Raw genomic sequence first — 72089 nt, forward strand, 5'->3', positions numbered from 1 at the left:
CTTCATGCAGTACTCATCCAAGACATTTCAAACCTAATTAAAGACCCTCTGCAATCAATCTTAATAGTTATAATATGACTAAAGAAAAGAAGAATTATGATAATAAGCCCATTTCATTATGTAAAAAAGAATAATGTTTTATCTTGTGGCATAATGAACATTTTAAATTAAAATAAATTTGTTGCACTGAGGGTTTTCATAACGTTTTAAACGTCCCTGAAAATGTCATTAAAAAGGCCTTCAAATGAAACATTGGTCAAGAGGCATGCCAAATGCTCTATTCTCCAAAATGTATTTTTTGGGTTAGAAAAATGCCTTTCCATCATCAAAGCTTTCCATCAGTCTGTTCATAAATGTAAGCATCAGACATAGCTAGCAAGCTGCTAGTCCCACTAACATTAGGCACACATTAGATAAAAGCATGATTATATTAAAATAGTTACATTTTTTTTAGCTTACACAATGGATATATCCCCATAGAAGCACTGCCATCAAGCATTCTTATGCCATTGCACAACAAAGCAACAGACGAGATGAGAACCACAGCGCGCAATATATGCAAATAATATATGTGCAGATATACAGTCCGCATACATTAGACAAAACAACAAAAAATGAATGTGTGTAAGGGATAAAATTATACTGGGCATGGGTGCCAAACGACCAAATAAGCATTTAATGCACGGGGGCTGCAGAGTGCGATGTCCCGGTGAAACGCTGCTCTTTTATACTCTCAGCGAACTCTGGTCAGGTGGCCCGTAGAAAACACGTGATTGGCCACAGCGTTGTTCAGGGAGGGAAGGTTTCACCTGGCTAGGTTTCACCTGGCTAGGTCACCCCTGTCTCACCATTCAGCTGCATAGGTGCTTGAGTGCTCTGCCACAATGAATGCCCTCACAGAAACGGAATATGCTAGAATATTTTGAAAATGAAATATCGTCAAGAGCAAAAATATATTGCAAAATATGTGGGAAAATATATTTTTGCTGTTTTCAGATATCAAAATATATTTTTCCAAAATACATCGCTGCGAATATATTTACTTTCCGAAATATCCACGTAGTTATATTATCATGCGGAATATTTCGTTTCTGTATCATGCGGAATATTTCGTTTCTGTAAGGATGTGCTGCTCAGCTGCAGGAACGCAGAGAAGTGGCAGTTGCCCGTATGCTTCCTGAAGGGGGCGTGAGCGAGCGTGAACCTTCCCCAACCGACAAAGAATTCCGGGATCATATTTGAAAAAATCTGGCAGTTATGAAGTTTGAAGTTTGTGCATCTCTACTATACGGCTGTTGATGACATCCGTAAATGATTTTTTTTTACCAATGTCCAATAACCAATAACTGTTCTAAATTTGGGCCTAATTATTAATTGTGTGGGAATGTATCCAACAAGCATGACTGGCAACATGGCCAGGATCCAAGAGAAACAGCATCTTCAAGAGATGTAAAAAGTAAACATGGTCAAAAGCTGAGGTGAGAAATGCACCTGTTGACTACAGCTTCTGAAAAGATAATTTACACATTATTAAATTTGATCCTATTTGGGAAATACCAGGCAATAGATATCTGAAACTATTTTAGCAAAAAAAAAAACTTAAAATAGATGCATGCAAACGTGCTTTATATGTCCATGCATGCGTTACAATGGCATAAGAGATCTGTGGCACTTCACACATGTATCCTGGGGAGCATCAAAAATTCCGTTTTTTTTTTTCTTTTGGCAGAAACTGTCAAGCTCTAAAAGTATTAAAAGGTTCGTTTTACAGAAAAACAAAAACGGATTATTTGTGTTGGTATGGTGGAAATGAGACAGATCAACAATGAACTCAATATCTTTACTATAATGAATCTATTTCCTTTCTGAATACCAATGTGGTGCATTTACTTGCGACCCTTCCCTTTTAAAGGTAATTTTTTCTGAAGACATCGCTGTGGCCAAACCACCTAAACTGAATCAGTGGTGGCTTCATATAATAGCATGAGATAAAGACAAGAGCAACACTGAAACGAGCTGGAGGATTACTGCTGAGAATTAATCAGAGGAATAATGTAATTGAGTAATGCGCAATAACTGTAGAATAATAACAATAATAAGCTGGATTTTATAGGGTTTTAGAAATACAGGAGACCCGTACCAACCACTGGGGGTAACAGTGCAGTATTTCCGTGAATGAGCAAATCTGTGAATACTGTGCAAGGTTTTACAGATACGATAAGGTCTATGCATAAAGTGGGAGTACGTTTCAGGCACAGTACAATCGTGATTAAAAACTACAGAAATAAACAAGTGATTACTTTATACATTTAAGCAATAATACAACACACTAGGGATTAACATGTATATGTTAGCATGTGACATCAATAAGGGAGTATGTCAGACAGGGAATCAGACAGGGAAAGCGAGGAGGTCTCACGTTTAATCGCGAGGGGGATTTTTAACAGCAGATCTTATGAATCTTTGGAACTGCTAAAACCTGGCAACCCGTTCTCACTATTTCTTACAGTCACACTGTATATAATCCTGAAGCACTTAAGGCCAAAACATGTAGACCATTCGCAAACACACACACACACACACACACACACACACACACCCAAATGAATCTGAGACTTCCAACATCTTTCTCTATTCTGAAGATAAATGTCATTTTATGTTGATGGCTCAGGTATCATGTTTTTTCGATATCGATGAACAAGGTAACATACGAGCCGACTAACTTTTTTTTTTCAACCAATCCCATCCTTCAGTTTTTTAGCTTAGCCTTTCCCCCACATTTTAGACTGATGAGTATAATGAAACCAACGTATCCAAAACAAGGAAGCACACTCTCCCTCTCCTAAAGCTGCGAATCCAACAACGGCTAAAAAAAATCTGTACAACGTTTTTAAATACTGTATTTACAGAAATAAACAATTTGTTCCCTTAATCACTTTCTCATATCCCCAAAGGGCTTTCCTCAGAGGCGATGTCCGGAAATCAACATAAAAAGCACATTAACAAGTGGCTTCTTTCCCCCTTTGCATGGTGGGAATAACACATAAAAAGGCAACAAGCATATTGCTATGGCTATGTTAAAGTTGTTTTGCAAAGTGCAGCTAGCAGCATTTTTCTACCTAGCCATTTGCATTTATATTTCACATTCTAGGGTTCATAGTTATTTTTTTCAGCACAATAACGCAGACCAGTGAGGTGGATTTTACAGGAAGTTTGTGGGATGAAAACAAGGGCCCATCGACCAAGCCTGTCCTCCAAAGCAACGTCAGTCCTTTAGATGACATCACAAAGATTTGTAGTGAATGGCTTGTAACATTCATTAGCCTATAACCATCCTGGATAAGTGTTGTCTAGGGCATGATTGTGTCATCTTTGAGTTTCACCTTATCAATTTAAAATTAAAATAAAAACTACAAATAAAATAACGCCAAGGTGGACAAAGTTAAGTTGACTTTCTTTCGTGACATTTAACCTATTACGATAACATGGAGTCAATGTCTAAAACTGCCCTTTACGCTCCAAAAAAATTAAAAATTGAATAAAATATTCATCATGGCCATTGAGCAACACGAAGCTCACTTAAAGGCAATGCACGGGAAATTCCATGATAAAGATATTCAGCATTTAACTGGGACGAGCCACAAAGATTTCTGGTCAGTTAAACAATTCTTCTGTCAAAGCACACCTATGTTGTATGAATGCACATAATGTATGTTGGAATTGCATACATTTTGCGTTTATAATGGGGGGGAAGGTATGAGTTCTAGGTTTGAAAGCCACCCTGCAGTGTTCTATCAATCACAACCTATCAGGTTGAACCTGTTAGGAGTTTACTGGAGAAACAGACTCCCTATCTTTCTTCCTTACATTTCGATAGTCATTTCCAAGCCTGATTCTAGAGAGCCCCATCCATACCACTCATCTTTAACAATACCAGAATCTGATACTGCATACGGGATAAGCTTCAAGGGAACCACAAATCTGAGTGTGGTTAAAGATGGTTTCCTAAAAGTTATGCAGAATCTTGCTAAACCTGCAGAAACCATCCTAATGAGAAGTGTAAAAACTTCTACGTCTTCATACGCTTGTCTACGAACGCTTGCTAGAGGAGGGGGCCATCAAGAAACCAGGGTTGAAGAGGACATTACAGTCTGGTGGGTGGGTGGGTTTGGGGGAGGGGGTGGTGGGGGGGTGCTGGAAGACCTTGGGCTGTAGGAGAGGAGTGGGGCCTGGCCTGGACTCACTACAAACCACAGCTAGCGCGCAACGCACTTTCCACATTGCTCTTTAAGGTTATAATGACGCTATCAGATTTTTTTGTTTTTTTTTTGTTTTAATCGATTCTTTTTTTTCTTTTTTTTTTTGTTGATGTTTTGCAGCAACAGCGCAGCGCAGCCGGCGTGCGGGGGCGGCTACGCCCGCCGGCCGGGTCAGTCGACTGCTAGATCTACTGGCCCAGGAAGTCGATGCCGGCCTTGACGCTGCGGGACGTGGCCACGTCGACGGCCATGGCGCGGATCTCGGTGTCCCCGAACTGCATGAGCGTCTGGATCTCGCGGCGGGGCGCGGGGCTCTCCGTGCCGCTCACGTCCAGCCGCAGCGTGCCGCACTTGCGCACGCCCGGGTCGCTGATGAAGCCCACCTGCTCGCGCTCCGAGCAGTAGACGTTGATGACGATCACCTGCTGCGCGGGCCGGGCGGGCGTGTAGCTGCGCTTCACCGTCTCGCCCAGCGCCACCGACTGGTCGGCCGCGATGAAGGTGTCGAAGACGTCGGTGCACCAGCGCGTGCCGTCCTTCACCAGCATCTTGTCGGGCGGGTGCCGGCCCTCCACGTAGCGGTTGAGCACGCCCACGCCGTAGGTGAGCGGCGAGCGGCGCACCTTGATGACGCCGGGGTCCAGGCCGAACAGCACCGCCCCCTTCAGGATGGTCAGCCCCACGTCGTGCGGGATGATGATGCGGCAGCGGCCCTGCAGCATGGTCTGGACGGCCTGCTGCAGGAGGGGCGACTCGGCGAACCCGCCCACCAGGAACAGGAACTTGATGTTCGACACCTCGGGCTTCTCAAACAGCTCGCCTGTGGGGGGGGGGGGGAAACGGGAGTTTGGGGGGGGGGGGGGGGGGGGGGGGGGGGTTAGCCGGATTGATCTCAAGGATATGAGAGCTGAGGAAAGAATAAACCGTTTACACCAAGTATGTAAGTGATGTAAGTGTATATCCCCTTATCTTCCTCCATGACACATAATGCATCCATTACCACTGCACTGCACCCACATAATGAGAACATCTGTGCAGGACACTGGTCAGAAGGTTGAGCATGAGTCACGTTATTTTTCATGCCATTTGAGAAGTCTGAAATCTGAAAGCTACTGTACCCGTAACAAATGATCTCTTCTTCTGCTGAATGAAAGTTTTCTGGTGTCAAGTAATGCTTTTATGAAGGATAATATAGTTATAATTACACGCATCTTATAACATCCATAGTGATCCTGTTGCTGTGCAAGTTAATTAAGTCTTACTGTTCAGCTTACAAAAGACAACAACAAAGATAATGGTTCTGCATTTTTCCACCCAAAGTTAACTGTTTGTTTTCAGACCCAGCTCCAAAGCCATCAGACAGCCAGATGGACCAAGCAGACTGTACTGAGGTAATGTGATCTGCTTTCTCACTTCCAAAAACACACCATGAATTATTAAGGCTTTCTCTCGATAAGAGCCTGAACCCCATCTACCATGCAGCGTGTGCAGCGGTTGTGGCCATAGAGGACCTTCTTCTCTGTGTGAGCTCACCACTAGCCTGCTACCGCTGCAGGGGCAGCCATGTTTTTTAGTACAATGCTGACGTAGTTCCATAAAGGTTTCATAAAGCTAAAAATTGGCGGGGCTACGCACTGATTTGGCCCAATCGTTGTGTTTAGCTGCGAAGAGCAAAGCCTTCTGAATGATCTAAATAAATTAAATGTAAACAAATAAATAAATAAATAAATAAATAAATAAATAAATAAAACACATGAAACGTGTTTGGCTAAGCTGATGTTATAATAGCATCATTTACACTCCAGGGGGCACCACTGAGCTGACAGCCTGATTAAACTAATTGGGGGCTTTAGTTTCCCAATATAATTGGAGATTTACCAACACTGTTCATTGTTTCAAGATGGTAAAAAAAAATTGTAAAAAAAATATAATTCTCTGGCTGGGCTTGCTGCTTTATTGTTCATTTATTTTCATCTGTCAGTCGAATTTATTTCCGCACGAATGACATGCACTCGGTGCAAATGACCTTCTCCTGTGGGCCGGTTATTCAGCTTCAATCTATCCGCAATTCAGAGTAAAGCACCCAATATTTCGGCTTGCAGGAAGTGTCTGCACTCAGATTTGCTGAATCATGACTAAGATCGATCAGTACACCCTGGATGCGCACACACACAGACAGACACGCACACACAAACCTACAGTACACACACGCAGGGACCTACACACAAACACAGAAGTACATGTGCACACACAGACCTACAAGCACACAGACCGACATGCGCATGCACACACACACACACTCGCTCGCTCACACAGACCCTCACACACACACACACACACAAACACACACACAGACCTACATAGACACAGATCTACACATGCTCACGCTCACACACACACACACACATACACTCGCTCACACAGACCCTCACACACACACACACACACACACACACACACAGACCTACATGCAGACACAGATCTACACATGCTCACACACACACACACACACACACACACACACAGACCTACATGCAGACACAGATCTACACATGCTCACACACACACACACCCACACACACACACACACACACACACACAGACCCTCACACACACACACCCACACACACACACACACACACAGACCCTCACACACACACACACACACACACACAGACCTACATACAGACACAGATCTACACATGCTCAAACACACACACACACACACACACACACACAGACCCTCACACACACACACCCACACACACACACACACACACAGACCCTCACACACACACACACACACACACACAGACCTACATACAGACACAGATCTACACATGCTCAAACACACACACACACACACACACACACACACACAGACCTACATAGACACAGATCTACACATGCTCACACACACACACACACACACACACACAGACCTACATGCAGACACAGATCTACACATGCTCACACACACACACACACACACACACACACACACACACTCGCTCACACAGACCCTCACACACACACACACACACACACACAGAAGACTCACCCAGGTGCTGGATGATGTGGTCGATGGTGGGCTTGAAGAGGGCGTTCATGGCGTCGGGGTTCATCCTCAGCATCCCCTGGGACGACCATTTCACAAAGTCCACACTGCAGGAGAGCCGTTATTTCGGTTAGTCCAAAAAAGCCTCACAGTTCAGCCTCAGTCATTACACAATAACCATGTTTTAAAAAAATCTTTTTTTTTAATATTCACAATAATAAAGAATAACACAATTCCACCCTTTTTGTGACAGAACGTAAACCAAAAATAATTCATTTAAAAATATTTACAACATAAAGAATCACACAGACAGCTGCAGGAAAGTAAGAGCGTGGTGAAGGAAAAGCTGAGCCCTGGTCTCCAGGTCCTATTCACAGAAAACCACTTCCTAAAGCGTTCTACAGTTTCATTTTTCACTATGGTCGGTTTTATAGATGCTGGGTCCATTACTGTCCAAGATGGTGGATAGAGGTTATTCTAGCTATCAATATAGGCCCGTGGGCTCAAAGAATTCTGGTATATATGCGGAATAAATACAGAGGTGCATGTCAGTCTCTGCCTAGCAGAAGTATCAGGGAAAAACTGCACATCCATACAGTGGAAATACCCTGTAATATTTTTTCTTTTACTGTTGTCCACATTGCTTTTGCCAGGACCACACAAATTAGCCACCAACCCAGAAAGGGTTGTGTAATTATTTCACAGATTCATATTCATTCCTGAAACAAAATTGGAATATAAAACCCACTTCAATACAGCTACCCATGTACATTACATATTCTATATAATACATATTTCCATACACAATCATAGAACCATGAATTATACATGTTCAAGCAAATACAATTCTCAAAACCGCAATACATTATAGCCGTATGCCAGTTTCCTCCTATTAAAGCCATTTTATGGGTTTAGCTTAGGAAGGCCTTATCAATTATCTATAGACCCCTCTTCACTGTGCTCTCTAAGGTGTCTGCGCTTCCAGTTAATGATGGAGATCCTTCTCGATAAGCCAGAGAGCGACCGGAGTCATCGGACCAAATATCTTGATTTACGAGTCGCGGGGCCCACAGGGGCCGATAAGGACTGTGATTCTCGGCACACCGGCTCATCCTGAAGAGCGTCCGCGGCCGGGCCCCGGGAAAATAAAATCCATACAGGAGCACGTCATCGCCATTACAGCTCCGGCTACACAACACACAACACGGCCCCTCCATCAGGCCCGTCTCACTGAGTAGGCTAACACTCCAGGCTACGGTGCAGTGAGAAATGAGCCATTCATTATTAATAACTGTATTAGGCATCATTAAAAATGCATTTACGATCATCGCTGGCCACCAACAAATGTTACTAGGGTGTAACTGAAGCGGGAACAAAAGCATATGTAGGGAAAAATGCTACAGAAGGTTACGATATGCGCTGTGGAGACGACTCCAACACTGGGACCGGACATTTTGTAAACTAGTACCACATTTTCAGTCGTATCAATCGAGAAATCCTGGGTTTCTAAATGTTTTCACACGTATAAATAACAGTCTACATTCTAAACGGCATAACATATACTAATTAATGTCAGACTAAAAGAGTATTTTCATAAAGTGTATTTTCAGGAAGTACAGTTTTCATAAGAATTTTTAAATTGCATCACAGTACACAGTACACAACTAGTAGTAATAGCCACTACTATATATAATCACCAGTATTATCTCAATACAGCATCTTTACTTCAGCAACAGTTTCACAAAAGCACTGAAAAGCCGTTCTGAGCTGTTCTGAAAAGCAAACGGATTGCAGGTTCCATTCCTGAGTTTGGCACAGCCATCGTGCCTCTGAGCATGGATGACTGCTCAGGTAAACAGCCAGCTATTTGGATGTTTTCAAACAAATGAATATGGATTTTTAAAGAGCACATATGTTGAGTTTATAATCAGTTTATACATCAGCTTCACTACGGTCAGTGACCAAAGACATTACAGTGTGTCCGTCTGAACAGTGGAATGCTGTTCACTGCACGCACACATCCGACTGTAAATGACATTGACAGAGCTAATCAATCTAATGATTTTGCCCCACGTATATATTTGGAAAGTCGCAATATCCATTAGCTGAAAATCCAACCGCAGGATGGCTATTATGGCAAATTATTGAAATGAAAAAAAAAAAAGCTAACCGCAAAGTCGGTCATAACACGGTGACTAAAGTAAGCATTGACTATTGTAAACAAAGAAACATCAATCTCCTGGAAAAAAACTTAGCAGTTAGAGGTTGTTTAGCGATCAATGCATGCACATAATCTTTTCATACAATATTTAGGGATATTTTGGTTGGATACATTCAAAAATGTCCTTATCTCCAGCCATTAGTAAGGTACTTGTCCCAAGTGTTGCGTCTGATAACTAGGAATGCACATGTGTGGCCCCCTAGTGGCACAAATCAAGAAGGCACACAAATATTTGATAACAATAAACATTGATGCTATTGAGGAGTTCAAATATGGAACATTCAATGATGATAATCTGTCATGGAGCACCGATACAAGGGCATCAGAATTTTTTTTTTTTTTTACTGTGAATTATGTCACTTGAAAGGTGACAAAACAATGTTACCTATGTTTTCCGACCTTCTGTCCAAAATAATCACAACAAAATAAAGAAACTGCGAGGCAAGATTTTAGGTGTCTCATTGGAGAACATCACATCCTTGTCCAAACAGTACTTGTTCTAATTGATAAATAGTTGATCATCGTTATTTACCATTTGTGTCATTCATCATTTGTGTTATTTACCATTTAGGCAACACAGACAATTAATACATTCTATGCGCTCAGACAAATGTTAAAAGCTGAATTATCAGATTTTTTATGATTATGCTCAGTCTCCTGAGCAAAAAAATTCCCTTTGGGGCAATGCAGGTTTTATTCATCGCTCGATGCGCTGCTTCATTAATAACCACAGACACATCCACAGGCAGGAAGTGAGCGCTAATATCCACAAGCAAGGTGCCTTTAATGATTCCAATCTTTTTAAGTGCAACCCAGTCAGCAGTGTCAGGAAGGTGAAGCCACACATATACACACAGACACACACACGTGCCCACGCGCGCGCACACAGACACACACACGTGCGCACACACATACACACACACACACGCGCGCGCATGCATGCGCACACACACACGAACACGCACACAACCACACGTGCACACAGACAGACATACACACACACACACACGCGCGCGCACACACGCATGCACACAGATGCAACACAGACACACAGATGCACACACATACACACACACACGCACACACACACACCCCACCCCACCCACCCCACAAACACACATACACACACACGCATACACACACACACACACACTCACGCACACACACACACTCACTTGCTCTTGCGCAGTGCGTGCTCCACGCTGTGGCCGCGGAACTTCTTGTAGTAGTCTATGAAGGAGAAGGGCAGGTTGATGTTGAGGGGGTTGGTCCGGTCCGGGGCGGCGGCTCGCTTTCGCGACTCGAAGGCGATCATCAGGTCCACCCAGGCCGCCGGACGCTTGATCTTGAACTGGTCGATGAAGTCCGGCCCGAATATCTTGCAGAGCAGCTTCTCGAACTCGTAGTCCACCCCGATCGAGCCGTAGGGCCCCCCTGAGACAGACAGAAAGGAATAGCTCTCAGACTGCCCCCCCCAGGAATGCTTCCTGCCTGCTTTTGGGAGACTGGCGTCTGTTTGGAGTCCGCTCCTCGCTTACAGGTACACCGGATTCTACATTTAAATTACCACCATTGAAACCAGCTACCAGTTCCACTATACAGATTTTCAGTGACGGCAAAGACCATATAAATAAGACACAAAGAATATAAGATAAAATGTCTAAGAATACATGACAACAGTATTTCAAAAATCCCAGCTAGCATACAGATAGTCTATTAATGTACACATACTGGAAGTGTCAGTGTGAAGCTACAGTTAGCACAATCTGTGTATCTCCCTTGCCTTGGTTTTACAAGCCAATGTGCTTCACACAGATCTACCTTTGCATACTTAGTAACATCTCATTTTCATCAACAACTAGCTATAACAACATCAACAACTAGCTAACTATAGCCCTACGCTGGCATGGGACACGTCCATTACCACAGTGATGGACTTCGGCTATTACAAGGGCCCGGCTTTCATTTTTGAAAATAATTTTGTTCCAGCCTACTAAATGAGACTTTTAAAAAATAGCCTAAGGGGCCTATTAGTGATTTTACAGTAATTATACAAAGTATGTCTTCCTTTCAGGGAACTGAGAAACAAGAAAAAGAAACTGAGAAAAAAACTGAAATTTATAAATTTAGCAAACAATTGCCTAAAAGGATAAACATACAACTCCGGATGTAAGTAGTTTAGCATAGTGAGGACCAAGGTTTCCACGGCTATATTGTAACACAGATTCACACACATTTGCACTGTATTACCACAGAAAGAGAAACTCTATTTTTAGAGTATCACTTTAAAAAAGGCATATTTTTCCTTTTGAGTACAGACTGGACACAGCATGTCAGCGGACGTCGGTTACACACGAACGGTTGTCACGGTTACCAACGGTCACTCTACCTGAGGCTTTGTACAGCTCCTTCAGGTGTCCCTCGGGGAGGCGGATCTGATGAACCGTGAGGTCCACCGTCCCTCCCCCGCAGTCCACCACCACGTACCGGTCACCTGGAGACAGGGACAGAAGTGACAGTTGGGGGAAGAGGCAGAGGTGAGACACTCCACAGCTTTGTCTGTGGCAGGACAGCACTTCGCACTCAAAAAAAAAAAAAAACCCTATTGACCAATTACAATCACAACACACAACCCTATGAGTGCCCTTCAAACCAAGTGGGTATTTGTGACCTAGATTATCCCCATTCAGCTACATAGTGTAAAAGAGGCTCAAGGTAAAAGCTAATTCCCTGGCAGAGCCCTAACAGGACTGGATTTTATGTCTTTCAAATCTCTGAATAATAAGTACAATAGAATTGCTTAAAAAGACTGCACCACATATTGGTCTGTCCTTGCAGAAAACAATAAGTGCCAAAAAATATAATTTCAGGACAGAACTCCTTAACAACAAACTATAATATGACAAAAACCGTTCTTCAAGCCTTGCATTAATGCTGTACAATCTTGTATACATAATACCAGAGTAATTGGCTCCCATTTGTTCACTTAAAACTTTTAACAAAACACAAACATTGGTGTATGAGCCACCCCCCCCCCCCATCCCCCACACATCCCAAAATGTTCAGCATTCATTCGAAGCACAGGGAAAATGAATTGGACTCAGACAGTGAATTGAACAGACAGGCATCCAGATGTTAGCTGCTTCAGTCAAGCAAGCAAAGGCAAAAAAATCTGGGGTTACCAGTCAAATGAACCAGTCATTGTTAATAAAAATTACTATTTCTACTTTTTTTTATTTTTATTTCCAATGTTTTTGGGAAGGAGGGTGGGTGGGTGGGTTATGGCAGCAGCATCAGAAACAGCAAGAGCAAATGCTCCAGGGGGTGGGGGGGGGGGGGGGGAAGTGAAAATAGAGTGAGAGAGAGAGACTCTACCTTCTTCCAGCTCCGACCAAAGCTCTCCTATGACATTTTCCACCAAAAAGGTGCGGCTCTGTCGGTTGCGCCGGACGAGCTCCTTGGCTGGTTGTTGACAGAGAAAGAACGGCGGAGTGTGAGAGGGCAAAAGCGCTCAGGGGGGGAAAAAAAGCTGAGCATCACACACGTCAGCAAAGCGACAGAATGACACTGTTTGAGCCGCGCGGAGGCTCGAAGTGCGGCAAAGCGCCTCTGCAGTGTGTGAGTGCTCGTCTAAGACTTGTGTGAGTGCTCGTCTAAGACTTGCGTGAGTGTTCGTCTTAAACTTGTGAGTGTTCGTGTTAAACTTGTGTGAGTGCTTGTCTTAAACTTGTGAGTGTTCGTGTTAAACTTGTGTGAGTGCTTGTCTTAAACTTGTGTAAGTGCTCGTCTTAAACTTGTGTGAGTGCTCTTTAAGGCTTGTGTGAGTGCTCGTGTTAAACTTGTGTGAGTACTTGTCTTAAACTTGTGTGAGTGCTTGTCTGAGACTTGTGTGAGTGATCGTGTTAAACTTGTGTGAGTGCTCATCTTAAACTTGTGTGAGTGCTTGTGTTAAACTTGTGTGAGTGCTTTTTAAGACTTGTGTGAGTGCTCATCTTAAACTTGTGTGAGTGCTTGTGTTAAACTTGTGTGAGTGCTTGTCTTAAACTTGTGTAAGTGCTCATCTTAAACTTGTGTGAGTGCTCGTGTTAAACTTGTGTGAGTGTTCGTCTTAAACTTGCGTAAATGTTGGAAAAATACTTTACATGTTAAGCACATTGACAGGGTGAGATGAGTACGAGTATCACCGCCTGCTGTAGATGGGGGGAGTCAGAATGTGTTACGTGTTTTTCATCCGTGAACTACGTGTTCCTTTACATTTCTGAATCCCTGAAACTTTAACCTGGTTCCCAGATTTCGCAGGCATTTGGACAAACTAATAATGCTAAACATTATACAAAATCAATAAAATTGTTCAGCAATGTTTGAAACGTTTAAGCAAAAACTACTCCCACGGCCCCTGATTTGGTCATTACAGTGATGCGTAAAACTATGCAGAAAAAAAATAAAATAAAATAAATAACAACAACAATAATGGGCCTGACGAGAGCCGAGCCACGACGTTGCAGGAACGTTGCAGGAACATTGCGAGAACGTTAGGATTCAGACAGACCTGACGGGTAACATAATGGGAGGAAATGGCAGCAGGTGCAGGGAGAGAGAGAGAGAGAGAGAGCAAGAGAAAGAGCGAGAGCAAGAGAGAGAGAGAGAGAGCCAGAGAAAGAGTGAGAGCAAGAGAGAGAGAGAGAGAGCCAGAGAAAGAGTGAGAGAGACAGTGAGAGAGATAGAGAGGGACAGAGAGAGTGAGAGAAAGAGAGAGGGACAGAGAGAGCGAGAGAGTGCTTTCCTCTTTCCTACAGACCTTCCAACAAGACAAAAAAGCTCAGCTGGAAAAACCTCACCACATCCTGACTGTCAATTTTAAACTTTCTGAAAGGCATTAAACTTGTGCACTATTGTTTTTTTTTTTCTTTCTTTTTTTTCTATTCCAGCCTGACCTTTCTCCTGCACCAGGCGGAAAAGCGAGCTTCGTCCACGGCTCAGCACGCTGTCTGAACAGCACGGCGCATTCAGGCCAAACACAGACTCGGACCCATTCCCTTTCAGCAAAGTGACACATTCAGCTGTCATTCCGTGGCATTTTTAGTGAAAAGGGAAAAAAAAAAAGCTTAAATGTCATTCCAACGTCAGGATGAAAAGTAGGAATTTATACGTCTGCCGCTCCTCAAGGTTGAAATACTGCATTCTGTGGGGCAATAAATGTATAATCTGAGAAAAGTGTTATTTAAAATGATTCCACTGAATCACTAGAATATTTCCCACATTTTTGACAATTTAAATATAGCTTGAAACATGTGTCATTTCATCTTTTTTGTTCATCTTTATCAAGAATGTGAACTATAAATTCAAGACTTAATTAAAGAATCACAGTTTCAAAAAAGGCTGTATGTTATTGTGAGACTATTTCAACTAAAGATCACTTAATCAAAAAACCTAAATATAGAAGACTCCAAGTGACATGTAGGAAGTATCTAATTTTAAGTAAACGCAGTTCATACTAGGTACGAGGTAGAATGTACACTACTACAATTTTTGTAGTAAAATATGTCACTTTTTGAAAGGTTTATTGTCACAGATTACCTGTACCTTTTCCCTCAATTTTTCTGGTTAAAATCATAAAACATCCTTGACAGAGCACCCTAACCAATGGATTAATTCTAATTTGAGGTTACCCATCTCCCAATTCAGAATGTCCACAGACATTCATTAAGCCCATTCCAATGCTGCGATGCCCTCTGTGAATTTGAGCGAGCACAGTCCGGCACATGCATCCTCTGAAACATACAAGTAATCACTGCTTCTTTTTATTGGGCAGGTCATCCGTTTAAAATGTGCAGTCATCGCACGGTCTTAGAGAGAAAGGGGGTCTGATTGGGTTTACATATTCTGTTCCAGTTCACATGCTCAGAAGAATACTCGCATGCAGGAATGCACGAACGTACACACGCACACACACAAGACACATGGGCAGGCATGCACGCACACATGCACGCACGCACGCATGCACGAACGTACACACACACACAAGACACATGGGCAGGCATGCACGCACGCATGCACACACGCACGCACGCACGCATTTACAGTCTTGATTTTGATTTTAGCGTTCGGAACTGGGCCTCTGCAGGGGAGTTATATGCAGTGCTATATTCAACCTTTACCAAATTGACCGGGCTTTGACTTTTGAGGAATTAAGCGCACAAAATGGCAGAATGGAGCTGAATGGGTCCATGTCGTCACACTGATCAAACAAGTGTTTTTAGGCACAGAGTGAAAGGGACGGAATGAAATACAGCAACTGCCGACCTTCACGGTTGAATAATATCTTCAAAAAGCAAAATGGAGCTGAATGTGACTTTGAATTTAAACAAGATGTATTTAATGAGCTTAAAAGTAAAAAAGAATCATAATCTCCCACTCAGGGGCGCACCAGAAGTCCTTGTGGGTGATCAGTTCTTCAGAGTTCGATTTCACAGATCATGAATTTGCACTGTATTCAAATGAAATGAAAACTACATTTTTTAACCTAACATTTAAAACATTTTTCAGAACACTGCCAAACGTATAATGTTAAGAAAGTAAAAGAAAAAACGCAAATATATTTACATTTGTAAACAAGGGAAAATAATGTTGTACTTAAACCTAAAACATAAATCATTGAAACACTGCAAGGAAAAGCAAGGTTCTTTTCTGGAAGGGTAAAATAAACCATCTATCACAATTTTGAACACACGAGCCAAATCTGAACATGGAAGCATTATTTTAAAAAGCATACAAGTGAACGCATACATGACTGCCATTCAGTCCCACATGAAAGCAGGTATGGGTAATGCTATGGGACTGAAGTTCACAATCAAACTATGTGTGTCTCACTCATTAATGAGGGCAAGTAACCCCCCCCCCATAAACAAGGGAAAAGCGATCGTGCTTCCAAAAAATCCAACTTATTAGAAGCGCATGAAACTAATGAAATATTCAGGTTAAAGAAAGCCATTCACACGCCTTATTATGAGGATGAATAGGCCTTTCTGCCTTCTTCATTTTTTTCGGTTTTTCTAGCATTTTCAGAGAAAGCACCAAGACCAAAATTTCATTTTTTGGATGAAGACCTTGGTCTGCAAATGAAAGAAAGAAAAATAGACTATACAGGAACAAAGGCTGTTTTTCCTCATCATTAACAGAAGTGCAGTGAGTGTATGCTTTCTTTAACCACTAACACAAGAGCAACATGAAAAAGAACAGAAAGTGTGGTAGTTGGGAGGCGAGGGGGGGGGAACGGGGGGGAGCGGGGATAATATTTTATGTTCGATTTGCTATTGCTGCTTCATCTTGCGCTGATAAAATGAGACATTGGGATGGGGTGAATTTGACAAAAAAAATCCATCTGTTTTGCCATTGCAAAAGATTAAATATATCTGAATTTATTTTCTTTCCCAAACAAAAGCATAAATGTATCACCTGCCCATCCCAACTTATAGCCCACTGGAATGATATGAAATTCATTTTCATGGGCAAACAGAGCAAATGGAGATGAAGGGACTGCATTCACTTTTTCCACACAGTGTCACCACTGCGTACACATTGTGTACGAGCAGGACGAGTGAACAGGTAAACAAGGCTGTGTGTGTAATGTACTTAAAAGGCAATATGCGCTGGTCATCTAAAGATCTCCCTGATTACTGCATGCTTTTCTGAAACGGGCGAGGATGTGAATGGCAAAATTTTGAGTTTTACATTCAAAGCAAAAAGTGGCATTTGCAAGGCTGAGCATCAGGAATCCATGGGGACATTCTGCTTTGTTCTTCCAGATCAGGCGAGCATTGTCCAAAAGAAACAAGTCTGTGCGATGAAACAACTTTCATCCAGACAAAAGCGCAACAGATTTAGACGGTGGATCGATAAACATTGACTCCACTAGCAATGTAATACGTAATTCAGCTCTGCGCTGCATTCACTAAGCTCTCATAGCTGCATCATTAGAGCTCTCATTGGTTAAGTCCAGACCTGGGTCAAATACGTATTTGTTTTGGATTCAAATACTGTTCTGTGCTCTGTTGATCTTGCCTGGTGTAACTGAGCCTGCCAATATGACCAGAAGGCGGGGTTTGAACTTTTTGAGAGTATTTCATTTTCATCAACACACCAGACAAGATCAGTAAAGCATAGAAAAGTATTTGAATCCAAAACAAATACGTATTTGACCCAGGTCTGGTAAAGTCTGCGTCCCACCACAGCTAAGCAGGAAACACTAACAGAAATGTCCTCTGCCACATAAAACCAACTAAATGTTTTAAATATCTATTAATACTTAGTAAAATACTTACATTTCTGTGCACAGAAATACAGTAAAATCACCCGTTTGACGCATTCACAAAAATCAGCGGATGAGTATCCCGCCTGCACTGGTATTAATGTGTCTTTACAGTTGTCCTTGACACCCAGCGTGGGACAGACATCCAAGTTAACTTAGATGAGATTTTCCACATTAAAGAAAAGCATATGAGTGTGTTAACCTTGTGAGTGAGTGCAGGCTTAGGTATGAGTGCAGGATGCAAAGAGGATGCTGGGAAGTAGAGTTTACTTCTGGGGGGGGGGGGGGGGGGTGCGCTTTTACCCTGGGTCATCCCTGCTCCCACGTTGTCCGTCGGGCTGTAGCCGTTGAGCGCGGTCTTGGATCCCAGGTCAATCATCTGATGGAGGCGGAGCTTGCGGCAGTAGATAGAGGCAGCCTCGGGTTCGAGAGCGATGATCAGTTGCTCGGGGTTGTCGCGGGGAACCAGGGACGACTTGGGAAAGGGGGGGAGGGGTGAGGGGGGGGAGGGACGGAGCATAGACAAGAAGTGCAGAGGTTAGCTCCTCTGTGGATTTCGGCCTGCTCCAGCAGGGAGGACCCCTCCAAAAGTAAACACGGGTTCAAATGGACCACCGCTTCCTGCTTGAACTGTAACTTCACACTTCCTGAAAGACTTGAAAAAAACTTGTAGGTACAATAGTCTCTCTCACCACCAAACAGAATTTACTTAATTCCAATCAACAATAACAAATGCAGTGTTTACCATACACAGATATGGGAAAATTTACATCTAGTGTATGATAAAAACTGGGGTTGCTGACATGTTATTGTTGGGGCGACATAGCTCAGGAGGTAAGACCGATTGTCTGGCAGTCGGAGGCTTGCCGGTTCAAACCCCGCCCTGGGCGTGTCGAAGTGTCCTTGAGCAAGACACCTAACCCCTAACTGCTCTGGCGAATGAGAGGCATCAATTGTAAAGCTCTTTGGATAAAAGCGCTATATAAATGCAGTCCATTTACCATTTACATGTCAGATACTGTCATCAACAAAAGATATGCAGCAATTGTATTACAGCATAGCCATCAAACTATAGGAAATAATGGTCTGCTATTCACAGGAGTAATAAACCAGACACACACAAGTAAAATTAAAGTTTCAGATGAAAGTAAAGCATCTGCACACTGCAGTAGCTCCCAAGAGTAATTACATTTTGTTTGGTGCAAAACAATATTTCAACCCTTTTATAGTTTCTATCAGGGACCAATATTGCTTTTGGGAGACTTCCTGTCTGGGTCCTGCAGCCTGGCCATTATAATTAAAATATGTAATGTATCACTGTCAGATCTCCTGGGCCTTAGAAAAGAGGAAATTATTGCAACTATTACAATAAATATATTTCACAGCGATGAAATTATGTAGCAACATCCTAAAATGGAAATAAGGCTATATATTTGTTATTACCCTGTAATATATTATCAATACCTACAGAAGTTTTGATAATATATTCATATGTATTTATGGTAGGATGTTTCATATGCGATAGGCCCCGCCCCTCCCTGCAGGAGACCTGCTCAGAGCTGAGGAATGAGGCAGCAGCAGGCTGGGGGAGAAGGGGGGGGGGGTCAGGCTGGGGAGGGATGGGGGGGGGGCTCCGGTTTCCCCAGTAGAATAATAAGCCACAGCGCCAGGATGCTGAGTCACTGCTGCAGATGCGCAGCGTGGCACTCCCCACTGCAGATGTCAGGTGATCAGGCTCATCTGCAGCACCTCCCTCACCCCCCCGCCGTCCCGCCTTCTCAAATCCACCACTTCTCTCTTTCTATCTCTCTCTCTATCTTTCTCCCCCTCCATCCCTCCATCCCTCCCCCCACTGGCACCTCTACCTGGTTCTCTCCCCCCCCTCTTCCTCATCTGTTTCTCTTTTCCTCTCTCCCGCTCCCTCAACCCTCCCCTTTCCTCACTTCTCTCTTTCTTTCTCTCCGTTTCCCCCTCCCTTTCTTTCCCTCCCTGGCCCTTGCTGCATTCGCCGGTCTCACCTCCACACCACTGATCTGTAACCTGCCATCCCCGCTGGCACCTGCAGCAACAGCAGGCGTCGCCCTCCCCCCCCCCCCACCACACCCCCAGCCCCCCCACCCCACAGCAGCCGCCCTCCCCCAGCAGTAGGACCCCCCCACCACACCCCCAGCCCCCCCACCCCACAGCAGCCGCCCTCCCCCTGCAAGTAGCACCCCCCCTCCCCCCCCACCACACCCCCAGCCCCCCCCCACCCCACAGCAGCCGCCCTCCCCCTGCAGTAGCACCCCCCCTCCTCCCCCCCCTCCCCCCCCTCCATCAGCGTGGCCTTGGCGGGCCGGCTGAGGTAATGCGCAGTCATCCTTTTTATTATTTTATTTCTCTTTTAAATCCCTCCATACTGACTACTCAACGCCAGATGGCGTTTGTTCCTGTGTGAGATAAGAGAGGTGACCTGCCGTTTGCATAATCGGTACAGTCATTTCCTTGCACAGTGAGCAGGACTATTTTCTTCCCCCCGTTTCTAACTTTTTCCCCCCCCCGCAGAGACTGAATCACGCTGAGTCATTAATGGGGCAACCTTTCATGATCTGCCACCAGCTTCGCCTTTCAAAAAATGTTAAATGGAGGCAATTTCCTCAGGGACAGCCTGACAAATGTGTGTATTAATTACATCTGCGGGTGGAATTTCTTACCAAGGCCCCCCAGCCTTAAATCAGTGACAGCTACTTGTAAGGGCAAAGGGTTCATGTCTGAGCAGTACTTTGAAGTGTAAACACAACTCATAACCTCATTTAGATATTGTGCCAGGTACACTTTTCAAAACAGCACAAGGCAAAGATTGTGTTTTTGCTACAATAAAGGTTTTAGGGTTCGGACTACCTCAACTTGAACAAAAGACACATTCAAATAAAGTAATACTTTACTTAATTTGAAGTACCTACCTAATTTCACAAGGTACATTAGTATCAATGTTGACACTAATCAGAAATATATACAAGTTCAGAAAGGATGTCTAAGTTCTAGACTAAAACTGTACGTGGAGAAAAGGAAATTAGTTCAAGAACCATTTCCACTGTAGCTAAAGGCTTGTCAAGGAGCTCCTTCGAGCAAGGCTGTTCAAACCGGTGAGAAATCACACTCGGTGGTGTCAAAGAGGCATCAGTTTATTCGACTAAAGGGAGGGGCACACACTCAAACTAACAAAGTGTAACCAACGAGCAATAATATTTACGAAAACAGGCTGTGCGCTCTTCTCTCTGACAGTTTGTATTCATCCAAATTCGGCAGACTGTGCAGGCTTTCTTGCAGTAATGATATTTTAATCAACAGCTTGTTATCCTCATTCTGTCCCTGACGCCCTTCGTCAGTGACACCAGTCCCGTCCTACTAACTGCTGTTTTTAAAAGGTAGGTACCTGGCTATCCTGAATACATTAACGAATGTGTTCATTCTGTCACGTTTTCTTACAAAACGAATAAACTCGGTGGTCAGTAGGCAAGCTCGCTACCTTGCCTCCCAACTAGTTTCCAAGTCCTCGTTCCGCTCAGGGTCTACATTTTCCTTGAATCTTAACATAACACGTAAATATTCAAATATTAGGATAAATCAGTCGTGACATGTCACTGAAAACAATCTGTGGACACCGTTCACCTTTCCATTATGACGCATATCTTGTTAGTTCCTCCACCTTGTTGCCGCAATGTCAGTCCCTTGGAGGACTTCCCAGGGCTTCTCCTCCTCTTCCTGACCTTTCTCTGCAGCCCACTCCCCCCCCCCCCCCCCCCCCCCCCGAATCAAAAGGGAAAGACATACCTTATACGCCGCCTCCCTCATGAACTGCTTGGCGGGCTGTTTCCAGATGGCGGGCACCGTGATCACCCATCTCACGTCCGCGTTGTCGAACTCGGCGCCGGACTGGTCGCTCAGTTCCTGCGGCAGAGGGGATTCGACCGTGACTTCGCCGTGATTCATCGGTTCCCCACACGCGCGCGCGGCGGGTCGCGCTGCCTCCCGTCTCCGCCACGCAAACGTTCAGTTTGGCATCATCCAATAATCATATATTCAGGGGCGCGCTGGTGTCACCACAGCTGGGGTAATGGCAGGAAGTTGTTCCTCTTTGCATTTTTATTGGAACCGAATGTTTGAAGGATTCTCTCAACTTGGGTGGACCATTTTGGTCAAGGAACCACTATTTTTTTCTGATAAAGCAGACGCAATGGGGAAATTGGAAGGCACGTCTGTACTGTACTTAGGTTTCCCACAAAGACGGCAAATGTGACAGAATCTCCGGCACAGACCTCTGGTCAGTGTACCCACAATCCTCCCTGTCTTTAACTTCAAGCAACAACATGCAAGCACCATCTGCCCCCACCCTATACCCCATGCCCGCCCCCAAATGCTGAGCGCAAACATTTGCTTTAACCGTTTACTCACGTCAATGAGCACTGCATTGTGGGTAGACTGAACAGAAGCTTTACTGTAGTGTATCCAGCACAAAAAAAATCCCAGTTTGCCCTCATGCCGGGGCCACTGTGAGGATGCCATTTTGGACTACCTTCAGCGCCTGGTCCTTGAAGAACCCCAGGGCGTAGGCGAATATGTCCAGGGCCTTCACCCTCTTCCCATTGGCTGCGTGGAGGTCTGTGTCGATCGAGAGGTTCTGTGGAAACACAAAACATATAAGGAGTAAGGTTAAAGGAGTACACAGGGTTCACCCAAAAACAGATGTGCATTTTGAATACCCTAGACTCTGAATCCTGTGTTCCTTCACTTTCCGTCCTCTCTGGCTCCGCCTCCTCAATACCCACATATCTCTCTCTCTCTCTCTCTCTCTCTGGCTCTCTGCCTCCACATCTCCATCTACTAATGCTGACTCATTGCTCAAATCAACACAAATCTTGAGATCACACAGGAAAGCTTTGAATGAATTGCATACTTTCATGAATCACAGGCAGCACATTACATGGTGGAAATGTTCTTTAAAAAAAATTTTTTTTGTTCTATTTGTTTTCTATGACAAACATGTCTAGGTGACCATCAGCAGAGGTTCTCCTACAGGAGTCCTGCAGAATCACTGCAGCTAAAGTGCACTGTACATTCCCATACTCTCTTGCCTTAAGTGTTACAAGCTCATTTATGTTGCCTTATCCATTTGGACAGCAGCCACACTTACCTTACACAGAATCAATTTATGGAGCAAAATACAAAATTTAATGCAGTGACCTTCAACAGACCAGTACAGTTCTAATTTCGCTGTTTGGTTATAAACCAAAGTTTCAAAGTTTCTTAGCACCAAAATTCCGATCCAAGCCACAACAAGCCAAAGTAAACTGAATTTATTACAGACATAAGTGATCCTCTGACTTACAAATGAACATGTGGTAGCTACTCATAAACTCCCAACCTGGTACTAAAGTAGGAGAGTTTACAATTTTTCAGCAGCCTCAGTTTCTTAAAATGGAAAATTCACACAATTTTGTTGCATGTCTCAGGGTGGTTATATATATTGTCATCTACAATTATTTTATATTTGGGTGAATTTTTTCAGAGAGATGTTTCGTGTCCTGGAAAGAGGGGCGCTGGTTATGAGAGAAGAGTCCGCATCCTTACTGCCGTGGTGTGAAGCTTCATCTTGAATTTCTCCAGGTAGAGCCAGTGCTTGGACTCGGTCGGGTCCAGGTCGTGGTAGAAGTCGCGGGCGGCGTAGCCGAAACTGTGGAACTTCCTGTCGGGGGTCAGCAGGATGGTGGTGGGCGTCTTCTGATTGGACACCCCCGGGTCCCCTCCTTCCCAGCGCCTGCTCATCAGAAACACGTCACGTGACTTCCGGTTAGTTACCATAACTACCACTCCAGTCTGCAGCAGTAAGGGAAATATGGTGAGGATTATCTGACTGTTCTTAACAGGCAACTTGTTCCTGCTCCCAAAACATGATTTTGGATGGGTTTTTTAAAATTTCACAAGCAACTAGGCATTGCCATACATAAAGGGAGCTCCCAATGTATAACACAAACTCAGAAACTCACAGAGGATGCTAAATAAGAATCTCCCCGCTGGGTCCGCTTTAAAAGTTGCTGACCGATTTTGCTATTAACAGTTAAAATGCTAATATTCACAAAGTGCTGCATTATGGGATTGCAATTACTCTGGCTATTAAAATTTTCCTTTGAACCTGTTGGTTGATCTACAGGACCAGAGGCACAGTTTCCAGTTCTGGTTTGGTAAGGTAATTGAGTAGCAAGACCAACACAAGCTTATGCTCCTAACTTATGCCCCATTGATAAATGATTGATACACCCAAACAATAAAAAAATAAAAAAGAGCACTACTGTAATCATGCATTACATGTTCCATGTGCATTTCTTTTCAGTATCATTTTTATACAACACACTGAGGTCACTAAGCTCATAATGTCTGCCGTTGAAACAGCAGAAGAGTACACTTTCACTGAATATGATGCTAAGGTTATAGCCTTCAGCACATTCTATAGGACAATCATTCCAGAAAACAGAATATTTAATGTATTGCATATTTAGCTCGGTTCATTTAAGGATAAGCACCGCTGGTCCCTCAGGAGGACCACCTGCTATATTCACGCTTCACGGTGAATCGCTAACGATGAAAAAGGGGGAAAGAGAGAAAGGAGAGAAAGGACGTTTCTCAGCGTTTCTGGAGCGCCTCCAGATGACTGAAGCATTAAAGCTGCACTGAATGAAACGCTGACCGCAAAAACGAAAAAAAAAATCTTGGGGTTTTTTTTTTTTTTTTGGCAATTAAATTGAGGATAATTAGCTTCATTCCCACAGAGAATGGTCTGTGTTTGCTAAGTGCTCTGATGGGATTATAAGGCGTCTTGCTGAGAGAGAAGCACGCTGCGCGAGGGCATTTGGAAAGATGTGGAAAAACACTGGAAGCTCACCGCTAATCCATATCACGACAGAGATTTACCTGACAATCCTTACGCAATTTACGGAAATCGGGGGATGCTTAATCGTGTCGTACAAAGGTGTTGACAGTCGTTCCCGACTGAGCAATTCACTGTGTGCTGTCGGCCTTAAAAATACAAACCATATGTTTAAAAAAAATAAATAACTAGTAACTAGGCTGCAAAGAATTATATTCAGCATAATGGCGTCATTATTTGACTATTTCAGCATTGGCTATTGAGGACCGTTTTTATGACTGCGAGCGTCTGAATGACAGTACAAGGCCACATTCTTATCGTCGTTAATAACTGAAAACTTTCCCATAAAACAAGTAATGAATAATTAAAGTTAAAAAAAACTGTGGCAGATGTAATCGCTCCAGATTTAGCTTTTATTTCCGTCCAGCGTGGATGAAATGCAGAAGAGCTTGAACAGAAAAAATTAAGTCCATACACAACTCATTTTTTTCTCTCAATGCCCATGCTCCAAACTAAAAATCTGCTCTCATGCTTCAAGTTATATTTAGATTGGGGCATATGTACACTGGGCTATGGGCTTATGTTGAAATTAACTGCAGATAATAGTTGGTCATAGAATCAGTTTCACCATAAGGGGGTGGGGGGGGTGGGTGGGTGGATATGAGGAGTGAGTTAGTATGACTCAGGCCCCGAACAAAATAATGCTGTAATTATGCAGGGATGGGGTGGTCTAGGGGGGTTGTGAAGCCCAATGTCAGATCTTGTCATGGGGCCTAAAATCCCTGGCTGGGGCTCCTCTTTAGAAGTTTGAGCTGAAATGAAATAATTATAACGAGTCATCCGACTCCTCTTTCCACACTGACGCACGACACTGGGGGTGTGTCTACCACATACACACTGCAACACAAATCACTAGCAGCTTGCTCATATCGTGCTCCAGGTTGAATTATACATAGTGCATTTATTTTTCATGTAGCAGCAAACCTGAAGCAAGCATTCGGAGGTGTTTGCAGACTAACCACAGACCAAGACAGGTTTGGTTGAATCCCTTTATATCTGTGATGGAAGAATGAGATATAATGGCACAAACAGACCTGGGTCAAATACGTATTTGTTTTGGATTCAAATACTTTTCTACGCTTTACTGATCTTGTCTGGTGCATTGGAACCAATGAAATACTCTCAAAAACTGCAAACTCCGCCTCCTGGTCATTCTGGAAGGCTTAATTACACCAGGCAAGATCAACAGAGCACAGAAAAGTATTTGAATCCAAAACAAATACGTACTTGACCCAGGTCGGGACACAAAAATGATTGCAGCTACCATACTCTACCAACGACTCACTGATTTGAACCAATCATTGCGTTTGGTTTTAACAAGTCAGAGACTGTCAGCTATGCCAATTCTCCAAATCACTACTTATTATCCAGGGCAACAGGGCTTTAAAGGGCAAGTGACTGTGAGCTACGGTCACTCATGTATGTATTAAAATACGGCGAGTATTAGAGCTTGCATTAGGGTAAACGGATTTGAAAATTTAATTACACACATTCTAGACACAACAGGACCATTTATCGTAATGGGCCGGGTCTGGCCAGGGACCAAAAGCCATGAAAAACAGCATGTGTACAGTACACGGCCCAGTATATATCAGCACAACTGAATTCTGGGAAGTCACTAACAAGTAAAAAAAAACTGTTTTGCAATCACATGGGTGTGGCCAGAAGAAATTAATTTTACACTGAGCTTCAGGCCTAAGGCTAATAAATGTGTCATATTAGAATGAAACTGGCTAATACCGTCAATAACTTTATGAGAAAGATAAACAGGAACACAAATTAAAGAAGGAAATAAGTAGAATGTAAATAACAGGCTTTTAACTACTCTTCAGGATATAATTTAATTACAAAAATGAACTACTAATAAAAATGAGTTGGCTTCAAATGGCTTCATTTAGGTCCAGCTCAGAGAAAACCTTTGGGGAGTCAGGTTCTCACCAACGACTATCCGGAGCCTCCATTTTGAGGCAGCCTCCTCCGGTTTAATGCGTGTCATCCGTGACCTTGCCGCGATAAATAACCACAACGCGCCTTTGGTGCTCCTCAGAGCCATTCCCCCGGAGTCAGTAACAGCAAACTCCACGCATTTACCCTGTACGTTTTTATCTGACAGGGCACACGTTTGCTCAGGGATTCACACAGCATACGGCCAAATCCAAACCAAACAGACCTTCGGGTCCTCCAGGGTCTCAGTATCGCGTGTTTTCGCTGCTGGTCTGGTGGCAACAGCTAAAAACAGCTCGCTCGGCTCTCATCCGACGGCCGGAGTTAATGGACCAGGAGACGGCTCCTGATTTGTAAGGCTGAGGGCCTCGCGAGTGGCTTTTGAATTTAGCTGCCTTACACCTGGACCTTGCAGTCAATGTTAATGCATTTCTACTTATAACACAGTGTGAAATGGCATTTTATAGCTTTCAACACAGTTTTTGTCATTCACTTTTTAAATAGGTGTTAATTCTCAATGTTCATCATTTATATTATATGCTGTATGGAAGTGCTACTTTAAATTATAACCATTCAATATTGGGGTACTCTTTCATTATTTATGACTCACAGCATAGTCCAAGAACAAAATAATGACTGTCCAAACAATTACCCACACTCAAAGATTATTATTATTATTGTTGTTGTTGTTATTATTTTCGTCGTTTTATTCCCCAATTTGGAATGCCAGGTGATATATACAGATGCATACAAGCAGGCAAGCATGTGCTCTACCTGAGATAAGCATTGTGGTGCCTGAATCCTATCACACCGCAGTTCTCAGGTCGCACGGAGGCGAGCTGGAGGAAGACTCTTCCTGTGCAACGCAGCAGGTGCACTTGCAGGTGCCCGATCAGCCAGTGGGGGGTGGAGTGATGAGACACTGTAATCTTAGCCCACTGAAACCCTCCAATCCCGGCTAACGCTAATTATGCATCATCAACCTGCAGGGCCGCTGGCCACAGCGTGCAGTGGCACAGCCTGGAAATGACAGCAGACCGTGGGGCCCATCCATGCACTAGACCACACTGCCTTACCAGGATGAGCCACCCAGCAGCCCAATCGTTATATATTATTATATCATGTTATCATTATTTTTAGCAAATCTGTTCATATATACGCTGTGATTCACCCATAACACAGTCGCCCAAAAGAATGGGCTACATTGTAAAAAAAGAGGCAGTTTGAGAAACAGATCTGCTGCCCAGCGCTCTGGAGGGGGTAGGGGGTGGAGCATTTTAATGGGACAGAATAGCTTTGACCCGAGACTGGTCCTGCAGTGCATCTCTCCCCGTTCTCTAAATCTCCCTCTCCAAGAGCACAACAAAGCACCTGAAGTGGGCCAAAACAAACAAACATGGCTCACTTAAACTGAGTGGCTAGGTGCTCTAGATGCAGAAAGAAAAGAAAAAAAATAACAGACACCGCTGGCTTCCACAAACCTGTTACTTGCCATTCACACACAAGTATGAGTCCCTAAAATACGAAAACAAAAACAGGCTATTAGGAAAGCCTGCCAGCCAACTCCAAGGGCTGGACATGACTGTTGCACCCGCAAAGCAGAAGCTTTGGACTTCCCATGAAAGGCTGAAGGAAAACCCTTAATTTGACAAACAAGTCCTTTTCTGACACGTCAGCAATCTGAGCCCAGATACAGGCGTCTTCTGAGCCAATGTGTGGTGTAACAGCATGTGACGCTAGTGTGATCAGTCTACCCTCTACACTGAGCGAAGCCGGAGCTTACTGCAGAGCTGCAGGTGCCAGGAGACTAAAGACTCTGAATCCTCTCTTCCTGCTCATTCCTTTTTCTCTCTCTAGGGTCAGTCATCGTCTCTATTTCGCCTTTCTTTCTCTCATTTTTTCTCATTAGTCTCACATCTCTCTCTCTCTCTCTCTCTCTCTCTCCCCCTTTCACCTCAGTGGTCTCTCGCCCCCCTCTCTCTGCTGCTGCACTGCAGTGGCGGCTCACCTCATGGTGTGGATGCACTCGGGCTCCTTGGTGAAGCTGTAGGCATAGCCGCTGGACGTGGTGCCGAAGTCGATGGCCACCACCACGGCGAACGTGGGTCCCGTCTGCACATTCTGGTCAGGGTCCTTCTGCAAGGGGCAGCGCGTCGAGAGTCAGCACAGCATTTACAGAACGAGGACACGGAACAGCACTGAAAAGACAATGCTAGAAATGACTAATATAAATACATGAATATGTGCCCTGCGATAGATTGGCCTGTCCAGGGTGTATTCCTGCCTCTCACCCAATGTTAGCTGGGATAGGCTCCAGCACTCCCCATGACCCTACTCAGGATAAGCAGGTACAGACAATGGATAGATGGGATGGAAATACATAAATATTTTCAAGAATGAAGCTATGAACGATTCATCTGTCCTCTGACAGCCAGTTCAGTTATAATAAGGGGGTAAAGATAATTTCTATGGTGGATTTGATTCCATCAAATTCTTACCATAGAGTGCGAAGGAGACAGAGGTGTGATGCCGGGATCCCCCAAGCTCTTCGCAGGAGATGGAGTGACCACATCTGGGGAGAGAAATGAAGGGAGGAGGTGGTGATGCAGGAGTCTGGTATGGAGGAGTCATTCTAAGGCAGAAGCTATTCCAGGGTTCACCAGCTCAAATCCACTTCAAAAGAACGATGCACGGCCGAGCTTTGAAATCGCTCATGTAGTAGTTGCCCCCGCCCCCAACCCAAATTCTAGTTCACTCCAACCTGCAACACCTTTAACACTTCCAAAACAGCAAAAGCAACTTATTAATGCATCATCATTGTTTTCCCAGGGTCTTCCTCAGCACCCAAACAATTCACTGTTCTGGCCAAACATTTTCTAAATAAAATCAGATAAAAGAGACCCCTCAAAAAAAGTGGCTTATCGTAATAATATGAGGCATTATAATTATCATCCACAGCAAGTTGCAGCGTAAGGAATCCCCATTTTCCAACAAATAAAATTTGTGCACATACACGATTTTCAAAACTCCCAACTTAACTCAGCATACACTATATGGATAGCACTTTTGAATATACATTTTACTGAATCTTAAGATGATTTCCAACCAGATATTTCCCTAAAATGTAACAACTTTCACGTAAACAATGGCAGTGATGGCAACGGCACTTGAAAGAACGTGGTAAGATTACATTTTTCTTCCTGATGAAAATCAGCCAAACACCTACGAGTCAGCCTATTTGAAAAATAGGAACAAATACACAGACTCTCTCTACAAGGCAAGCTTGTTAAATATAAAACATAACCCTCGCAAATCCATCAAATTTTAGCAAGCATTTAAGACGCCTGACAAAGGTACATGAACATGAACATCTCGTGGAAATATTGGTGTGAAAGACTCATGAAGTCCTACTGGGTTATCAAACGGTTTAAGCCAAGGTAGAACATCACGAGCAAAATAATTCAATGCCTCTTGATTTGTCCGTCAGGTGGAAACACAATGGACGCCCTGCATTAAAACTTGAGTAACTCTCCAGTACCATAATGTTAATGCAATATTTGCATCTTAACGGAGCCCAAGGTAAAAATGTAATTTAGGAGAACGTATTTCTGGCTCATTAAAAATGAACCTGTGCACATTTAGCACACTGGTACTTATATAAAATAACCAGTTTTGGACCCATAACACGTCATACTTTACTTTTACTTCACATAATTTGAGGCCCGTGGAGTCCCCTGTTCTGGTTTTCGCATTTCAATTTAGCTGAAAGTACACACGCTTTTAAACACTGTGACATTTCAAGTGAATTAGAAAAGAGTATTTGTACAATGCACAATCCTCATTAGCTTCACTTAATAGCATTTGATAAAGGTCTTAACAATTCACAATAATAGCCGTCCCCGTGTATTTAAAGTGGCTGGAGATTGTCTCGCAACAGGACGCCGTTATTTTGTCGTTTTTTCCCCAGATTGCTCGCCTCTTTCCCCCTACAGGGGGACTGAGTGGCCAGAATCAACACAATGCACTTTACCAGGTAATTACTGCACTGGATTAGGGACCACCTGTAGCTAGCCTCCATCTACCCGGCAAAATTTCTCTAACCTTGAGTTTTATTTAAAAGATGACAACAAAAGTAAAAAATCAATACTTGGGGAGTAAAATGATTGTCCCTAATGGCAAATGCATTTGAAAAGCAGGGTTATTCAAAGACTCGCTCACTCAACTGTGCTTTTTACGGTTTCTATTTTTTTTTTTTTTTATCGTATTCACTGCTTTAAAGAACTTTAGCCACTTTACCAAGGGGAGAGGAACACTTGACGGGAGATGGCATTAAGGCATATTAACTTCTGCAGCTCGAAAGTCAATATAAACAATTTCAACGAAGAAACAAGCACACCACTGATGACTAAAGTACAGGCCTTGATTTCCTTGAGCTGGATTGTATACAGGCTTTACAATTTCAATACATTTCTTTTGAATTCATTCAAATTGTTCAAAACATTATGGCGAATTCAAGACGGATAATAGCTGGCGTATAGTGTTTTGATCCTCTGCTGACAGTGAACCAATCGATTCCCCTGAAAATGTGGATTTTCATGTTTATTTGACAACATTATATCATGGCTCTGTATTTGTGTGTGTGTGTAAGCTCACTGCTGTAATTCCTTTGTGTATCGCCTTGAGCTGGTTCTGGAGCCCGCAGGGCAAGAAATGTGTTCATACTATAGGCTATGCGTTCTCAAACACACTGGGATGAGGACACACACCCATCCTAAATGCAGACATCTTGGTCAGATAACCATGCCCAGTTTTTCACACACAGACACACAAAAAAACAGGAAAATAAAACTCATTCCAGAGTCACAGGCAGGCATCTCAACTGAGAAACTTAGCTAGGCCCCCAAAATAGACTTTTTAATCGTCAAATCGCATTCAAAAGGCCAAAAAAAAAGTGCAGCCCGTTTTGTTTAAGTCGAAGCAGAGGAAAATAAATACTGAACTGACTTGGACTATGCGATGTAGCCAGGAGATATTCTAACCCGTTTCCCCCACAGAATACGGGTAAGTGCAGCGGCCTTCCGTGGAATGTTACACAAACCCTGACAGGAAACAGAGAAGGTCAAAGGGGAAAACTCGGTAAATGTCAAGATCCGCATAGGTCTGGATTCAACTACCCGGGCTCAGGATTTCCCCCCCCCCGAAAACACGTTTTTTACGTGTCCCGGATGTGAAATTAGTGAGTCGCCACACTCACCCAGGTAAGGTTCACGTGGTTTGAACAGCACTAAAACACCGGCACTTCGGGAAGACTGAATATCTGGGAAATATGAAATGGAGATGATCAATAAAATCTATAAATTTGCACCCGGTGTTTAAAGGAGTCCTACACGTTTCTCTACAAGTACATCCCTTTCCTCCTCATATGTGGCAGTTTCACACTTCACGGGCAGCCTTTAGAGTATTCAATGTCAACATGGGTCTCTCTTACTGCCATGTTCTCATTACTGATGATACAATTATATCAGTGTGCACAGTATGAGACGTATATAAAATCAGACGTTCCCCCAAGGCTTGCAGACGAGGAGGCTTTCCCAGGCAACACTGGCACAGAATAGTGAAAAGGTGACCAGTCCATTTCATGCGTATGACCCTAGACCCAATGTGTCGAGGTGGAAAATGGCATCTCCAGTCCCTCGTCTACCACTCGAACAGCTGAGCCCCCCATTTTATTAGCCTCAAGTGCACGCGAGGACAGAGAGCAGTCTTCCTCCATGGCGCCTGCGCCCTAACCGCTTTCCTATAAACGATGCAGAGGGACCCCTGGGACACACCCTCTTTGCTGGATTAGGACTGGGGGAGGGGCCACCAGAACAGGAAATGCACGTATGAATTAAGCGTGACCCAATGTTCACGATGTGCACTCACACAATTAGCACAGGTAAACAGACATAACCTGAGAGAGGAGCAAATATTACAGAGAGACATCCAGCCACACATCCAGTGAAATTCACCGAGCCATCTAAGGTTCCCTAATGCAAATGGAATGTAATACAATATATTCTAAATACGTGCACTTTTTTTCCGAAACACTTGTTAAAAATGAATTTTTAAATATATGTTTTAATACCTGAAAACCCCAAAAATTTCCCTGTGAAGTTCAGTCATTTCTTATGGTCTTGAGAATTAAGAGCCCCCCCCCCCCCCCCCCCCCCCCACGGCACTCTCTTTACAGTGATTCCACCTCTGTCTGTAAACCCCGCTACCCGACAGCAGTGTGAGTACACTAATGCCCATCAGTGCAGCACGTGCACAGCTAAATCACTGAACACACTCACCACCGAAGCACAGTGCTGAACGATGCACAGGGGAGTGCTCTGAATCCTCACTGGATAAATCTGCCTTTTAACCAATGACACGTTCACACCGACGTGCTCAAACTCTTGCACGGCCCCAGTTTACGGGGGAGAGAGACAGACGGATGGTTTTTCCGAAATGACAATTCGTACTCATTCGCACGCTCCTAAAAAAATCTGCCGTTGACAAATGCTGTGCAGACGAAGTCTTTGATTAGGTTCTGGAATGGAGTTCCCATTTCATCTGAAGCCACATTTCAGCCATGGACTGCAAACGCAACACTGCATGAAAAGTGTTTTGCTTGAATTCTCCCATCAGTCAAACGGCTTCAGGCTTAAATTACCCCAGAGCTCATTAATGGCAAGCATATGCTATACCGCCAGTGTGGATTTGGGCACATTTCTTGACGTATCCATGTACGCTGGTTTTCTTTCCAACCTTAAGTGTGGTATAAATGGCTGTTATAATTGTTTTCAATGAGAAACTTCAGCGTCTAATGAAGGATGGTTTACTTTCATAATGCCACAGGATATCAGAAACAGATATGTAATGAATATTCCATATTAATGTATGGATTTTTTATGCATTAGACGTTATCACTACGAGACAACTAAATCATAAATTTTCTGTAATGCACTGTGGCAAATAGGCCCTTTGGAAACATAATATATTGCTTATATACACAGTATATACTGATGGACCTACAGCTGAAATGAGCAAACTCCTAAATGCGGAAAATGTGGACAACAGGTCATTGAAGCTAAAAAACTACAGGGAAACAGAGTTTGAATTAAAATCGATTGGCAACGAGCCAACGAGCCTGCGTTGTGTTAAAATCTGTCACAAATTTAGGAACTTAAACACATTTTCAATCACCTTAATTAAGGGATTGGGTGTAACAAAGACCAGCGTATACAGTGGTCCTCCAGGTGCACTGTTGGGAACCCCTGCTTTATGTCAGTTTATGACATCAAAATTATTAAATTTTTGCCACTAGCATTCGTCATAACAGCATAAAACAAACACGAATTCCAGCCCGTGTATCAGGAGACAAATACCTTCCTCTCCCAGCTGCTGGACCGGACCCCAAGTCTCAACAGCACACTGATATTTATCTGCACCCAAAACCATTATACTTGACGAATTACAGGAAGGAGTAGGAGGAAAACTATTTTTCTCATAAATAATGACTCTAAATCATTTATTGCCAACATTCCACAGCAGATAAATCCCGTGTGCTGTGCCTGGTAATGAAAGCCTCCATTACACCACAAGTCCAAATGATGTGCACAGATAAAGATCCTGATTAACATACACCCATTACCCAAGGCAAAAATGTACTTGCAGCATGACAATAAACCACTTCTTGAATTATGTCTCAGAAAATATTAACTTGGCCTTTTTTCAGGCAAGGTCATGCACTCATACCCAATAAATCGCACTGTGATCATTTTCACAAAAGAATGCTGGACACACTAATGTAGTGCTCCATGGCCAGCCAGTGTATCTGGCCAGTTGGGTGGAATATTTTCAGCCAATAATATTGCTAAAATGTGCAGCTACTTCCCCGCAAAAGTCATGAGAATAGCCTACTCACTATGACCAGTAGGTATTCGGCTAAACCTTATTTTGGTCCTGCTGATTTATCCGTGCTGGTATTTGTCTAGTACTTATGTATTTAAATCTTACATGGCTGAAAAAAGTATCCCACAGGTGTATAAAATAGCAGGGAGAGAAGAACAGGATGCTACCCACCCTCACACCAAAAGGCGCATGCAAGATAATGTGCAGTTCATTTTAAAAACTTTTGCAATCCATGGGCACTAAGCAACAAACCTTTACCGACAGACCAAGGGCAGACCCTTCTGGCAGTAGAGACAGTGAAGAAAAAACACAGTAGAGGGGACAAAAAAATAAAAAGAAGAAGAAGAAAAAAAAAACAATGAACTACCGACACCCAGACTAACAAAGGCATCCCATTAAAATCACTGTTACACACATCCACCGCCAAAAACACATCCATCAAAGGCCTGCATTCATGCAGTGGAAGGGGGGGGGGCCGGTTTGGTCGCCGCTCCTCCTTTGAGTGAATGCCCCACTTCTTCCCCGGCCTGAATGTCCATTCATGCTGCGCCCCACAGCAAGCCGTCCGCCCCGAGCAGAGAAGCTGATTTTCTCCCCCTTATTTCAGCCGGGTCCAGCTGGCCGCCGTCCCAGAGAACGCAGAGCAGGGAAAAGGCCTCGCAGAACGGCTGAAGACCAGGCAGAGTCTTACTGCGTCCCCCCCACACACACACTCTCTCTCTCACACACACATACCCGCACACACACTCTCTCTCTCTCTCACACATACCCGCACACACACTCTCTCTCTCACACACACATACCCGCACACACACTCTCTCTCTCTCTCACACATACCCGCACACACACTCTCTCTCTCACACACACATACCCGCACACACACTCTCTCTCTCTCACACACATACGCGCACACACACACTCTCTCTCACACACACATACGCGCACACACACACACTCTCTCTCTCACACACACATACCCGCACACACACTCTCTCTCTCACACACACATACCCGCACACACACTCTCTCTCTCTCACACACATACACGCACACACACACTCTCTCTCACACACACATACGCGCACACACACACACACACTCTCTCACACGCATACACACACACACTCTCTCTCACACACACACATACCCGCACACACACACTCTCTCACACACATACGCGCACATGCATACACACACACATACACTCACACACACATGCACACACTCATACATACACACTCACACGCACACACTCTCTCTCTTTCTCTCTCACAAACACACACATATATGCAAGCACACACATACATACACACACTCTCTCTTTCACACACACACATACACAGCTAAGTAATTCCAGAAATGCCCCTAAAACCAGGGGAATGCACCACAAAGGCTTCAGCAAAGCATACGTCAGGAGCTAAGAGCACCTCCCACACAGAGTAGAGTAGCAGGCCAAGCTTAAGGGTGAATGAACGTCTTCTAACTGCAAAAGATCCCATTCTGGACCAAAAAACCTCTTTTCACACATCACAGTGTGTCGCATTTGTTGCTAGCGCAAGCCTTTGGAATTTTTGCAATGACTGCCATCAGCCAGGTGGGGGCTGTGCATTCACTGAGCAAATATGTATGCGCTGCCTCTATTAACACTGCCTTTACTCACCCTTAGATGGCATTAACAAAGACATCATCAAAGTCATCTTTCTTTAGCTTTTGGTAGATTTCACTGATTGCTATTTTCATGGCTGGTTAGAATTTTTTTTTATCAGACTGCTTTCTGTCAATGGATTTTTTTTTTTTTAAAACATCAAGACCAACAGCCTGACTTTAAAAAAAAATAGTTTGCAACAAAAGGCTATAAAATACAAATCTGCAAAGGCAAATCAACAGCAGCCAAAACTCCTAAATAATGGATCTCAATTTACCTTGCTCATCCCGCAATTCACCATTACATATGAAACTACTGTCCCCGAGGAAGACTATCAGAACAACGGCACCAGAGTAACAGAATAGGGGCCTTACGGATCAATAGATTTTGTCTGCAATTCAGGGTCAAATGATCTTCCTCAGCAATAAGTCTGTAATCTCAGACAAAAAAAACACCTCCATTACTGAGCTGAGAGTGTAGCTTAAACTGATTATCATCGAAGTAAGAACAATAGAACACGGCCCACTGTAATTGCATCAGCATGATTGGCTTAGCCACGTTTTCAAAAGCCCTCATACCGCACATATACTATTTTATCCAGAACCATCATCATTCTTTGTAATGATGCATATCATGCAATTAGTTTATGACAAAATGAGGACATATAGAGGATCCTAGGGGTTATAGCAAAGACCACCTTAACTAAAATATGCCAAATCCACAGGGAGGTGGTCTTAAAAATGTCCCACGTTGTTTGTTCAATAAGGATGAAATGTGAGCTGGAGAATCTGTTGGTTTTCTTACGATATAATCCAAATAACCCCTTCCAGACCTCAAGTTCTCACATCTGTTAAACTGCTGTAACATAAACAAGCCGTATTACAGGAATCCGGCAGGAACCTTAGCAATGTGTTTGAGAGCAAGGTTGTAATAAAATGGTGAGATACTGACAGCACAGCATCACGGACCGGAGGAGTTTTAACGTTGACTATAAACATGTCGGAAAAGCGAAGCGGCAGCTAGGTCTTGTCCCAGGCAGAATTAGAGGACATAACCGCATGTAAATGCTTCCCATTTCTCAATCCTGCTACAGAAATGAGCAGTTTTGCCGAATTTGTACAGTAGTTTGGGTGTATTTTTTATTCATCCCGTTATTTTAAAAAAGCAGGACTGAAGACCATTCAGTGACATGCTTGCGGAATGGTCAAAACACAAAACAACAACAAAATCCAAATCAGAGTTTTATACATTACAATTTATACCAGCAGAAAAGGAAACTTGAGGACAAAACGTGCTTGGCCAGTCGGTGAAGATAATAGACAATTACTGTGCAATATGCTTGTTTTAAAAATTTAATAGTAAATATGCCCAGTAAAATACCAGCAAGATGGCAAAAGAAATGTATGCCCCCAGATGTATTAACCACTCTAGTCGTTGTGGGTTCTTGTATACAGACATTTACCATCTAACACCATAAAAACACAAAAAATTGCAACAATAAAGTATCGCAAATGTACATTGTGTTAATTGGCACGCATAAATATAATCAAGTTTATTTCAGTTCAAGTCTCAAGCGATTCAGTCCATATCAAAATGTTTATGTCAAGGTGGGATCCCATAGACATTGTTCAATAACAGTACAGCCCCAGTAAAACGATGTTGAATTTAAATTTGTTATATACGAGGAGAGTACTTGCAAACGCAGCAGGGTACTGCAACCTGCGCAATAAAAACATAACCTTCGACCCCGCCCTTTGCCCCAGCTCCAGTTGCTACACACCATAAAACACTACGCAACATATTTGAATGATGTTTTTTTGTATTTAAAATTCTGGCCCGTTGTCCTTTGATGTATATGTGGTCACTTTGTGCAAGCCTCGGCTAAAACTGGCCAATCACAACGCGATGATGTCATCTCCAGCACACAGCTTGAAAAAATTAAACCTGATTACTGGCAAGTTACTGATCCATGGTAGCATTTTTCAGCTAACCTGTACTGAAACGGATAGCCTATGCTCCTGAGTTACCTGCAATATTCCTAGTTCTGTGCGCAACTCTTGTTCTTTACAAGGGCACATGATTTAAAACCTTTTCTGCACTGGCAAACAAATGACTAAACCTCTGGACAGCACTGAAGAAATGGCTACTGCATATGAACACTCTTTTTTCTGTATGTGCGGTTATTTGTCGGATCTTTTTAGTGCGTCTTGTGAGAAAACACTTCGAAGGTCCACAGACGAGAGGAAGAAATAGATATTTTCCATAATTGGTATAGCTGGGATAATTACCGTAGAAAGCAGGGTAAAGGGCAGTTCGCCGTAGGGCTCTGTACATTTGACCAGAGGGTCGTGGGAGAGCGGAACGTAACATTATTGTAGCGTTGAGCACATGCAGTACTTGACATGAGTGTCTCCATAGAAAATCACGCTATTTATAGCACAAATGTAAGCAGAAAAATATCAGTGGTTCTGAAAAACACCCACCGAAGTGAATTAATAATTTAATACGCCAGCTGCACTTGCAAAAAAAAAAAATACAAGCGGCGACCTACGCCTCTGAGCAGACAGACCGCCAGTGCAGCTTGCTTGCATCACCAGGGTCAGAAGGGAGGGGTGACCGAGAAAGTGTAAGGGAAGCAGGCAGGTCCCGCAAGGCCGTGAGCAAGCATGCGTCACGCCAGCAAAACGCTCAAACTCCTCAAGAGAACAATGGTCTTCCTTCCTGCCATTTTGGGATGTTGACTGTGAGGAAAAGTGGTATCTCGTAATGCTCTATCCTCGACTTTTGACAAGGACGGGTCAAAAATAGCTTGTGTGTAAACGACTGTCAACACCTCTGGTTCAGCAACCCCCCCACCCCCCAACCCCCCAACCCCCTCTTTCAGGAGCACTGGTGTGGCCCACTGCTGGAGGGGCACGCCCAACAAGCTGGGTATTACCTCACTTTTTATCAGATGCTGTGATGTCATTTCCAACCCCTCCCTCCTGTCACCAAGGTCTAAAAACTGAATGTCAAATACAGCACACTACCAAACACTGTACCAAAAAAAGCAGTGCCTCCCCCCAGCAAGACTGCAAAGTTTATAGACAACCAGGCTTTAGAAAAACTACAGCGACACATCGCTTCTTTTCAGCAGTGTGGAACTAAAGTGAGGTTGCAGGTTCAGATCCCGGGTGGGGCACTGCCATTGCACCCTTGGTCGAGGTACTTAACCTGCAGTGCGTCAGTAAATACCCAGCAGTATAAATGAGCTGAATGTGAAAAATGCAAGCTGTAGAAGCTTCTCTGGATAAGATTGTAAAAAGGCTAAAATGTAAAATGCGTACGTGTCACCACAGCGGTCACTTTGTGTGTTCCTCCGCACTTAGAATCCAGATACTGAGGCTGCGGTAAAGATTATATGAATTAGAAGCATCTGATTTCTAATCCTCTCCTGATTAAAGAAGATTACCTACAAATTCAGCACCAAATACAAGTAACCTGCACTCCTCACAGTAGATGCCAAATCACATTTGCTAACATGCTTGTATTGAGGGAAAATCTCTAACATATTTACTTAACACAAATATTGAATTACTTATGGAATATAATGTATAGCTAATGCTCTGATACAATTAGTAGAAGGTACATTTGTAATTTCCAAGGATGGAACTGGCTTACATCTCCAAACATTTAACATGGGCAGTGGGCTAACAGGATACCAGGGGGCTAACCCTGCAAATAGAGCATGACTTTGCATGATTTGTGATTCCTCCAATTGTGGAAAGGGGGGGGGGAGGGGGTGATGACATCACAGTGCCATTGTTGAAATTAACTGCATGACATCATACACTCCCCTTTGCGCCAACATCAGGAAGAGCAGGTGAAGGTTTGATTGTCAACAAGCCGAGGTCAGTTTATCTCCTGATGGTTCACATTCCAGTAATGAGCACAATTAGAGTAATTCACAACACTTGAGCCCACGGCATTGTTAATATGAGTCATACTGCAAAGCCCCCAACATCCTTCAACACGAGCAGGGAGCAAAGGCACAGGTCTAAGCAAAGGGCAAAGTAATATACATCGCAAAAATAAAGACACTGCAAAGGGAAGCCAGTGCTGCTGGACCACAACTATTGAAAGCGGGAGTACACGCTTCTTGCCTTAATCAAAATCTCGGCAGTAATTAGCTACTCATGTCCAGACCAAGACCATTTACTGCAGCCCTCTGAGCCAAAATGCTGATAGGAGACAAACTGTAATAATGTGTTTAAAGGATGATTCTAACTGACAAGAAATCCAGCATTTATACACAGATTATCTTGACCATAATAATGCGATTGATGAACGTTAATTTATCAAGGACGTCACACAAACACATATTCTCGGCTGAGTTCTCTCCCAGTCCAGTGCCAGTTGGGGGTTTTAGCAAATGACAGATACTGAAACGTCAGCCTCTGTTCAATCAATAAAAATGTATAAAATATGATATTTTTTCTTTAGTTTCTTCCCCCGTTTTATCGTCTATTTACCAAAAAACAGTTTTAAGGACAAACGGCAACATAGGGTATGGAGCACACAGTCTGGACATTCAAACATTTCCAGTTCTATAAACTAACTGAATTAACTGAATTAACTGAATTTGTACTCGTTGAACTTCACTGACCATCACAAATTATCAGCATCTCAACTTTCTCTGCTCAGATTGCATCAACAAGCCTTAGTTTCTAGAAACAACAAAAAAAAACAACAACAACAAAAACCCGGAAACTCACTATTCTACAACCAATCGATCCCTTTCTGTCAATCTACATTCACTGGACTGGAAAACCCTACCTCAGAGACTTTATCTGGAGGTTCACTGAGGTAAAACTCAAACCTTGACCCCCAAGGGACCTTGGGACCAATGGAGTGGAAAGCAGAGTTAAGGCTTGGACAAGGCAGTCAGTTTTCATCTTGTGGTCACACACCAAGTTCAGTGTTGGAAAACGTAAGGACTGCCTCCTAAAAGGCATGCAATGAGCCCCAGCAGTGTCATAAATTAAGATACATTTACAGCAATACTTTGAACTAAAAACTAGGATGTTACACATTCTGAAACCTAAAGGCAAACAAAAAATGTATATGTGACAGAAACTACTAACAAACTAACTACGCCTGTGGTTAAATGCTCCAGTTCCATTCCCTGGAATTTTTTCAGTGCGAATAAATTAAACCGACCTGCCAATCAGCTGGGATTATCTGAGAGTCACAATGGGAATGCTGGCCAGCCAATCAGAAAGGATTATCCAAGAATCACAATGAGGAGGTAGGCTGACCAGCCAGTAACCAACAGCTTGGTTCTGTTCCACAACGTACACTCAAACTACAGCACAACAGGACAAAACCAAAATGTGTTGTTCCCGATAGCCAAGCCTTCCAACTTCTAGTAAATTAGCTTAATTTGTCCCACCCACCCCACCCCCATATTTGCCAGTGCCGGTTCAATCTCACCCAAAGGCACAACAAACAAGGTAATATTTATTAATACACACAAGTAGTGGGAGAAAAAAGAAAGACTAATGTAAAGCTAATTATTAGCCACCATACATGGCCAGTATTTCTCGAATGTATCCTGACATTGTCTAATGGAGTCCATTTCATTCTGACGTTCAGATTTTCACACAAGGCACATGATTGCGCAGGATTTTAAATGATGCTGGTTATGATTATAAATTGCTGATAAAACCACAGAGGAACATGTCGGACATTTCTCACATAAAATATAAATACATGAAGTAAATGAGGAACAATATTTTGTTTGGGTAAAAGTGGATGGCAGGTGAAACGCACGAAAAGCCGCCCAAAATAAGATAATTTTAGCAAGACACCAGGTGAATTATTTATGAGGGTGGAATAATTCAGAGGTTCGCTGCAGTCCAAACGGCCCAGGATTCTGGGAGGCTTCACGCTGTGATCCGCAGCTCGGGAAGTTATCTGGGTCAGGCCGTTTCTGGGCGTGGTTCCACAGGTAGGAACCGCGCAGTCAGTCGACACAAAAATCAGAACCTTCCGGAACCCGGCTTCCGCGAAAAAACGATTTCAATACGCCAGACTGCTGTGTCGCAGAGGTGCCATCTGCCCACGTCTGAAATGAACAGTCCCTACATGAACCTGTCTGCCAGACTCAGGTTCCATGTGTAATCATAATATCGCTGCAACAATTCGCAGAATTATGCTCTGCAAGAGCCACTGTGTCACGCAAGATAAACCAGGATTTAGTCGCACATTCTCAGGTGTTTACACGACTTCTGAAAAATGTGTACTTCTGTGGCCACACTAAACGTGAAACAGAATTTTAAAAACCACGCCATTACAGGATCTACATTCTCGCTCTCCTCAATCTCGTTTGGATACTGTGATTTTGTACTCAAATATTTATATTGAGACGCATTTTTATAAAGACTGCAAGAACAGGGCAGTCTGAAATTTTGAAATTTTTCCCACAAAGAGCAGGACTCACCTCAAAGGGAGATGACAGAAAGAGGGCAGCTTGTTTGATGTAGGCCCGTCGCCAGTCTTGGCCCACAGAAACAAATGCTGCATTATTTGCTGGTGTTATTGCACAAAAATAGCAACACATTTTGAGCAGGAGGCAAAAAATAAGTAGGTTGCAGACCAATAAGACGACGCTCACTGACTGTTCAAAATCATGAGCAGCGGAAGATTTCCAAGGTTTGAATAACCACGGCTAATTGCTACTCTGTCACGTTGGAACTGTGAGGGAATGTAGAAGGGGCACACACACCCTTCCACACACATACACACACCCTCACACACACACACACACACACACACATACACACACACACACAAACAAACACACAATGCTGAAATGCAACCCCCATCTGCCAACATTCCCAGCATGCTTTGCTGTGTGTCAACATGACTACAAAAATGAACCCGCTGAAAGAATTTTGTACTCATTATGCTAAAATGTGAAGCTCAAAGAGGTTGAAAAGATCAAAATTAAAACCTATTACAGATATAATTATACACGTGTAATAAGCGTGAAAACATTACACTTCTATCCTGAAAAGAGAGAGTAGTATGTAGATTGAGCAGCAAGTACATTGAGAGCAGCATAACTGCCAAAAAAAAAGACTCCCGGAAAGAAAACATTCAGTCCCAAGTTCATTCATAAACCGTGTTTGACAGAAATTACACATAAAAACAACATTCCATACACACACACACACACACACACACACACACACACACACACACGCACGCACGCACAAAGTGCCTCTCTGTCAGTACCGGGACTTTGGCTGGGGGGCCGACGCCGAACAGCTGGGTTTCGTTTCTAAGTCCCGGGGGGGCCTGCATTTCTCCAGTCACTCAGACGAGCAGCCGTTCCCCAGGGAAGCAGCTCATGGGCCCCCGCATTTCAGAGGATCCATCCCCCATTTCAGAGGATCCATCCCCCCCCACCCGCTCCTCCTTTTTCCTCCTCCTTAAACATAGCCTCCCCCCCTTAAAGGAACCCAAAGCCACCGCCTACAATCCTGTGTAGTTGCAGGACTTGGTATTTCCTCTTTTCATTCTGGGGCCTCTATTTTCTGAACCTCCAACTCCATTTCAGCACACTGTGGAAAGAGAGATTCTTTTCTTTCTTTCTTTTTTTTTTACTAGGAAAGGAAACGTGTATTGATCGTTTCCATTGACCTAAATGGAGTTGCACACTTGCAGACAATGCATGAAATTGAAATGCAACAAAAAAAGTACAATACAAGAATTTCCAGTTTATAAAAAACAAAAAAACACTGCCTGCTACGGTTTGGTATTGTTTTCATTTTTGGCCTGTGCTTTGATCTATAGATAATAATCATGAAAAAAGGACAATTCAATGGGATGCAAAGCAGGCCAGCCTTTTAAAAAGGCTATACATCTTGGGGATGAATGAATGAATGAATGAATGAATGAATGAATGAATGAATGAATAGGATTATGTTACACAACACATAAGGCTGCATATGAAAGCAGAAACTTTTTATGTATCCATTATACATCATTTTAATCTTGCACTTTTCCCTCTTGTCAAAGCCAGACTTATGCACATGGTGTTGGCACAGAGTGACGCCCGTTTACCTGACAAAATGGCCACAAAATGACTGTGATCATTGGACAATTTGTCTCTTTGAAAATAAATCAAGTCCCCCATTTGGACAATCTGATCTCATAATCTGATTTCTACTCATACTTCACTGAAACTGGCAATAAATCAAATCCAGCTTTGGAGGTTTGGGGGGGGGGGGGGGGGGGGGGTGGGGTGATTTTTTGATGAGTCACAGTAACACATTTCAGCAGCTTTGGAATAATAAGCTTTGGATTATTAAAAAAAAAATTAAATATCAATGTGATCCTGGATCTTTCCAATTAATGACCGACAACATTTTTAAGTTTTGCTTGTGATTACAATTGCTTGTAATTTTTATGTCACCTGGTTTCCTCTTTGTAATTTAATGTCTCAGCAACAAAGAATTCCAAAGTGCCAGCCTATAATGGTCACATTATTGTCATGACAACAATACAGATATTCACTTTATAATTCTACCTTATAAAGCAATTCATTCATTTCCGTCCAAGTCCCTTTCTCACAGACCGACATATGAATTTGTCATGCATTAATTCTCTGGTTGTACAGAACAGTCTGACAACAAAAAAAACAAATATGACATAAAATATAATATAACGAACACAAGTGACATGATTGAGCCTGGCTATTTAGTAGTTATTTAAATATCCGCAAATGTGCATCTCTGTACAGTTTCACTGACATTGAACCCTGGGGCGCTAACTTGACCACAGAAAGGGTTTCGATCAGTCAGCAGTAAATTTCCCGCATTGATCTTTGCCTACAGGCAGCAAGGTAGGCTTGAACTCAACAGCAGAGCTCAGCAGCAGAAATCTCTGCCAGGCCTGTCTAACAAGTCAGCTCCTTCACAGTGGGCACGTCTACATTCAAGCCAGCGCTGCAACTTGTCTACGCTAACTTACTGCTTTACTGAGAGAAAATTTAGAGCTCTGCCATGAATAATACCATGGAGACCTTTAGCGTGGACACATGTTGTTATAAGGAATTCCAGCCATAGATGTCGTAAACTATGCTTTAAAGAGTCCACCTTTCCAACCCCCAGTCCCCCCCCCCCCCCCCCCAATCTTACATTACCCCATAACACATGTACGTACTTAATATCTGTCCAACACCATTGTTACCCCGTGAGCATCAGCTTCATGATGTATAATAACATTAAACATTTACTAACACGCTGAAAGAATAAGAGCAGATAATGGACAGCTGAGACCAACTGGAGTGGTGTGGGTCTCACGATGAAAGAGCTGAATTTCTTTCCTTTTTCTTTTTTTAAAGGAGAGCAGACAGTCTGCCCTCCTTTTACTCTTTTTTTCTGCTTTATCCAGACAGGTGGAAAGCAAAAAGGAAACAGGTCTAGAAGGGCCCACAGCTGAGACGGTTCCATGGCAGGGGATCGAACCCTTGCTTGCGGAGGGGGGGGACTCGCGTATGGCTGAAAAGATGGCCGTCCTTATGGACTGTGCCACACGTCTCATCGTGCACAGCTGTGGGACCTTCCTTGGGCAGTCCTACTGTAAAGCACAGCGTCATGACAACCAGCAGTCCTACTGTAAAGCACAGCGTCATGACAACCAGCAGTCCTACTGTAAAGCACAGCGTCATGACAACCAGCAGTCCTACCGTAAAGCACAGCGTCATGACAACCAGCAGCCCTACCCTAAAGCACAGCGTCATGACAATCAGCAGCCCTACCGTAAACCAGTGTCACGGACAACCAGGAGCCCTACCGTAAAGCACAGCGTCATGACAACCAGCAGCCCTACCCTAAAGCACAGCGTCATGACAATCAGCAGCCCTACCGTAAACCAGTGTCACGGACAACCAGGAGCCCTACCGTAAAGCACAGCGTCATGACAACCAGCAGTCCTACCGTAAAGCACAGTGTCACCAACAACCAGCAGCCCTACCGAAAAGCACTGCGTCACCGACAACCAGCAGCCCTACCATGAAGCAGTGTCACTGACAACCAGCAGCCCTACCGTAAAGCACAGTGTCATGACAACCAGCAGCCCGACCGTAAAGCACAGCGTCATGACAACCAGCAGCCCTACCCTAAAGCACAGCGTCATGACAATCAGCAGCCCTACCGTAAACCAGTGTCACGGACAACCAGGAGCCCTACCGTAAAGCACAGCGTCATGACAACCAGCAGTCCTACCGTAAAGCACAGTGTCACCAACAACCAGCAGCCCTACCGAAAAGCACTGCGTCACCGACAACCAGCAGCCCTACCATGAAGCAGTGTCACTGACAACCAGCAGCCCTACCGTAAAGCACAGTGTCATGACAACCAGCAGCCCGACCGTAAAGCACAGCGTCATGACAACCAGCAGCCCTACCGTAAAGCAGTGTCACCGACAACCAGCAGCCCTACCGTAAAGCACAGTGTCACCGACAACCAGCAGTCCTACCGTAAAGCACAGCATCATGACAACCAGCTCATTGAGTTCATCCATTAACCCTCTTGCTCAAAGTCCTCAAACATGGCAGCTACTGGTTCACAACTATCACATATGCATATACCAGCCTTTATATAATTCAGCATTCACATATGGAAATGTCTTTGCATACACTTAAACAACCTGATGGAAAAAAATTTAAATCAGCACGATCCAATTCCAGGTTCAAGACTGCCTTGGATTTGAGGGTTTGACAGTTTGCAGCAAGACTAATCTCTTTAGCTGTCAGTATATGAGGGGAGACGTGCAAACCTTATGTCTGCTGCATTTCCCCCCATCACACTCACATTTTTGACAGGAAAGAAAACACAGAGAAAGCCATGAAACAGGGTCCAAATTTCATATGAGGGACCCAGGAAACTGGTCTGGAAGACACAGTGTGCATTCACACCCTGATTTCATTCACTCACCTATTTAATTCAATTCAATTTCATCTGCTCTAGATACCAATTTACAGAGGGATTGTCACAACCATGTTTTACAGAGAAAAAAGAGAACAAAAATAAATACATTTTTAAAAACTGGAAAATTAGGAAAAGTCCAAGCCGGAACTAGCAAAAAGAAAAAAAACTAGCAAGAGCGGTAAACGAAAAACTCCTCAGTGGGAAGACATCTCAAGAAGGTCCCGGCTCAGAGGGCAAACAAATATTGATATCCATTACATTCATTGCAAATATGTGCAGAGAAGCCTCTCCAAATGTCCTCAACAACCCCTGCTATTGAGTGACACCATTTCCTTTTTTCGCTAAGCAACAGCGCTGCTGCAACCCCTGAGCTCTGAACTAATCATAACACCAAGCCCGTAGACTATAAAAACCTCCTTCCATTAGAGAATTTAATCAATCAACCGCATTCACTAGATCCCAGCATGAACAGACTTCCATCATAAAATGACATTTGGAGTTTTTTTTACATTTATAAAGGTGTATTGACTATACGGCAAAATTAAGGGCACTGCAAAAATCGCATCATTTCATAAGTTTTACGACTGAGACATGATATTTGACATCATTCAATCACTCCAACAGTTTGCTAAGCCTTTATCATACAGCTGGGAAAGTGACTGATTGAACAAGCAAAGGCTCCAGCAGTTTAAGATAACTAAGGCATACTATACAGGATTTATACCTTGTGAATATTATAAATTAACCATGCTAAGGCATATCTATGATGCACTGGAAATCTCGATCTTAATGCAGTTTCGCCAAATTTGTGGAACTTTACCTGCATTTGTTATTCTAAAATGTGTTCAGGATGTTTCTGGGTGCGGTGCTCTTTTCTGTGTGGGTGTGGGGTGGGCGTGGCTACAGAGCCTGTGGTTTGGATCAGATTGCAGGGGAAATGACAGCGAAGAAAAAAGACAAGCTGACAGGGCTCGTTCAAGGACTAGAGTTAAACTGGGAATTGCTTTCCCTCGCTGTTTGCCAAGGGGTTGACAAGCGACACGGAGTTGGCTTGTTTTCTGTTGGACGTGTAAGTACAGTTACCTCTAGCTATCCAGCTAGCTACATTAGGTAGCTAGCTGACCAAAGTTGGGTACTCAGGGTGAGTGGGCGGGGTTGAAGACAGAGGAGGAGGAGTCATCTTTGACTGTAAACACAGGACCACAGGAAGGATAAAAGAAAATCCTACATAGTATGCATTTAATGTGTCCAAGCAAACACTTCATGTGACTTAATACTTTGGATAGCTATTCTTGGCACCTGTGATACAATCCCATTCACTCAAATGGAGCCAAAATACCATGTTTTAGTATGTTCTATGAAATGAGCCACAAACCCTCAGGGTTATTTGTACCCACCTACCTAACTAAAATGAACACAAAAAAGTTTTACTACTATTGCATTTCAGATTATAACAACCAGATGCACTAGTCCATACAGCTTTGGGCAAAAGGATATCAACTTCAGATCCTGTGCTGCTGGTGTGTGGTGCAGGTGTCACAGCAGTCTCAGTTTTTATTAAAAATTGGGGAGAGGAGGGGGGGAGGGGGTTTTAGATAAAATGTCTTAATAGCCCAAGGCCTAGAAGACAAAACTGGCAAAGAATCAGTTTTGGTGTAACAGTTGCCACTTTTTATTTATGATCAATTTGTGAGCCCTGCTACACCTGGAAGGCTCAGGTTCACCTTGTCGTCCAACTTCAGAGACGTCCTCCGGCTGGACTGTCCTCACACGGCCACCAAATTCCTTTACCTTTTTCACAGGATTCCTCAAATGCATGGAATGATTGACATGAGCGGAATCTTTGGCCCCTCCTTCTAAATACTTTCTGCAACTGTTCCCCCTTTTTTTGTGCTGCAGCAGCATAAGAGAGAAACACCCTACCCAGGGTATCGGTTGTGCCGGGGCCACACGTGAGACTGTCCTCAACATAAGCCAGGACATGAAACAGCTGAGCCACAAAGGGCACCGAAAGTCGCTGAGGTCAGCAGACACAGAAAAGGCTTTGCGGGTTTCATTACATCACATCACATTACAGGCATTCAGCTGACGCTCTTATCTAGAGCGACTTACACAGCATTCTACACAGCATTTACACTGCATCCATTTATATAGTAGGATATATACACTGAAGCAATGCAGGTTAAGTACCTTGCTCAAGGGTACAACGGCAGTGTCCTACCAGGGAATAGAACCTGTGACTTTTTGGTTACATGACCAACTCCTTACCCATTATACTACACTGCCACCCGCTAAAGCAGTTTTTAAACTGACAGGTTCTTCGGCCAGGAATACAGGCTCCTGCTGCTGGACACCCTCTGTCCAATCAAAGGTTAGTTCACTCAGAAATGACTGAGTGGTGGAAGGATGTGAAGTGATGGCAAACTACAGACACTTCTCTGGAAGCAGGGCAACATGTCCTCCATCACAAGCCCTTAAAAGGCCCGTCTTTGGGAAGGCTCTCCATCCATTTATACCTCAATGTTAAATTACATGAACTTTGGTGACATCTTGCAACACAACAAATGGAAACAATGTCTTCTCAACTCAAGAGCACTCAGTTCTCCACGTTTAGCTTTTTCTAGTAGGTCCCCTGAGTTTCAGTTTCCGTTGGTCTAAACATGACCCTGGCATAAATATATACTGTGCCCTGCCCCAACTCTGCTTGCAGTTGAACATGGCGTGGTACACAGAGAAACAGACTCTCCACCCATACACACATCCTGAGGTGCAGCTCGTAGTTCCATTCCCTGCAACAGCACTTCCAACTGCCTTTAATTTAAGCAGATAATCGTTTGTTTTACTCCCGGTTTTGCAGTTTCCCCTACTAAAGGCAGCCATGTCATAGCGTGTTTTGCCACTCAGTCCCTGACGGGGCGTATTCCGGTGGGAAAGTGACGTCAGCGCATACCCTCTATATTGTGATCTCATTCCATCATTATCTGTGAGCTCCACTTTCATTCCCCGGTCGGTATGAAAATGGAAAAAATACAAAAGGAGGGTAGACAAAAAAAAAAAAAATAAAAAATGCACATATGGTTGTGCCTAATGGTGTATGTCAGTCAGTGATCCTCACACAAGCCCAATATGCGCTTTTTATTTTAACACATGAAAGAAAATATGCCTCCTAGTTTGACTTGTAATGTAAAGATGTAATGTAAAGAGAATGGACTGAACAACAGCAGCAGTAGCAGTGATGCACATCTCATGACACCATGTTGGCTACAGCTGAAGTAACCAGGGGAGTGTGCTGCAAGTTCAACTGCACACTTTCATATTCACACAGCACCATTAAGCTCACATTGGCATTACTGAGACAGAGAAGCTATTTGCGCTCTTTAAGAACTATTTTTTTAAAAATCTATGATTGATGCTAGTAGCACTCAATACAGTTCACTATAATTCATAACACTTCCCAAGACTTATAGTAACCCTTCAGAGACAATCATCGTTTTGCAAAGAATTAACATAGCCTTGGAATACTCTTACTTTTTTTCCACAACCAGATGATCCCTGGTGTTGAATTAGCACTGATCTAGGGAGGGGGGCTCTTTTCAAGAAAGGTTTCAGTATAGTTTTTTTTTTTTTTATTGCATGCAGCAAAAGCCTAAATATGGCTAGATATACATGCACGCTGACCCACAGCACTGTGACAGTAAGCACTAAGGAACAGACAGTTATCCACCTTTTCCCCATTCACCGCGCGCTGCGCCGTCTGCATTAGGACACTCGTCCCGCTCTCGGGGGATGGGCGTGCACAGATCAGCCGCGCGGAGAGACGGCGGAGCAGAGAACGTCTGACACGATCTGACTCAGCTCTCTTTCTGCGCCATCTCCACCCACATCTGCAGCAAAGCTGTTCCTGGGAGGGGGCCTGTCCGCCTGCAGCGTGGGCTTATTCTGCCGGCTATTATGGTATTCAATGTTGACATAACTCTCCCAAGTCTGGTTTAAAAAATATAATTTAAAACACTTCAGTTATATAACGCAATTCATACGAACATCTGACGTGCAAGATAACGCATAAAATAATATAAAAACTTGTGACACTCATAGTTTGTTGACCCACCCAAATTAGCATATTATACTTTGCGTTGTTAATGATAATGAACCCGAAATGAGTCTTACAACAAACACAATATTTTCTGCAAAAGCACCAATCTGCAGAGAATTCAAGAAAAATAATTGTAATAATTCATTACCTTAGTATAGCAACAGTGGTATGCACTATGTGGCAAGACTACTATAGGTAATAAAAATTGGGCTCCAAGCTTGCTGTCTTATTTCCATGCCTGGGCCAAGATTTCACTAACCATGACGGCCTAACATACGTCAAGCTGTCAGAGGCCCTTTGAAACTGTGTGGCTAACGAATTAACCTTTTCTCCGCCACAATGTGGAATTAGTTCCCCCCAAGTTTTTCTGAGGGAATGTGCCGCCGAGGCCTGCTTCCCCCCCCCTTGCAGAACAATGGCTTCTTTATAACCGCTACGCCAAACAGGCCGCCGCGAGAACTTGACTGACAATCCTCGCTTCGTGACAGTACTGGTTGAGAAGTTCGTAGGCTTCACCCCTGCCTCGGACTTAGCGAATATCTCACGATACTGACAACTTCTCAGAGTTGCGCTTGGTGACAAATGATTCCCTGTGATCACCCCGGGAACCCGTTATTTCACAGGCATGCTCAAATGCAGGGCTGTCAGGTGTCAGCGGGAATTCTCTCCCGTGTCCTGTGTGCGTAGCAGCTTGTTTGATGGCTACTTCGACAACTTCACGTTTAACAACGGAATGTCACACTTTGGGGACACACCTTCCAGGGTTTTTTAACAAACAATGCAGATTTAAATTATCAAGACTCGTCAGTTTCTCTGGTGTCACCGTTTTGTTTTCTGACTGGTTAGCCAAGTCTACGCTGTGGCATTTTCCCCGTTTACTGATTTTATCATAATCCAGACTGTTGATAATTAATTTAAGGTACCGATCAATGTCTATAATGAAAGCACTTTCGGTTCGAGGCTAGTGACCAATTACCTCACAAACGAGGGTTTTCATCACCCATCTCATGGATGTTTTCTGTCAAATTGTGTTAGTTAATGAAGATCTTGGTTCAGCCTGCTGCGGAGCCCCTCCCGTATTACATCACGACACATGATGAAATACGGTGTCCTTCCAAAAGGACACTGACGCCTTTCTCTGCATCATGTGCTCGTGTTTCCAGATATCAGAATAAATACACAGATGTCTTGATCAGTGAATTTAACATCTTTCCCACGCACAAACGTAGGCTACTTGAACATAGGCTATGTAGCAGTAAATAACAGTAGCATATGGGGAAAATAACAAAAATCGTTGGGATGTCAGCAAATTCCGTTAGCCCAGTTGATGGGCAATACACAACATCAAGGCAAACAATGACATCGTGCAGCCGAATTCCCCGTGAGAAGAAAACAGGTTAAACGTCTGCGCCCTGTCGTCATTTCACCTGGCAAGAAAAGCACGCCGAGTTTTGCTGCATTGGACCAGATTCCCGTAGGATTTGGCCATGTGACCAAACTCTGCACCGCTATAATGACGGGAGTCTAAACTCAGCTGCGCGTTCAGCTAGCTCAGTACATACAGCTCGGCCGTACATTTCCCAGTCAAATAAAATCTTCATCGTTCCACAGGCGTTGCAGGCTACGTCCACCCTTTTATAATGACTAAATAACAGACGGTAATTACCTACAGTACCGTATCTCTAAATGTGCTTGGTGTAACCACCTTAATATGCGCTGGAACATCTTCAACGTCCTTTCCACTCGCCATGCGGCATACAGATTACCCACATAAACCATTAAAACGTCTTCGTGTTTAAATACGACTCAAGGTTCAGCTACAGACGTCTCTCCGCTTTGATCAAGGCGCCAGATTTCACCCCGAGATATAACAGAAAAATCTCTGCAGTCGGAAAACCTTTAACACGCAGGAATTTCTGAAAACAAAAACACTGGTAAGAGTGATAATGCAGCCTAAAAATAAACGAACTGCTGAAAATACGCGCGCCTCCCCAGGCTGGCAATTCTTGCTGCAAGAACAGCAGTTACTCCGACAGACCCAGTAAGGATTTAATAAAACATTTTTTTCCGTTTACCTGCAGTTACGTGGTCTGTGGCCGATTCTTTTTCAGTCATCGTATCCCGGTGTACTATCTGTCTTTGGATTTTCCACAAAAAATAAACAGTTAAACCATGTAGCTAGCCTCTGGAAGAAAAAAAACCGTCCCTAGATTCACTTTGCGGTTTGTATGTAGTGGTGCTTCAGAAAGCTTACTTCTGCACTTTCCAGGATTTTATTTCCCCCACCCCTCTTCCTTTTCCTCCCCTTTCTCTCTCTACACTGCCCGGAAAATACTTCCGAAGGATGGCGCGCTAAATTGCACGTTTAAATGACGCTATGCGAAACTGACCCATGGAGCTAAATAGCCTCTCGTTGAAAGTAGCTGGTCTCTCTGCCCCCCCCAAAAAGGAAGTCAGCTTTGACTGCTACTTTCCGATTTCTGGTCTCTCTCTATCCCGCCCCTCCCCTCCCTTTGGTCAGCACGGCTGTTCTGGCAGTGAATGCTTCTCATTCCGCAGTAAGCGTACTGCAACCCGGAGGGTGCGGAGATGCCGCGCAGATATGTTGCTCAAATTCCGATTTGGTTCATACGGGGGGAAAAGTTGATCAATTTATGTCACATGAAATGATACGTTTGACAATATTAACATAAAAAAACCCATAATAGTTTAAAAAAAGAGCCTTAGAAGTTTACAAACATATAATTAAGAAGGTAAATGTTAGGGTTAACATTGTTTGTTAAATGTTAAGGTGTTTTGTTCTACTGGCACAGTTTGGTTCTGTTAGCTAAGTGAGAAAGGGACTAGTCCATCTTAGAAAATAAATAATAAAAAGCACACGGAAAATAAGCTCAGATGGCAGGTTCTGCTGTTGCATTAGCCACCTAGCTTCAGTAGTGCTTGGATCACATTTATTCGGTGCCTTGGGTCCCTGGTAATGCCCCCTCCCTAATCCTCTTGGCCCCCGCTGAGCCAGTCAGGGCATGGTCAAGGTAAAGGGTGGGGTCATTACAAGTAGCTTGTCCCCAAAACATGGAAGTAAGGAACCTCCTTCCACCTCTCTCACACTACTCATCTTCCACCGTGGTCTGAGACTATACCTGGACTAACTGCCACCACTCTGTGAATCATTTCACTTAAAATCTCCCCTTTCATGACTCTCATGTTACATGTACCCCCATTCCAGCACTTATTGTAATTTGTATTTTTGTCCTAATATTGTAGCTTGTTCTTCCCCCTAGTTTGACTTGGCATAAGCTAGGTCAGAATAATGTTCACTGCGTGAACTGAACTGTGTTCTTGGCTATAAAAAGCTGCACGAAATGAGTATTGTACCCTATCGGACCTGTGTTTTGCAGTTGTGCCAATGACCATGATACGCAATTTTGTACGCCACCTTGGCTAAAAGCATCCGCTAAATAAATGCAATGTAAATGCAATATAATTGGAAAATGACATTAACTCCAAGGAGGCATCGTATGATAGGGATTTGGAGTAATGTTGGCACCCAACAGGCCTGAGGGAGGGGAACAAAATGGACCAGCAGTCTAAAACCTTGGCATGAGACTTTAGGCATGAAGGTGCAAGCTGGCGACATAGGTGTGGAAAACGTTGTAGAAATATAACAGAACGAAACTTTACAAAAAGCAACCAAGCGAAAGTTTCCTATTGGGATAAAATATTAGCAGCAAATACCATGCAAATGCACACATGAAAACAAGCAGTTGACAGTAATGATGTAAGGTGCTACTACTATTATTGCAAGGTACATTTTTTCTGTTGGTATTTGCATTCCATTTTACGCCAACGTCTGAATCGTGAAACTGTAAAACTAGAAGTAATGGAAGGGAGCTTTCTTCACATGACATTTTGGGCCACTGATGGCAAAACTTCAATACCCACACGTGTGGAAAAGCTTTTTATTTTCTGTAAACTGGAACACGCAAAGACCTGCTTTAAAACTCATAATGACCTAACTCTTTCTGTTAGTGGTCATTGGTCATCATCAAGAGATCAACAGCTTTTAAAAATATTTTTCTTCTTCTTCTTTCGGCTGTTCCCGTTAGGGGTCGCCACAGCGGATCAGATCATTTGATTTGGCACGTTTTTACGCCGGATGCCCTTCCTGACGCAACCCTCCCCATTTGTCCGGGCTTGGGACCGGCAGTAGGAATGCGCTGGCTTGCGCGTCCCCAGTGGCTGGGTTTGGGGTATTGGCCGGGATACGAACCCAGGCCGCCAACGTGGCAGGCGGGAGCTCCACCACTGAGCCACCAATGCAACCCCCCCTTTTAGAAATATTTAACTACAGTAAAAATATAAACTTTATAGTGAAGCTAGTGATAAATCGGTATATATAACAGTAAACAGAAATAAAAGTTAGGTTAACCATATCCTTTGACACTCACATCTAATGGCATCTGTTTACTATGTCCTTTATCTACCGTGAATTAAAAATAAAAGAAAACATACGTTATTGGAAAAACTTTTTTCAGAATTGAATATTAGCCTTCAGTACCAGTCCTTCCTCACGCAGTCATACATTAAAACAAGAAATGCATTATACCCGAACACTGCCTTTTGTCTCGTTCCCTTGACATCTAATTTTCCAAGTGACTTTGTAGTACTACCCGTTTAATCTGGTTTGCTCAGTTTGATTCAAGGTTTTATTACCCTGCTGGAGGGTGTAGGCCACGGTTGACTGGTGTCATTGTAATAAGAAAGTCCCATTCCAAATGGAGACAATTTGACAGGTGCACTTAACTTTATGATCTGTACAATCTTTTGTCAGCTTTTTCATTTTTAAACTAATTGCAATAATTGAAGGTGAGAACTGTGCAGCCAGATGCTGCACTGAATGTGATGTCATTGACTACAGTGGTGTGCCATTTTAATGTAGGGCTCTTTTTTTATTTAAAACAATGCTCTAAGTTTAGTCAGGTGTTTGTTCAGGCGACATAGCTAACGACAGCTGACTAGGCTGTATTAAACTGGTTTGCCAATGATTTATGCTTTCTCTTTTTAACATGGAGGTAACTGGACAATATGTGCTAAAACAAAAGACTAAGGTCCAAGGAAGGAACCCTGAGGGACCCCTTACAAAACCACCAGGCAAAGTTTAAAACTTACCTGAAACAGTGTGGATACACATGGTGTACAGTATTGTAATATGCTGTAATATACCATAAATGTGGAAAATGATAAATATATTTCAAATAACTGTATTTAAGAAAAGATCTGGAAGCAGCGGCAATTTGGATATGCAGTGTATTTTAGGCTAAATTGTTGCAATGTCTATGCTGATGTATTCCATTTCGGTAACCGTGGAACCGAGAGATGAATATTTAATGAGTTCTCTCTCTCATGGTGGTGTGTGGTGTGTGGTATGAAATGGTATTGGTGGTATGGTCCTGTGATGCGTGCCTTGAATAGATGGATAGAAACTGCTGTAACAGATCCTTTCTTCAATCGATGTTCTCAAATAACACCACACGTTTATTGCAAACTGGTGTTCTGTGTACACACATTTTCTCAACTCCAGAGATAGGAAAAACACAGAAATGTAGAATTAAAATGGTGTGCAATTAAAATGGTCGTATATTGAATATTTGCCTTTTTGCTTTAATAGCACATTCTGTTAGTTGCATTCATATATATCCTACTGAGACCAAAGTGACAATACCTGCAATATTTTGCAAGATAATTCCATGTATATTCAATATTTTTGTCAAAATAAAAATAATTTATTTTACATTTCAAGTAATTTAATTCACAAATGCACAACATGGCCAAAGGTATTTGGACACCTGACATCCAACATCTCATCCAAAATTATGGGTTGGTCCACACTTTGCTGCTATAGCAACCTGCACTCTTCTGGGAAGGCTTTATACTAAATGTTGGAGTATTTATGCAGGGATTTGCTTCCATCCAGCCAGAAGAGCATTAGTGAGGTCGGGCAGTGATTTGGCTATTAGGCGAGGCTCACAGCTGGCTTTTAAATTTGTCCCAAAGGTGTTGGATGGGTTTGATGTCAGGGCTCTGTGCAGGCCAGTCAAGTTCTTCCACACTGATCTCAACAAAGCCATTTCTATATGGACCTCGCTGTGTGTCTGGGGGCATTGTCATGCTGAAACAAGAAAGGGCCTTCTCCAAACTGTCGCCACAAAGTTGGAAGCACAGAATCATATAAAATGTCATTGCATTCTGATTTGCCTTCACTGGAACTAAAGGGCCTAGCCCAAACCATGAAAAATAGCCCCAGACCAAGGGGTGTCCAGATACTTACCTACACTACATGACCAAAAGTATTATGAATTGAAATCAATTATAGGTGTGGTTAATTGTTACAAATCCTAGCAGAACAGCCTAGTCACCAAAAACGACAAATCAAGAAGAGAAATATTTCAGGTCTCCAAATGTAAAAAAAATAAAAAATTTTGTTGCGCAAGGGAAGGGCCCAATACCCAACATCAACTTAAATAGCTTTCTGTAACCATGTCACATTGCTAAGCCAATTAGAGGAGCGTAAACAGGGCAGGGACTACAAAGGGTGTGGTCTAGTGGGTAAGGACCGTGAAGTGGACTCTTAAGGAAGAGTGTTCTGATAAGCAGATTAGCTTGTTACAATGGACAATGCAGCACATGTCCATCTGTATAAAGGCAGACCAGTTTTGCAGCTACTTTCACTAGGAATGCTGTCACTAGGAGTATTGCCTTCAAAGTCATTGGTTTGAATTTCAGGTAAGGAAGGCTCCAACCACCCTTTATTTTATTAATTCTTAATTTATCCTTTATTTATCCAGGGGACTTCCCACTGTGGTAAAAAAAATCTTTTTTTCAGAGGAGCCAGAAATCATGCGAGAGAATGCAGTAAAAAATAATCATATACCTCCACACTCTTTAGCACCAAACGCTGAATAAAGCCAAATGTTCTCTGGTGGGATGAGCAGTTTCCTAAAGACACCTTTGGCTAATCCTTTAGAACTGGAGATGTTTGGTCTAGGCCAGGGGTAGGCCAGGGGTCCTGGAAGGCCACGGTGATTTTGGCGCATTTCAGCACTTACTCGAAGTCGCGGAATTATTTTCCGATCCTTGCTTCCGAGGCCGAAATTGACTGCTGATTGAAAAGGGACAAAAACCTTGTCAATGTGGCACTCCAAGACGTGTGTTTGATGTCACTGATTAAGGTACTATCTGATGAATTCAGATACAAAAAATTATGCAAAATTCTTATTTTACATATTAATGACACCCGACCACAAGCAAACCTCTGCGAAAACAAAATCTACAAAAGCATGACGTAAGACAAATACAGTTTTAAATGGTAAATTCTAAGTCAGAATAACTTGCTTACTTTTTATATTAATGACGCTGTCAAGAAACCTGTAGGGGTATATGTCGAAAAATGAAGAGGAAAAAAAAAAGATTGTGCTGGTGTTTCTTGTCTGCCTATGATTGCATGGTGCACAGATAATTTGCATGATAATTGCAGAGTGAGTCTGTGTGACACCTGCAGTCAATCTAGCCAGACAGGTTGACAGAAACAGCATGGACAAAAGGAACAAGGGCTAAAAAAAAAATAAAAACACTATTTGGTAAGACATGATTACAGTAATTTCTCTCTTGCTTATCTTCACTCTTTTGCTACATTTTCAACTTGGCCAGCAAATACCTTCTTCTGAGGTATTTAAAAGGATAGGATGATAAACATTTTGACAATAACATTTTATTCATAATAACAACGTTTATAAGTAATAAAACTGTTCATAATTTGTATCACAAAAACCCCAGCAGTGTGTTCTTTTTCAGCCAAAGTCACAGAGCAGCTTAAGCAAAATAAAGCCAGTAGAGTTTCTCACACATCAACGTGCAGGGAACTCTACAGTTAAATTGGACAAAGGTACCATAAGAGGATAAACGCCACCACAGCTGAATCGTGTGATATGAAAACATTTTTTTCAACATGATCAACAAGTTAAACGGTAATACTGACGGGTGTGGTCCACCTCTTCTCTTAAATGTAAACCAGGATGGCAAAAATATTGTTATCGTTTTTCTATATTTTTTTTCCAGAGCGACAACTGAGAGCTGTGACAAGGGTTATGTGTACAGAACACAAAATAACAAAACAAGAAACAGCGAAAGCTCAGCAATGGCAATGGTTATATAGTCACATAAGCCCATGCATATTACTGGGAAGAACCTTTCTAAATGGTTAAAATCCAGGTTATTCAATACAATTTGGTACACACACCAATGACAGCACCTCCCAGCTAACAAGAACCACTATATTCCACCCTTCAATAGTCTTCTCCCAAGAGAATATTCAAAGCAAACACAATAAAAAAAAATACTTCCTTCAACACCTAAACCCTTTTCCCTCCATACTATTGTGTCTTTCAGAAAGATTTAAAATCCATTCACTTGCTAAACATTGACAAGCATATAAATAGCCTGTCTTTCCCTCATCACAGTTTGGATATAGTTCAAATCAGTTTCTTATGCCATCTAGTGGCCACTTGAGGCAGTTGGGAGCCCATTAGCAGACTCAGATGAACTGTATGTATTGATGTGCTTCTGCATTTTACAGTAAAGCAATAACAAGCAGCTATATCATCTATCATGAAAACACTGCTGGTATTACCGGAGGACTACCTATACATGTGCCTTTAAGTGAAAGGTCATATAACATATTCAAACCGATCTACATGATAGATCTAAACGTTTAATCCACTGAATTGAGCTGAATATAAATGGATGAGACTAAAAACATGGATTAAAGGGTGAAGGCCAACCTTCAATTAATCAAAATACTTTCATTATTTGAACTTTTTTATATATATAACAATGACACCTTTCGCCAAAATTTCATACAATGAATTACACAGATTTTCAGACTCCCTGGCATTGTAATGCTAACTTACTATGTTATGTTGACTAGGTGTTGTTACGAGCTACAAATCTACAGGTGCCGAGTAAACCTGGCCAGCCACCTAGCTGCCCAGCTATAACCTTAAAGCTAGACCTATAATTAAAGCTATATTCGTATGGCTTAAGATTTGTACACTAACCTGGTGTTTGTTGTGTTGTGTAAAGTGTGTTTATAAATGAAACAAAAGAAAACAGAAACAAAATGCGGCCCGCCTGCCAAAGCAAAATGCTGTTTTAACAAAACAGGCTTACGAGGGGAGCTATCCCTCCAAAAGGCCGTCAGGCGCAGAACCCCGTCACCCGACACTTTTCCCCGAATTGCGCAATAGGAAATAAACACAAATGCCTTCTCAGATCCGTCCATTCGGTTCTTCAAATTTTGCCGTCCAAACTCAATTTATCCCCGCCTATTCCGGTCGGATGGTCTTTTAAACATTCTGGCAAGGGGAGGAACTGTTTCACGTTGTTGATGATGCGATAAGTGCCAAATCTGAGGCAAAATATAAACAAAACGCCTGTGTTTGAAGTGAGTGGGAGACCCTATCCTAACAGAAGGCACAGCCTTGTTTTCGCATAATGAAAGGTGCACTTTATATATATGCTTAGTGGAAACCATGTTGAATGCATTTACTTACTTACTTAACTTACTTATTTTATCCCTCCAAATTTAGTATTAACAACACTTTATTGAGAAAAACACTGAAGGGCAGACAGAAAGTGTCTAAGTGTTGGCCCACCACAAGCCACCAAAACAGCTTCAATGCGCTTTGGCATAGGTTCTATAAGTCTCAGGAACTCTACTGGGGGGATGGAACACCATTCTCCCAAAAGACATTCCCTCATTTGGTGTTTTGATGATGTTGGTGGAGAACGCTGTCTGACACAGATCTCCCATAGATGTGCAACTGGGTTGACAGCCGGTGACTGCGAAGACCACAGCATATAATTTACATCTGCAGAGATGTGGAAAAGAGTGATACGGTTAGATCAGTCATCCTTCACCATATCCTCAACAAGTGGGCAAGTGCATGTGTGGCGCACACCAAGAGAACGGTACAGGCCTGCATGCTCGGCCCCTACAGTGAGGGGGTTAGAGAGCATTTTCCTGGCATGGTTTGGATCCAATTGCCCCTTAGAGGGAAGGGTCACTGCAAATCAATACAACTGTTATTCTGAGTGAGCATATTTATCCTATGATGAAACATTTCTGTCCTGATGGGAGTGGTCTTTTCCAGGATAACTAAGCCCCCATCCACAGGGCACAAGGGGTCACTGAGTGGTTTGAGGAGTATGAAAATGATGTGATTGTGAATCATATGCCATGGCCCTTGCAGTCACCAGATCTCAACCTAATTGAACACCTATGGGAGATTCTGGATCGACGTGCTAGACAGCACTATCCACCACCATCAAAACACCAAATGAGGGAATATCTTTTGGAAGAATGGTGTTCCATCCCTCCAGTTGTGTTCCAGAGACTTGTAGGATCTATGTCAGTGGTCTCCAACCCTGGTCCTGGAGAGCTACAGGGTCTGCTGGCTTTCATGGTGACTCTGCGCTTCATGAATCAATTAGAGCAGTTGATTACACAGTTAACTCAACTCACCTGGTGTCTTGGGTCTCGACTGGGTGCTGATTTTAAGGTGAAAACAAAAACTAGCAGACCCTGTAGCTGTCCAGGACCAGGGTTGTAGATCACTGATCTATGCCATGGTGTACTGAAGCTGTTTAGGCAGCTTGTGGTGGCCCAGCCGCCCAACACCTTACTAAAACACTTTACGCTGGTTTTTCCTTTAATTTGACACCTGTCTGTATATGTGTGTGCCCGCGCGTGTGTGTATACATACATACATACATACTGTACATACATACATATACATACACACATGTTTGTTGAATTATTTCCCTAAATGTTTCATGGATGTTTCATGCTAATCCACATATAAATTTACCATTACAGTCATGCTAAATGCAAGAGCATATGTGCATTTTGAAAGAGTAGATGCTACTCTGCAATTACTGACATAATTATACAGTAAAATGGAATAGCAGCTCGGAGTCATTTGACTGTAAAGAGACAATGATGAAGGAACATAAAAACAGGTGTTAGAGGTGACAATCTGCCAGTCACAACATAACCAATTTATGGCGTATAAACACTTTGATGTCCAACAGATGAGTCCAAGAGAAAACTAATACCCTGTTTTATAGGTCTGATCCATTGTTTAAATAATATGTAAACACTTTGTGTGTAGATGCCATAGTTAGCAGTATTTTAAGGTCGATCACATCTCATGGCTGAATGACTATGACACTGTCATAATCATAAAATTACCTTTTATTAACACCCAAAGAGGGCTGAGGGGCAAGAGGGGAGGGAGGGCATAATGAGAACTGGGTTCCCTGAAGCAACAATCACCTTATTCAGCTAATGGGGTGTCTATTTTTATGAATTTAATCACATATAAATTAGTTCAAATGACACACACACACACACACACACACACCCACCCACAAGCAGGCACACACACGCATGCACGCACGCACACACACAGACGCGAACGCGCGCACGCGCAAGCACACACGCACACACACATTGAGGTTAAAATGGAGAGCCTTTTTCAGCAGCACCAGCTGGAGAAATGTACTGTGCCATTTTGCCTAGTTTCAACACACCGCATTTTATTAGTCTGAATAAGACGAGGCACTCCAGCTATGAAGGAGTACAAGAAAAAAAAAGAAACAAACTGAAAAAAGTTTGGAAGATTATTAAGAAAATCATAACATGTGATTTATATGTGCTGTAGGGCTGCTAAAAATATAGTGGAGAGGCTCCCAGCATGTGTAATCATCTTTTCTCCCCCCCCCCCCCCTTTTAAAAAAAAAGAATAAAGAAGCAGCCATTAATGATGCATACCCTGGAATAAACACACTGATGGTACTTAAGAGCCTTAAAAAATTCTATATTTGTTGTGAGGACAAGAGCACTTCTCTCCTTTCACAAAGACGAGTAAGAGGCCAGGGGATGAATCAGACTCATTTTGAAGTAGTTTGATTCATTTTCTCCGCTAATGATGTTACCGGGGGAAACATCTCTTGTTGCAATCTTGTAGCATTATTGTTATCATTTTTCATCAGTCTAATAGAAAGACATTTTATGGATCCCAAAAAGCAGCACGCATTGTCCAAGTGGCGAATGCTAAAAGAGTCTCTAATCACCACAGGGGCGAGAAGGCTGATCCACTCTTACCCACTGGGCTCATAATGGGGGGGTAGGGGGCGGGGTACTACATTTGAGCCTTTTCACTGTATGCTTGCACCCCCTTTTGTTTTCAAGGCACTTAATTAACATTTCAACTTAGTTCTGACATTCAGTAAGTGTTGTCAGAATTTGTCTCAAATCTGTCACATTGACGGTGCAGTGTGTAAGTTTGAAGAAACGAGCGAGAGTGAGATTTTGAAAAAAACAACAACCAAAAAAAAAAAAAACGTTCCACCACCAACCCCCCCACCCCCCCCAGTCCCCCACCCCCTTCCCCTCAGCTCTCCCCCCAGAGCCGCCCCTCCCTCCGAACGCATACACGCCCGCTGCCTGGCATCTGAGCACTGGAGAGGGAGGACATGGTTGAAAAGTTTCAGAGTGCTGAAAAGCAGGGAGAGGAGTACAGCTCATCACAAGGGGGTGCAAGCATACAGTGAGAAGACTCAAATGTAGTACCTACTCGCAGGACACGATTTGATCCTATACGCCTGCTCGACCACTCCGCTCTGCAGCAGCAGGGCGCCTTGTACCCCCTCCCACACTTGTTACATGTTCCCCCATCCCAGCACTTTTTGGTAATTTGTATTTGTCCTAATATCGTAGCCTGTTCTTCTGCCTAGTTGGCTTGGCAGAGGTTAGGTCAGAATAGTGCTCACTGTGTGAACTAAACTGTGTTCTTGGCTAGAAATAGCTGTACAAAATAAGTATTGGATCTTATTGAACCTGCGTTTTGTAGTTGTCCATGACCATGAAATGCACTTTTGTACGTCGCTTTGGATAAAAGCATCTGCTAAATAAATGTAATGTAATGTAATGTAACATCACATTCACAGGTAGAAAATAAAACACACAACGTCATCATAAACGAATGTACACAATGAAAAGTTCGTTTTTATTTACAGCTATGGGCTATAATCAAGCTTTCTTTCACAACCGACAAATATACTGGCTTTCAAGATGACATGATCATTGTTTTGCTTAATACCTGTATGCTTCTTGAATTATGTCCCTCATTTTTCATTTTCTGGAAATCATTGTGGTTTCCTTTCCTTAGCAGAGAGGAGCATACTTTATTATAGAAGTCATCTGTTACAGTAATCAATCACATTTTACACAGCTAAATGCATGATATCTAAATAGCCAAGAGAGTATTTAAGCAACCCTTTTTTAATGAAATGTATTGCATTATTATGGTCTCTTGCATAAGAATTCCTCCCGAACTTTAAATAACCAATGTACATTAAATATATTACATATGAGGGTATGTGTAATGAATTCTGATGCTTTTTATTACGGTATCACTTCAAAATTCCGTTTTAGAAATACTCTGCTGCTCTACCACAAGTACACATAAGGCCTGTGCATTGCACTCTTCAACGAGGTACTTGTATTGAATTGCATCCCAACTGTATAAATAGATAATCTGATGAAAGGTCAGGTACACAACAAGTTTCCCTGCATAGGGGAATGTGCCAAGCACATGAATAATTCAACGCTCTGTGCCCAAGCTGTGAGCCCTAGAAGAATAAAATGTTATTTTAAGCTTTGTGCTTCCTGTGTCATTTGTGTTGACAGTGTAGTCATTTTCAAGAGAAAGGCCAAGCTCTTCAGGTTAACCAAAGAGTACTTTGACACTTTTGTGAACCTCATTTCCCCCCTCTGTTGGCTTTTAGTGGGACTGTGTTAAATTACGTGTGCAATTACATTTGCAATTTGCACTCTACATCAGTGGTCTCCAACCCTGGTCCTGGAGAGCTACAGGGCCTGCTGGTTTTTGTTTTCACCTTAAAATCAGCACCCAACTGAGACCCAAGACTCCAGGTGAGTTGAGTTAACTGTGTAATCAACCGCTCTAATTGATTCATGAAGTGCAGAGTCACTATGAAAACCAGCAGACCCTGTAGCTCTCCAGGACCAGGGTTGGAGACCACTGCTCTACAGCAAGTTAACATTGTATCTTGAAAATTAAGGTATGCGTGGAAAATGAACATTACATTAAATTACATTACAATCACATGCGGGCGACATAGCTCAGGAGGTAAGAGCGGTTGTCTGGCAGTCAGAGGGTTGCCGGTTCGATCCCCGCCCTGGGCGTGTCGTAGTGTCCCTGAGCAAGATACCTAACCCCTAAGGTGAATGAGAGGCAACAATTGTAAAGCGCTTTGGTTAAAAGCGCTATATAAATGCAGTCCATTTACATAGCACAGACTCTTAGTCACAGTGACATACAGAAGTGGACAACATCAGTATCAGTAACACAGCAATGCAGCATCGCCAAGAAGACACAGAAGGCCTATTTATAATGAATAAGCATAATGTTAACGGAACAAAGAACTTGTATTGTGACAAAACATACCACTAGGCGGATGATAACCTGTAACATCTCTAACATAAACCACAAAAGGAAATAAGAAAGAAAAATCTAAAGGCGATCAGGACACCACAATGCAATACCACAAGATGCTCTTAAAATAACAGGATAGGTATTTGAATTATAGTTAATATATGGACTGTTTTTCCAACTGACTTTCCCAATCACAAATACAAACTGTATCCTCTAATATTTAACCACACAAATGACATTACAGGAGTCACATTTTTCTGTACCTGTCAAATGTGTGTGTATGTTAAGGCTGTTTCTGAAATCCTCCACTGGCTAATTACAACAGATGACAGATGCTGTAGTTGGATAGTAGAAAACAAGGTTTAATATAGGAATTGAGAACAGACAAAGGATGTGTGGGGATCACAATGGGCCTCATTCACAAAACTTTTCTTACATTATGCTTACTTCTGTTCTTAAAGGCATTAAGAAGAAAAACCAATACGGGTTCATGACACAAAGCTGCAGACCTTTGTTTTTGTGCCTATTCCAGGTGTATGAGATGATGAATGCTAACGGTTCAAAGCCCTGACCCTTGCCTACACTGCCGCCAACAGGACAGCCCCCATCTACTTGCAGGACATGATTCGATCCTATGTCCCTGCTCGACCACTCCGCTCTGCGGCAGCAGGGCGCCTTGTAACCCCTCCTACCTGACCAAAGGGATCACAGAGCTTCTCCACCCTAGCTCCCCAGTGGTGGAACGAACTCCCCGTCCCTCTCCGAACCTCTCCCTCACTACCCATCATCCGCCGTGGCCTGAAGACTCATCTCTTCAGACGATGCCTAGACTAACCACCACCACGCTGTATATAAATCCCCCCCCCCCCCCCTTTTTCATGACACTTATTACATGTTGCCCCATCCCAGCACTTTTTGGTCATTTGTATTTGTCCTAATACTGTAGCTTATAATACAAAATAAGTATTGTATCTTACTGAACCTGTGTTTAGTAGTTGTCTATGACCATGAAATGCACTTTTTGTACGTCGCTTTGGATAAAAGCGTCTGCCAAATAAATGTAATGTAATGTAATGCTAACTGTTTGTAAATTTTATGTGCAATCCTGTTTATGTGATTAGCATAAGGAAATAGCCATGAACAAATACAGATAAGAAATAAATTATGAATGCCGAAATGTTCTTGGAAGCGTTCTCACACACAGTTAACAATCAAATGTGACCGTACACGCTTTGTGAATGAGGCCCATTGAGCGTGAGTATACTTCTAACCATGCAGAAAAGAGATCGGGACATGCAGTCTATACTGTATGAACAACCATAAAACTGGCACGATAGAGAGTGTGAAAATTATTCTTCTTTGTTATCTCGATTTTCTCTGCTTCCATATTGATGATCAAGTTACGAGGGAATCGCGGTAATACCGATCATTGAATTTATGACAGACTTGAACATTACACTGGAAAATATTAACTTTTTTTTTTTCAAAGAAATAGGCTGTTAAGTTCTCCCTAAGTTGTTTTGTGTTTGTGATTCTAATACTCACCCCTCATAAATGCCTCTGAAATATTTGGAGCAATATTGAGCTGCAGCTCAACATGGTAATTTGACAATTGATCTAGCCAGTGTTTTGACACATATTGTAATTATGGGACTTTTTAGGGCTTAGAGTCTTTGTCTGGCTTCCAATAACCATGCCATCTCTTCTAAGTACCCCGACAATGGAACTGATAACTTTACCACTTGATATGAAATTACTCCATACCCAAACTGAAAGACAGTTGTATGGCTTTTTTTAAAAAGAAGAAATATATCCTGCACCAAATTATCTTTTGGACAAAAGTAGGCCATTCAGTGGTTTCACACAGTAAAAAAAGAAGCTTTTACTGAATTGTGAACAGTGAAGTACTATAACTGTCTGGGAATTACTGTTATTTTTCTCTGGTTATAACAGTTTGATTGATTTGTTCAGTATTCACAGTATTTATGTTAGGATTTGCCACATCGTATACGATCATGCTACACATACATTCTTACATTTTTAGTGTAATTAAATCCAAGTCACAGCTTAACTCATTTAAGACCGTTGCTCTGATATCTGTTGTTCTTTTAAATAACTTTAAATAAAATTGTGTGTACATGAAATGTTCTGAGAAAGGCTAATGACACCAGGCCAAAGTCATTCATCAAATGATGTATTGCAGATCTGGGTAAAATACATATTTGTTTTGGATTGAATAATAATAATAATAATAATAATAATAATAATAAATACTATGACTACTCCTTCCATCCACAAGGGGGCAGGTCAGTACAGTAGGGCAAAAAATAACCTCTCATCTTCACATGTATTTAAACCTCTGGTATATATCGATAATAACTGTATAATTATGGCTTATTTCAAATCATACATACACAAAAAAAAAAAACAAAAAAAAAAAAACATTTTGCTTTCTCTCTATGAATTCTCTTCTTTTGTTTGCTGGCCTTTTCTCATGATCACGGCGAGATGTTCGCCCAAAACAGCGGCTCAACTACGTTGTGATTGAGACCGCACATTAAAGACTCACACAGCGGCTACCCCTAATGTACTTCACCAGTCATCCTATTGAAATGGATAAAAACTACACTTATTGGTATTATCCAAGAATCATTAAAATGGCGCCAGCGAACAATGCACTGTGTCTTTGTGATGATTTCATTTCCTTTCAGTGCATAATTACAGGAAGAGAATTGTTATGCATTGCACTTAAAGAACTCCCAATTTTCTCTCCACGGGGGCATTGGTTAAGCAAAAATGAAAGGGGGGCGTTTTTGAAGCCCACCGATTCTTTTCTTATACATTTGGAGTGTTTACTTTATGAAAACACAACAAACGTGGAAAAATGCTATTGCTGCAACATCAGTTATTCACAACAATGCTCTCCCCGGAGCTTGTTCGACACGTGGTCGTCTTTTTATACACACCCCACCAGGCCATGGGCTGTTGTACGTCAGAGACACCTCAGAACAAATGTTATGTCCTGTGTGGGATAACAAAACAATTACATATGCTAGCCATACAATTGTACAATTAAGCGACAGACAGGCTACACACAGGTGCACGCGCGCAGGTGGAAGATGGAAGCAAATATTAATTTCCGTCAACACGTGGAAGGAGTTCAGATGTTCGGAAAATTCAATTTGGGACAGTTTTTTCTAACGCATTACATTAATAAAATTAACAGGTCCATATTTAGAAAATCGTTCTGCTGCACAGTAAATTCAAACTAAAAGAATACGCAATGGGAAAAATGACATAAGAAACATAATAATTCAACTGAATAACTAAGCCTGTGCCGCTACAGAATACCCAATTACACGAGATGTGGATTGCACTCCAAAGCGATGAAATAGGCCTACAACACGGCGATCAAAGATAAACGTCTAATACGCATGTGTTGCTGAGTGTAAGTATGACGTTCCGCGGAAGCTAAAACTTTATTTATACTACCTCGACATAACTAAAGCGAGAATTCTGCGCGGATAATGGTAGTTTTAAAACCGTGGCCCAGCAGAAGATATTTGCGACCATCATCTCCTAGGCCTACAAAAACATTAACTACTGCGAATAACTGGATTTGAGCAGTCCGGTCTTTATCAAACATTACATTACATTACATTACATTACAGGCATTTAGCAGACGCTCTTATCCAGAGCGACTTACACAAGTTTTACATAGTACTTTTACATTGTATCCATTTATACAGCTGGATATATACTGAAGCAATGCAGGTTAAGTACCTTGCTCAAGGGTACAACGGCAGTGTCCTTACCCGGGAATCGAACCTGAGACCTTTCGGTTACAAGTCTAGTTCCTTAACCACTGTGCTACACTCCGACCTACACTCAAACAGTGGTTGAATATATTATACAACTGATGCAAACTTAATCTGCCATAACGGTTGTGATCTCCTATTCGTTATATAAGGTCAAACATTTTTTCCAGTCGGGTATAAGGACTGATAAACGCTTATATGCTCTCGGATAGCTTACTAACATTTAGAATACAAGGTCCAAGACCTACTTCCGTCCACAATTGACTTCGGCACGTATAAAACAGGGGGATTAAAGGTTTTTTGTAAAGCACACACTTAGGATTTGGCTTAGTGAGTCCAGAAGATCTTGTTTAAGTCACTCTCCTAAGCCACCAGAGAGTTCACGGACAGGTCGAGCTTGTATCCAGGTTTTAACTGCACTAGGAAATAAAACCGATCGGTTACCTGGTCGCCTTTGGTGTGAAATGTCTATTGAATTATTCGGCGATTCTTTCTTCGTCACCGTCAGGATCTAATGCTTATGTACATCTCTTGACCTTTCAACGGAGTCGTGAATGTGCATTTTTAAAACTGGAGAGCTTAATAAATGCGTAATTAAACAAAACACATAAGCCTACGCGCCTACAGAGAATCAAGAGGTACGTGCAATAATCCTACGTGGAGCGCGAAGGACGTTCAAGCATAAATGAATAAACAAAAAGGTCCTTGAACATTCGATATCTCCTGTGGGTTTTTATGAAAGTGCCTGCTTACTTGAAGTTTTATTCAAAGTCTGCGAATAATTTAATCGAGTACGGAATTCCTCACTTTCACTAAGAACATGCTTAACTTGAAAGACCTATCGTCCGGTTCAACAGATTTAATGGCTCAGGACGCGCTAACGCTCATTTAGCCGACTGAACAGAAAGGCACAATAACCAAACGGCCTTTTGGAGCGAAGTAATATGGAGCTGTCTTCTGTTGGGCGATTTGAACGGTATTTACGATTAATGTGCCGCATTATTGGAAAAAAAATTAATTGGGTGTATGCAAACCTACACGACTGTGCATTTCCCCTATGTTAGCTTATATGGTAAACTGGCCACTGTTAATTAGGCACATGGTTCTTGAACTACAAATAGCCCGTAGGCTGTTCCAAAGATCAATTTTAACGGCTGAGTTACTAAACAGAATTATCCCGAATATTTTAACTGTTTATCTTATAGGCCTCTATCCATATTTTTTAGTGGTTAAGGTCAATATACTCATTAGAAACAACTGACAACCAAACGGACATTTAAAAAAAGAATTAAGCGGCCAATGCCACCTATCATACTCTCATGGCGTATAACCAACTGTAGCCTACTGGTTTCATAAAAGAAGGATTCGAACGCATTCATAAAAATTAGCCACTGTAAACCGTAGTCACTGCAACTTTTAAAAGAAAGTGCCATTGTACACTAAGCTGCATATTAAAGTACACTAAATGGATTTTTACCACGCAAGGTCATAATTCATGCTTCGAAACTGAAGAAGCAGCCAATTTCCTTCTGATTGGCATTATTTAAAAGATTGAATAATACAACTCGAATGCACATCGTTTCGTTTCCACCCGAAAAGCCACTTATTCCAATGCCTAATAGCTATTTAGCCTGTGCACTCTGGCTGAAACCCTGCCGGCGAGGATTGGCCTATTTAATGCATTTGTCATTGACCTTAATAAAATATCAAGAAGTTAAGCATATTTTCTGTACGGATCTGCGGGTAACACTAATTTAAAAAGAAATGAAGGAATAAAAATAATTATTCAAGACCCGAATGCCCCATTCAGCAAACACCTGGCTAAGTTTGAAAACATGACAGACACAACACTGCGGTTGGAGGCAATTAAACGTGACAATCTCCAAGCTCGCCGAGGTCTGCATCTGGCAGCTTAGGGTTCGGAAGAGGCCCGCTAATTAGGTAGAAATGGCACTTCTTCGTGTGACCCACCGAGACCCCTAGCAAGCTGTTTAAGATGATTAGTTAAACAATTAAAACGCGTGAATGTAAATGAACGATCCGTGGATGTTAAGCAAGGTTCGATAGACTGAAATTGATAATGAGAGTTTATTTGTTACGATTTATACTCTTCAGCATGACTATAATATTTAAAACAAAAATGAGAACTCAAAATGGAAATTAACTACAACAACATTGCTGGACTAGAACTTCTGGCTGAAAACAGCGCGACAGTTTACTACCCTTCCTCCTGAATTCGTCAGTTGTGGACAGCTGCTCATGAAATGGACTAGCGAGCCAGTC

General features: G+C 42.7%; 1 protein-coding gene across 2 annotated transcripts; it reads right to left on the reverse strand.

Annotated features, from left to right (window-relative positions):
- Positions 1-1650: 1650 nt before the first annotated feature.
- hspa12a (heat shock protein 12A) lies at positions 1651-53918 on the reverse strand. Of its 2 annotated transcripts, XM_035400908.1 has the most exons (12): positions 53485-53918; positions 29253-29326; positions 28763-28890; positions 23457-23643; positions 22402-22506; positions 21660-21776; positions 18150-18321; positions 12914-13000; positions 11928-12032; positions 10714-10972; positions 7321-7424; positions 1651-5079 (listed from the first exon to the last, which is right to left on the reverse strand). In XM_035400908.1, the coding sequence occupies exons 1-12, from the start codon at positions 53522-53524 to the stop codon at positions 4448-4450; spliced, it is 2010 nt and encodes a 669-aa protein (XP_035256799.1). In that variant the 5' UTR covers positions 53525-53918; the 3' UTR covers positions 1651-4447. The 2 variants fall into 2 exon arrangements, with proteins under 2 accessions (XP_035256799.1, XP_035256800.1); XM_035400909.1 differs by lacking the exon at positions 12914-13000.
- Positions 53919-72089: the final 18171 nt, after the last annotated feature.

The sequence above is a fragment of the Anguilla anguilla genome, chromosome 18 (genome assembly GCF_013347855.1).
Source record: "Anguilla anguilla isolate fAngAng1 chromosome 18, fAngAng1.pri, whole genome shotgun sequence".
Lineage (NCBI taxonomy): Eukaryota > Metazoa > Chordata > Actinopteri > Anguilliformes > Anguillidae > Anguilla > Anguilla anguilla.

What these genes read in the sequence shown, in the direction of transcription:
- hspa12a (XM_035400908.1), bottom strand. Translation starts at nt 53,524, where the DNA reads ATGACTGAAAAAGAATCGGCCACAGACCACGTAACTGCAG. An exon ending in GAGTGCATCCACACCATGAG is followed by an intron (nt 23,644 to 28,762) that starts GTGAGCCGCCAC and finishes TCTGATGAGCAG; the next exon opens with GCGCTGGGAAGGAGGGGACC. An exon ending in TGAAGCTTCACACCACGGCA is followed by an intron (nt 22,507 to 23,456) that starts GTAAGGATGCGG and finishes GTGTTTCCACAG; the next exon opens with AACCTCTCGATCGACACAGA.